Below are 72,089 nucleotides of genomic sequence, written 5' to 3'. Positions count from 1 at the left end.
TTTCAGATTCTTTTCCCTTATAGGTTATTACAAAATATTGAGTAGAGTTCCCTGTGCTATACAGTAGGTCCTTGTTGGTTATCTAGTTTATATATAGTAGTGTGTATGTTAATCCCAACCTCCTAATTTATCCCTCCCTCACCCCCCTTTCCCTTTTGGTAACAGTAAGTTTGTTTTCTATGTCTGTGAATCTGTTTCTGTTTTGTAAATAAGTTCATTTGTATCATTTTTTTTAGATTCCACATATAAGGGATACCATATGATATTTGTCTCTGACTTACTCCACTTAGTATGATAATCTCTAGGCCCATCCATGTTGCTGCATATGGCATTATTTCATTCCTTTTTATGACTAATACTCCATTATATATATAAATACCACATCTTCTTTATCCATTCCTCTGTTGATGGACACTTAGGTTGCTTCCATGTCTTGGCTATTGTAACTTGTGCTGCTAGGAACATTGGGGTGCATGTGTCTGTTCCATCCAGCAGGGGTGTGGGGACAAAAGGGAGAGGCTCAGCTGGAAAGGGAAGAAGGAAGTTTGGGGAGAACTCTCCAGAAAGAGGGCACAGGGAAGAACACAGCCTGCCCACCAAAATACCACCACTTTTACATGTTCCAAGTTCACGTCCACCATCCTTATTTTCCACATGCCACCACTCATGCAGCCTGCAGCTTGAAAACTGCAAGCACAAGACTCAAGCCGGGTATTTCTGGGTCCAGAGTACTGCCTCTGGAGAAACAAAAGGCAGTCAGACCGCAGACAGCCTGTGAGGCTGTCTGGCCACTGGGCCACTCGACCAGGCTGGAAGTGACCCGGTCAGATGCTGAAGGAAGACTTCCGTCGCCTCTGTGAGGCGAGACAATGTGGGTCGGAGAGTCAGAGGCGTCCGGTAATCAACCCCTATCCTCTGGGCACCTCTTTGGGGTCTGCCAACCCCATCTCCGAGGCTGGAAATCGGGCCCCAGAGCCTCAGGTGGGCTCCGCCGGTGCTCTGGTGCCCTCTAGTGGCCATCCGCTAGAACGCCAACTCTCAGGCCTTCTGCCACCCTCTCCAGCACATCTCCCTCTCCCTTTCCTGCCACATCCCAGACCAGAAGAGCTCCTGCCAAGATGTGTTTCTCCCTAGAGGTGCTGATGGGTTGGACCAGGCTCCTGAGGCCATGCCCTGGGGTGATCCCAGGCTGCTGGGCACTTTTCTTTTGTCCACATCTCTAGCCAGCTGCCTGCCACTGGCCGAATGAGGAATTTGCCATGAGGTGGGCCCACATCTGGGATGCTCCTGAGGAGGCCCACCCATGGGAGGAGGGTCCTGTCTGTCCCGCCCTCCGATGGGCCCCAGGCTCCAGGCGGGAAGCTCTCAGCCAGTGTCTGAACACAGGATGCTGCGTCCTCATTCTTTGTAAACGCTTGGAGTTACCTCAATACCATTTTTAAAATGGATCTCCCAGTTGGCATATTTATGAGATAAAGAATTTCCCTCATTAAAAGTTAGGAACGACATATTATTAGAGCGAGCAGGAAGACACAGGATGCTCCCAAATGATCTATTACTTGGAGGATTTAAAAATTCTAACGAGAAGACACTCACTCTTCACCCTCTTGGGCATCAGCACAAGGCAAGAATCGGCTGCACTCTTTATCCCTCTGATTTCTCCAGAACCTTCCCTTCGAGGAGAAATCTCTGGACTCTGCGGGGACTGTGAGTGGTGACAGTCAGCTAACTCTGAAACTGAAAAGCTGGAGGAAACGAGACAGGTGAAGGAGATGAGAAGTGGTGACAGGGAACAGCAGGGACGTCACGTTCGATCTAAGGCTGAGAGTCTGGGTTAATCTCCAGAGAAGGTAAGGGCCACCAGGAGCTGGCCCCACTGGCCTTGTCACATGGGGTGGGGATGGGGGACAGCCAAACCGCCATGGCCACTTTCAGAGAAATAAAGAAGAGTGGAAGGGCACCCCTGGGAGCCAGTTTGAAAACGGTCACTGTTGTGAAATAATAAGATGCACTTTTCAGAAAAGTGAAGACTATTCTCTTGGTTCTCAAAGACTTGCAAGTACTGTGTGTTCTTCCGGAGGCATGCGGAAGCCCCCAGCCTTTGAGGGCAGAAATGGGAAGTAATCTGGGTTCAAAACAATCCAGCACTCACTCCTTGAGGGTGTTGAGGATGACCAGTGCCCACCCCTCGGGTGCTGTGGGGCCTGAAATCCCCTTATACCTGGGATGGGAGGGGCCACGCAGGTACCCCACTGGGCAGCAGGGGGCTTGGCTGGTGGGCTACAGACCATTATCAGATACATGATTTGCAAACATCTTGTGCCATTTTAGATGGTGGGTTATCCTTTTCTTTTCTCCAAGAGATCCTAAACCTCTGTAGGGCACTTCGTTGCACTTAGAGGGAGAGGAGGAACGAAATCAGGCTGGCAGGTGCCCAAGGCCAGTGCAGCCCCTAAGGCTGGGGAGGGAGGCAGGAGGAAGGGCTGAGAGTTGGCATTAGAGCAGTTGGCCACTAGAGGGCGCCAGAGCACCAGTGGAGTCCACCTGCGGTTCTCAGGCTGGATCTCCAGGCTCGGAGGTGAGAGGAACAGGTGGAGAAGGCTTTCTGCTTTCCATAGCTTGAAGGTATTCGCAGCGCAGCGCTTAGAATGAAGGCATAGGATGCCACAATCCACAGGAAGGGGGCCAGTGTCAGGAAACCTGAGATGCTCGCTCCAGCTCCCCACATGACCCCCACATCCCCATAGAATAGCCCTACAACTGGAGCAAACTCACAGAAGTAGTGGTCCATCTCCCTGCTGCCAGGGCAGAGAGGCAGAGGGGCTGCCAGGGCCAGAGTGAAGGCAGAGAAGGAGAAGCCACTGAACTAGGCTCCAGGCAGCCATACAACCAGCTGCTCATCAGGGCAGGGTAGCAAAGGACGTGGCAGACGGCCAAGTAGTATCATGGGACGTGGCAGCAGTAGCAGGCACTCAACTGCAGTCGGTGAGACAAAAGAGTAGAACTGGACCAGACGGTGACCAGCGAGATGGTTTCCCGCCCATCCAGGAAGCTCTGCAACAGCTGAGGCACGAGGTTTGAGGTATAGCCAATCTCCAGCAGGGAGAAGCGGCAGAGGAAAAGGTACATGGGTGTGTGAAGAGTCCGACTGGAGGCCACAGCCAGCACGATGAGGTTGCTGCCCCCGACTGTCACCACATAGACGGCCAGAAAGAGGGTGAACGGGAGAAAGCCCAGGTGTTGCAGCTCCTCAAAGCCCTCTAGGATTAGCCAGGCGGTCTGGTTCTTGCTGTCACTACTGGGCTGTTTTCTCATCTAGATTTGTCCTCAAGAGAACAGAGGAAGGTACTATTAACCAAGACTGTATTATGACCACACACCATGTTTGGCTTATTAATTTATTCATCAAGCAAGCACTGGGTACAGGCTTTATTGTCTCCTGTTTATAGAAGAGAAACTGAGACACAGTGAGTTTAAGTCGATTATTCAAGGTCATTATGGTGGTCATGATTTGAAATCAAGTTTGCTTGACTCCAAAGCTGCTAACTACTATCCTACAGTGCTTTTTGAAATGCTTTCTGAGTGATAGAAATGTCCATATCAGAGAGCAGTATGGGGCTCTTCCAACCAGCTATTTACCTGACAATCTTCGCTGAAGAGCAACAGGAGAACCATCCCTGGTAAACTCTTCTGGAAGGGTAGGAAGAGGGCCCAGGACTTCTTGGGAGGTGGTCCTACTCTAGGTCATGCACATTTTCCCTTTCCAAGAAAATGAGATGGAAATCCTGACAAAAAATGTATATCATCTACTCCGTGAGAGATGCCATATAGAAAGAGCTGAATTAATCTAGATCCCACTCTCCTGGGAAGCCATTCTTTTTCCTTGGACAAGTGCCCTGGTGACTGTTGGTAAAGCCATTTTCAAACTTTGCCCAGTCTCTAAGCAGTTTGCCGGAAGCTGGGGATACTTCCTTTTTCTTGCTTCTCCTGCCTCATGTTCCCTATACAGGCCAAAATGTTCAGCTTATCTCACCTAACTGTAGATTCTTTAGAAATTTCTACCATGGTTTGTTTTCTCTCAGTTATTGCAGGAAGATAATACCAACACACAGGAAGATCTCGGTAAGTACTTGTGGAATATATGAAAAAATAAATAAATGAATTAGTTATAATAAATTTCCAATAGCAAATTGCCATGGAAACTTTCAGCATCTGAAATTAATGCTTGGGCTAGAGAAAGAGACATTTAAATGATTACCAAGAGAGAAGGAATCTTTGGTCCCTCCCCTAACTGAGGGAATATTGGAATATTGCTACTCAGAGCTTGAGATGGAACCATGATTAAGATTGTAGGTGGAAGTCAAAGAGATGTGTGTGTGTGTGTGTGTGTGTGTGTGTGTGTGTGTGTATGTGTTAAGCTGAAGAAACCAGAAAGCCCAACACAACATAGAGTTTTCTCATTTATTTTTATTTTTATTTATTTATTTTTTTTTGCGGTACGCGGGCCTCTCACTATTGTGGCCTCTCCCATTGTGGAGCGCAGGCTCAGCGGCCATGGCTCACGGGCCCAGCCGCTTCACGGCATGTGGGATCTTCCCAGACCGGGGCATGAACCCACGTCCCCTGCATCGGCAGGCGGACTCTCAATCACTGTGCCACCAGGGAAACCCCCAGTTTTCTCATTTTTAAAGTTAAGAAAGATGACTTTCCACATTGGCAGATGGCAGCAAGAACACAGGGTTTTTGCGTTCTTTTCCTGGTCCTACCTGTTCTTCTGGACTTGAGCTTACACCATGCAGACACACATTGGTCACATGGGTGGTACAGACATAGAGCAAATAGAGTACTTTCATATGTTTTTGAACATATTTTGTCTTCTATGTACTAGTGACTTCTTAAAGAACTAGGGAGAGACTTGAAATGAGAGTGGAATAGGTCTCCAGATTTAGCAGAGATGGAGCAAGGGAAGAAGCTAGTAAAACTAACCAAACCAACACACCAGTCAACTGACCCAAAACGTTTCAAATCTGGACCCTGAATCGATGCTTATGATCAAAAAGTTACTATCGTTCTTGCTAACCAGTGAATTTGACCTTGGTCCCTGTTAAAATTCTTAAATAGGTGTTTTACAGAACATTTGGAATTCTCATAAGGAGATATCATTAGGAACTATATAATGCGAATTACAGTGTGAAACTTCACATAATGTCTTTTACTGATAGTATTAATAATTTAGTAGATCAAAAAATAATTTAGTAGATCAGGAGAAAGGGGTGGGAAAAGGGCATATTGATTTCAGGAAAGCTTAACAGAAAACATGATGCCTGTGAGCTTAAAGAGAATACTCTTAGTTTGTTTACTATATAGCAGAAGCATTCATTAATGACCCTCTGAAAGTCTGAGAAGGATGTCTAGCGAAAAGGAGGAAGTTCTGTAGATCTTGTTTCATTCACCTATCTAGACATAGCAAATATGCATGGCTCATGAAACTTCAGATGATGTGAATCAAAGAGGGGTAACCAATATTGTAGGTGATAGAATTATAATTCAAAATAATCGTGTCTTTTGGAATGCTAAAGACAAGATGAAATTTAGCAAGGGCACATATAAACTCTGCAGATAAGCTTTAACGATCAGTTGAAAAATTACAGGAAAGATAAGACCTGACTTGGTAGCCACTTCTGTGAGAATGATTTGAGATTTTTTTTTTGACCATCATGAATTAGGATTTAGTAGGTATAAAGTAGGAGGAGCATATGAAGAGTGTGGAGAGGTTTAACCTGGAAAAGACTAAACTAATGGAAGACGATGATAGTTGTTTTCAATATTGGAGGGATTCTTATGAAGAAGAGGGATTATAATTATCCCATAGAAGCTCAGAGGGCAGAACAAGGACCATGAGGGTGGTGGTGGTAGAAACCCCATACCCACCTACCTGTGCTGGTTTCACAGAGGGGATTCTTATGGGGCTGACAATTGTTATTTACAGCATGATTTTTGGGGTACGAAAATAAGGTAAGGCTCACTTTAAGAGAGGGTAAGAGTGGGGACAATGAAGTTTCTTCCTAGAGCCTCTAGAAGTTTGTTGGCAAATATGGGCCCCATTCATTGGAAGTACTTGGAACAAACACAAGACATTAAGAAAAATATGGCATGCTTCCGAATTTGTTTAGGTTGTGTCAGAGGTGGTCCTCTCTGGAGGCAGAGGGTAGTCTGGGCCCAGATAAATTCTAGATACTCAGGTTCAGTAGAGAGGGGACATGACCTGCTTTGGGCTTGGAGTCAATGCCTTCTCCCCTGGTTGTCTTACCCCTGGACTAAATTCTTCTTCCAGCTTACAGATCTGTGGACTTTCTGCTTCTCTCCTGTGAAGGCTCCATGGTATTGGCTTCTCCCCACTCCAAGGTACTCATGGAAGCTGTTGACCCTATTCTATATATGCTGCTATGGACACTACTGCCTTTTCTAGAGCGAGACAGCCTCCTTCCCTTCTGGGGGTTGAAGAAAAGCCTCCCTAAGGAGGAGATGTATCTTGGAGTCAACGAGATCAGCTGCATCTATGTTTTTGTTCCAGGGAAATGTTTTGGTTCATTCATCAGGGACCACATCCATATGTTTCACTCAAATCTAATGACCTCTTCCTTATGAGATAGGGAAAAACTGGAAAGACATAAGAATATCCACGATTAAAACCAATATTTAATACTTTATAATTCATAAAGCAAATATTAACTTATTTAATAAATATCTGATACTCAGAATGAACCCCAATGTGAAATGCATGTATGCTATCATATGTTCTTGCATCACTGGGACGGATTATCTAGAGTATGACCTCTAAGGGCTAGATTAGCAGTCTTCCTACTCTGGCATGTGTCAAGACCTGGGCCCTGCTTTAATCTCTAAACAGGGAGGAGGCAGGAGAAAACAGCCATATAATTCTTTTTAAAAAAATACATCTTGGGCTTCCCTGGTGGCGCAGTGGTTGAGAGTCCGCCTGCCGATGCAGGGGACGCGGGTTCGTGCCCCGGTCCAGGAAGATCCCACATGCCGCGGAGCAGCTAGGCCCGTGAGCCATGGCCGCTGAGCCGGCGCGTCCGGAGCCTGTGCTCCGCAACGGGAGAGGCCACAGCGGTGAGAGGCCCACGTACCGCAAAAAAAAAAAAAAAAAAAAAAAATATATATATATATATATATCTTTATTGGAGTATAAATGCTTTACAGTGTTGTGTTAGTTTCTGCTGTACAACAAAGTGAATCAGCTATACGTATACATATATCCCTATCTCCCCTCCCTCTTGAGTCTCCCTCCCACCCTCCCTATCCCACCACTCTAGGTGGTCACAAAGCATCGAGCTGACAGCGATATAATTCTGTAGATAATTTTTTCTGTTTAGTTTGATAGTTTTTAACATCACAGATTTACATAAACCAGGTCAGTCCTCTTAAAGAGAGTCCAGGCAGATAGTAAAATGCAGTTAAATGACAGATACAAAGAAGAAAGCTTGCTGCAGGAATACAGCACTGAGTTCCTTCCATATGAAAGCAGAGAGGGGACCTAGGCCAGAAGGAAGCCAGCACAGGGCCACAGCAGAGGTTGGATTTTTCCTAGTAACAGACTAGAATGCTCCTCCTGGAGGAGACTGGACAAGTGTCTTACTTTGACAGCTGAAAGGCAGAGTGGAAAGACTTGGATGAGGAAAAGGTGACCTGCAAGGAAGTAACTATAATATTGTTTTTGAGAGAGTGGCTGAGAGTAAATAGGGCTGCCTCAGTCTTGGGTTGCTGTAAAGAGCCTGAGAGAGATGCCAGTTGAGAAACAGAATAAGAGACTTTTCCAGGTAGAAAGGAAGTCCAGTGTTTATTAATGTAGAATTTATGATAATAGCAATAAAAATATCCAACTTGTGTTTAAAAGTTTAATTTCAGCTTTTTTTCCCCTGAAGTGTTATCTGTGAGTTGAAAGTGGAAATGAAGGGTCTATATGCTGTTTCCTAGGTATTAGATTAGTTTTTGTATAAAACCGTGCCATACATTAATTAATTCAAGAAATATTGTACTTACCAAGTATTTATGACCTGTCAGACACTGTTCTAGACTCTAGGTATAAGGCAATGAACAAAACAAAATTTGGTTATCGGAGTTATCTGAACTACTTTCAGTTACCCGCGTCTTGATGATGGATACATGTTACCCTCATCAGAAACCTCCTTCATCCAGAGCTGGCTTTCCTGAATGCAGAAATCCTGCCTGGGAAAAAATTCATCTTCATAGGACTAGCTTCCTGTGTCCCTCATATCAACTAACTGATACAAGCATCAAGAATGAATGGAGAGAATATAAAGAGGAGGATGTGTTAAGACCAGAAAACAAAATAACGCTACTGAAAGAGATCATTTAGTGAATATCTCTTATGTGCGAGGCACTCTGATAAGAGTTTTACAAAATTATCTCATTGAAGCCTCACAAGAATTGAGGAAGGTAGTTATTATCATTATCTACAATTTACATATATCAGGTAAGTATAGCATAGAGAGATTGAGTACGTTGTCCAGGATCATACAATCAGTGACTGGTGAAGCCCAAATTCAAAGCTGACATTCCACAGTATTGCCTTTGGATAATAGAGAAGGGTAAATAGAAGATATTAAGGAAAAGAAGAAAACTGTGATGGGTTGGCCTGGAAATATGATTAAGTTGGTCCATAAAAACTATCTTCAGACTCTTGCTACCTCCAAAGTATTGTGGAACAGACACACAGATCTACAGACATACATGAAATGTACCCTAACTTGCCTCCTATTGATTGTCAAAATTTCATCCTGGAAAAAATAAAGTGGATGTTATCAAACAATGGCCTCAGTCATTAACAAACAAAGTCTCAATAAAACACGCTTAACAATACCTCACTATGACAGTAAAACTTCCTGGTGAGCTCTTCAGGATAAACTTGTTGCAACTACATGAACTAATTTTCTCAATAAGACTTAGTTTTTTTTTTTTTTTTTTTTTTAAAGACTGTTAGTTTGATCCAGTAAGATGTTGGAGGATATTTAATAAAAATAAAGTTTGGCTTTTGGAATTACTGATCATCCTATGTCATCCTTCATGAAGGTAGTTAGATAGCCAGGCCAACTGTCTTTCAAGACTAATTTTGGATCATGGCAATAAAAACATGTGAACAGCACATATACATTAAAATAACTCCATCACCAAAAATTTTTTTCCTTCCAGTTTTTTTAATATGCATTCTTTATATAGTTGTAATTATCATCATACATAAAATTTTAATCCTAATATTTCACCTAGCATATTTTTTTTTTTTTTTTTTTTTTTGCGGTACGCGGGCCTCTCACTGTTGTGGCCTCTCCCGTTGCGGAGCAACAGGCTCCGGACGCGCAGGCTCAGCGGCCATGGCTCACGGGCACAGCCGCTCTGCGGCATGTGGGATCTTCCCGGACCAGGGATCGAACCCGTGTTCCCTGCATTGGCAGGCAGATTCTTAACCACTGTGCCACCAGGGAAGTCCCAAGTCCTCATTTCTTATATCAGAGGAAGAACTGTGGATATTCGTAAGAATAAGTCATTTGTGGTTTTCTGAAAGTGAACACCTCAGATTTGAAAGCTTATGCCAATTAGGTGCATTCCTGAAAATGGGTACAAACTGTTATGTCTAATCTTTTGAGGCCAGCAGACTGTAAACAGGGGTAAACAGAAAATAAATATTTCTATTTTTGGCCTGAAAGTGGTAAAAGCTATTTTGTGTTTAAAAAAGAGAGAGAGAGGGAGAAATTTCTTCACTCCAGGCAAGCATGAAGCCCAGCAGGAAAATTCTTGCATTCATTCACCAGAGCATTTCTCCTCAGCATGGCTTGGCATGATTAAGGGAAAGCTCCAACTCCTGACTTCTTCCTGCCAAGGGACTGGTTTCTGTCTTACCCGAGTCTAAGCACTGAGAGGAATGGGATGTCAGGTCATAGAAAACAGAGGCAATCAAGGTGGCTTAGCCTAGCACCAGAATCTGCACAGATAGACACTAGGTGGAACTTCAATACTGCAACTTTCTACAGTACCAGAGAGGCTGAAGTATTGCAGACAGACACAAGGAGGAGATCTTAAGCAGAAACTGGTAAGCCTCTTAATCAGGAGATGACATGTGCAAACCCAAAGAGGATGCACACTCAGAAAAGGCTTGAGAGGTCTCCACATTCTCTAGCTGGGCTGATTGGAGAAGGTCCTCCCTGTGGAAACCAGACCACAAAGACTGAGAGAGGTAGCTGAGTTTTCAAATGCTTAAGTCCCAACAGAAAATAACACAACACACAAAGAAACAGAAAAACATAGCCTATTCAAAGGAACAGATTAAACCGCCAGAAACCAACCCTAAAGAAATGGCAATATGTGAATGACCAGACAAAGAATTCAAAACAACTATCATAAGATGTTCATGAATTAAAAGAGAACACAGATGGACGACTAAATGAAATCAGGAAAATGATGCATGAATAAAATGAGAATACCAACACAGAGATAAAATTATAAAGAAGAACCGAACAGAAATTCTGGAACTGAAAAATACAATAACTGGATTGGAAAATGTACTAGAAGGACTCAACAGCAGACTTTACCAGGCAGAAGAAAGAATCAGCAAATTTAGGAGTTTTGAAATTACCGAGGCAGAGGAGCTAAAAGAAAAAAGAAAGAAGAAACATGAAGATAGCCTGAGGGACTTATGGGACACCATCATGCAGAGCAACATATGCACTATGGGAGTCACAGAAGGAGGAAAAAGAGAGAAAGGGGCAGAGAGCCTATCTGAAGAAATAAGTGCTGAAAACTTCCTAAATCTGTGGAGAGAATTGGACATACAATTTCAAGAAGCTCAAAAAACTCCAAGTAGGATCAGTCTAAAGAGACCTACATTAAGACATATCATAACCGAACTGCCAAAAGTCACAAAGGGAGAATCTTGAAAGCAGTTAGAGAAAAGTGACTTGTCACATAAAAGGGAGCTCCTACTATATTATCATCCTATTTCTCAGTAGAAACCTCACAAGATAGAGGGAGTGGGATGATATAGTCAAAGTGCTAAAAGAAAAAACCTGCTAATCAGAGAACTGTATCCAGCAAAACTGTCCTTCAAAAACAGAGAAATCAAGACTCTCCCAGATAAACAGAAACTGAAGGAGCTGATAACCACTAGACCGGCCCTACAAGAAATACGGAAGAAGGCCCTTCAAGTTGAAGCAAAAGGATGATAAACGGCAACACAAAGCCATACCAAAGTATAAAACTCTCTGGTAAAGGTAAATATATAGACAAATACAGAATCCTATAGTATGGTAATGTAGGTGTGTAAATCATTTTCAAATCTGGTATAGAATTTAAAGAACAAAAGCATAAAAAGTCATTATAAATCTATGTTAGTAGATATACAAAAAGGGTCATTTTCTCTGACCACAGGAGAGTAAGTTAAAAATCAATAGCATTGCTCTTCCAGGCGGCGGGGAAAGAGGTGGCCCTGGCGGGTCCGCGCGGCCTTGGGGCCGGAGCCCAGGTCCCCGCCCGCCCCAGCGCCCGTCCCAGCGCCCGCCGCCGGCCGAGCCCCGCGCCCCGCGCCTCCGTCCTGGGTCGCGGTGGTCGGAGGTGCGCCCGGGTCCGCGGCACAGGCGGGCGCAGAGGTCGCTTGTGTGTGGTGGGTGGTGCGACGAGGTTCCGGTGCCTCCGCGGAGCATTGTGGGGCTGGGGCTGGGGGCGCTGCGGCTTGCTATGCTCTCCGCACTTTCCCGGCTCTGAAGCCTCGAGAACACGGCTAGGCAGCGGTAGTTTAATGGAGAGTTTGCCTGCTGGGAACTACGGGCCTGCTGGGGTCTCAGTTCTTTTTTTTTTTTGCGGTACGCGGGCCTCTCACCGCTGTGGCCTCTCCCGTTGCGGAGCACAGGCTCCAGAGGCGCAGGCTCAGGGGCCATGGCTCACGGGCCCAGCCGCTCCGCGGCATGTGGGATCCTCCCGGACCGGGGCACGAACCCGCGTCCACTGCATCGGCAGGCGGACTCTCAACCACTGCGCCACCAGGGAAGCCCTGGGGTCTCAGTTCTTGGCTGGCCCCGGAACACGAGGTTGCCAGGCGTGTGACGGCAGCAGGTAGGAGTGAGCCGCTGGTGCAGTGATGAGCAGGAGAGGAAGGACGGCGGCTGTTGGCCTGTGAACCTAGGCAAGAATGACCAGCCAACACAACCCAGACCAAGGTCAGTGGGCCCAGCTCAGTCCTGTGCGGCTGGTCAGTGGAATAGACCTGCAGGTGTGGCTCTTGTCACTCTAGGACTGGCTTCAGGACAGATCCTGCTGATGAGGCCAGGGCACCGTCCTCAGTTCTCCAGGAGAGTGTGCTGGAGTGGAGCCGGTGGCGGGGGGGGGGGGGGGGGGGGGCGGGGGGGGGGATGTGCCCGACTCAGCACTGCAACCACGCAAGTCCAGTCTGCTGGCAAGGGCAGTGGGGAGCCGGGGGAAGTCATGGCCTTGGGAATGTCCTCTGATGAAAAAGAACCTGCATGCTTATAAAATAACTTTTGTGTGGAACGTTGGTGTGTTGAAAAGCAGTTCTGTGTGCTTTTCCCCCTTGCTGTGGATCAGCAGTGCTGAGGCAGCAGGCGTGATACAGAAGTGTGAGCAGAGACCGTCTGGAATCCCCAAACTCCAGGGAAACTAAAGGTGACAGCCAGCCTAGTGAAGAGGAGAGGAGTTGAGGGTGGGGGCGGTGGCTGCAGCCAGCAGGTGCCCCTCATCTCAGGGCCCTAATCCTGGCTCCAGCCAGCTGGCCAGGGGCACTGCAAGGTCTTCTGGGCGAGCAGAGCCCACAGTCCTGAGCTGTTCTTTACTGTGTTTGGGTTATCTCCCGCCATCCAAGGGGAGAAATCTAGATGAGATTTAAGAATTAGTGCTTTACGAATGTGGATCTCATAGTTGAAACCTCAGAACACGTGTTTTCAACACAAGGTTTCATAGTTGAAACCTCGGAACACGTGTTTTCAGCACAAGGTGTTAAAGTGAACGGAAGGATTCAACCCCTTTTCAAGGAGGGTGTCTCCATGTGGGCAGAACTAGAGAATAAATGGGTCTTGAATATAAAAAAAAAAATCAATAGCATTAAAATATCTAGGAACATTTCTAAATATTTAGAATTTAAGCAATATACTTAAAAAATTGAGATATAATTGACATGTAGCATTATATTAGTTTCAGGTGTACAACATAATAATTTGATATTTGTATATATTGCAAAATGATCGCCATGGTAAGTCTAGTTAATATTCATCACCACACATAGTTACAAAAAATTGTTTTGTGTGTCATGAGAACTTCTAATATCTACTCTCTTAGCAACTTTCAAGTATTCAGTACAGTATTATTAACTACAGCAACATATTGTTAAATAACTGAAGTGTAAAGGAAGACATCACAAGGGAAATTAGAATATATCAAAATGATGCAGTGAAAGCAGTGCTTAGAAGGAACTTTATATCTTTAAATGGTTATATAGGAAAAGAAAATTGTAAAATTTTAATCTAAGCTTACACCTCGAGAAGCTAGATAAAGAAGAGCAAGGTAAACTTAAAGAAATAGAACAAAGGAAATACTGGAATACAAAATGAAATAGTGGAAATCAATGAAATGCAAAAGGAACCAATAATAGAGAAAAATCAACAAAGCAAAAATTAGATCTTTGACATATCAATAAAGTTGATAAATATTCAGCTAGATTGATTAAAAACAGATTAAGCACAAATTATTAATATGAAAGAAGAGGAATCACTGCAGATCCTTAAAATATTAATGGAATAAAAAGGTAGTATTATGAACAAACTTATGCCAATAAATTTGACAATTTAAATGAAATGGAAAAATTATTTGAAAGATACCAGTGACCAAAACTGGCACAAGAATTAATAAAAATCGGAATAGCTGTATATCTACAAAATAATTAAATTCACAATTGAAAACCTTCCCACTATGAAAACTCCAGACTCAGATTAGTTCACTGGTGAATTCTATAAAACTTTAAGTAAGAAATAATAAATTATACTGGCCCTTCAGATACTCTCTCAGAAACTAGAGGAGGAGGGAACACTTTATAACTTTTTTTGTGAGACCAGAATAATCCTAATATCAAAACCTAACAGAGACATTATAGAAGAAAATCACAGATCAATGTACCTTATGAACATAGACACAAAAATCCTCAATAGAATTTTAGCAAAATAATTCCAGCAACATACAAATATGCTTATGTGCCATGAGCAAGTGTGGTTTATTTCAGGAATGCACAATTTGTTTAATATTCAAAAATTCATCAGTGTTATTCAGAGGAGGAGGGAATTCCCTGGCCGTCCAGTGGTTAGGACTCCGTGCTTCCACTATAGGAGGCAAAGTAAGAGGTATAGAAGTAGATGGACACATACATTTTCAATTGATTTTTGATAAAGATGCCAAGGTAATTCATTGGGGAGAAGAGAGTTTGTCATTTCAGCAAATGTTCTAGAACAACTGGGTATATATAAAAAAACTTATAGAACAACTGTCCATATTGGGGAAAAAAAACAACAAAACCAAACCAAACCCTGACTCCTATCTCAAACCCTACACAAAAATTAACTCAAAGGTATTATAGATCTAACTGAAAAATATAAAATTATAACACTTCTGGAGAAAAACATAGGAGAAAATCTTGGTGACTTGGAGTATGTAGGCAAAAATTTCTAAGTTGGGCTATAAAAGGCATTAAATAAAAAAGAAAAGTGATAAATTGGATTTGATCAAAATAAAAAAACTTGTATTCAAATTACTCTATTAAGAAAATAAAAAGGCAAGCCATAGATTGAGTGAAAATATTTACAGTAAATATATCTGAAGAAGAACTTGGATCTAGTATATACCAAAAAGTCTTCCAACTTAATTAGAAGACAATGTAAAAAAAAGTGGGCAAAAGATATGAACAGGAACTTTAGAAAAGGAGGCTTAAGATTGGCCAATTGTTCATTGTCAATATTTTATGATAACTTTGTATGAAATATAACCTATAAAAATATTGAATTAACAATGTTGTACACCTGAAACTAATATAATATTGTAAGTCAGCTATATTTCAATAAAAAAATCATATAGTAAAAAAAACCCTATAATACCCAAAAGACAACCTTTAGAATGGGAGAAAATATTTGCAAATGAAGCAAGTGACAAGGGATTAATCTCCAAAATTTACAAGAAGCTCATGTAGCTCAATATCAAAAAAACAAACAACCCAATCCAAAAATGGGCAGAAGACCTAAATAGACATTTCTCCAAAGAAGACATACAGATGGCCAACAAACATATGAAAGGATGCTTAACATCACTAATCATTAGAGAAATGCAAATGAAAAGTGCAGTGAGGTATTACTTCACACCAGTCAGAATGGCCATCATTAAAAAATCTACAAACAATAAATGCTGGAGGGGGTGTGGAGAAAAGGGAACCCTCTTGCCCTGTTGGTGGAAATGTAAATTGATACAGCCACTATGGAGAACAGTATAGAGGTTCCTAAAAAACTAAAAATAGAACTACCATATGATCCAGCAATCCCACTACTGGGCATATACCCTGAGAAAACCATAATTCAAAAAGGGTCATGTACCACAATGTTCATTGCAGCTCTATTTACAATAGCCTGGAGATAGAAACAACCTAAGTGTCCATCATCGGATGAATGGATAAAGAAGATGTGGCACATATATACAACGGAAAATTACTCAGCCATAAAAAGAAACTAAACTGAGTTATTTGTAGTGAGGTGGATGGACCTAGAGTCTGTCATACAGAGTGAAGTAAGTCAGAAAGAGAAAAACAAATACCGTATGCTAACATATATATATGGAATCTAAAAACAAAAAAACGGTTCTGATGAGCCTAGGGGAGGGACAGGAATAAAGATACATACATAGAGAATGGACTGAGGACACAGGGAGGGGGAAGGATAAGCTGGGACGAAGTGAGAGAGTAGCATTGACGTATATACACTACCAAATGTAGAATAGGTAACTAGTGGGAAGCAATGTATCGCACAGGGAGATCAGCCGGTGCTTTGTGACCACCTAGAAGGGTGGATTAAGGAGGGTGGGAGGGAGACTCAAGAGGGAGGGGATTTGGGGATATATGTATACCTATAGCTGTTTCCATTTGTTATACAGCAGAAACTAACACAACATTGTAAAGCAGTTATACTCGAATAAAGATGTTAAAAAAAAAGAAAGAAATCAGGTTTAGACATTGAGGTAGAGAGAATGACCCCCTGCATGAAGGAAGCTAACAGCTATTGGCACCGTGACGTGAAGCTTGATGCCCGCAAGTCGAAGGAATCATCAGAACTAGTATCCTAAACTCTACTGCTCAAGGACACTGATCCGAAAGCTCAGATCCAGAATCTTGTTTTATAGGCCCTAGATATATACTACTCCACCTTCAAGTGCTGGAAGTCCAATCTTCCCACTGGCTTGGGTCACTCTTTTTTTAACCTTCTGTGGCCAACTCTGAAGCTGTCTACAAGTTTATGTGTTTATGAACAAGTCTGTTACAAGTTATTACTTTTAGGTTTACAATTTAGTGGTAGTGGTGGTTGGATGTGGGGAGGCTGATAATAGCTCATAGGGTAGCTAGATACAGTCACACACACTTTTCAAGTTCTCCATTTTCGTGACATAGGAAGTCTCTGGGTCCACGTTATATCTGATTCTCAGCCTGTGTTGCCATATTCTATCTCTATTCCTGAGCCCTCAGCCACGAACTGGCATATCAAGGAATTCTTCCTTTGTTTCATGCCTGGGTTGACTGGGCAAGTGGCAGCTCTGATCTTGGAACCATGACAAGTGATGATATACACTCCTTTCCCAAACTCTGTATTTCTCTAAGGAGAAGAGGGAGTTGGCCATGGACCCTTTTTGTGTTTTCGAATTGCTTCACTCGTATTACCCCTGAGGCCTCTTTTGTTCCTGAAGTAGGTTGGGGACATCCTGCTTCCTAGAACCAACACTACAAGAAATAAAGGTATAAACAAAGCCAAATGGGAAACAGGATCATGCTTATAACTCTCTCTGGACAGGTAACAATACCTAGTATGGTCTAGAGATTCTGGGAAGGAAGGGAATAATGGGGTGAAATTACGAAGGCAGCTGGCAGGCTAAATGTTTCTTTGTTGGCATGACCAGTCTCTCTTCATCCTCTTCCTGGATGTAGGGCTTGATGCCGGGACCCCTGAGGCTTTCTCCACAAATAAAAGGAGGTGAAGTTGTGTGGTGACCCCATTTCAGAATCTTGGGAGCAGCCAAAACGATGTCCTTTGTCTCTCTGCTCTTGGTGGGCATCCTGTTCCATGCCGTCCAGGCCGAACAGTTAACAAAGTGTGAGTTGTTCCAGAGGCTGAAAGACCTGGATGGCTATGGAGGCGTCACTTTGCCTGAATGTGAGTTCCCTGCTATCTTGCTTTGTTCCACACTTCATCTTCTTCTGTCTTCCCCACCCTTCTCTTCCTCCTCTTTTTGTCTCTACTTTTAACTCAATTATCTAATAATCCTCTTATCTGCTCATCTGTTTATTCTTTTATTACATTTATTCACCTATCTCTCCTTTCTCCCATTGTCTGATTGGTTTTTGGAACTCTTAATCTTATCAAGATACTCTGTGGTCGCCGTATTTGGAGATTGGCTGGAGAGCCTTTTTCTGTCTGTCCACATTTATGCTACATGCGGACATCCCTGTGATATCTCTTTTTCATCTTTCTTTCAGGGGTCTGTACCGTATTTCATACTAGTGGTTGTGACACACAAACCATAGTAAATAACAACGACAGCACAGAATATGGACTTTTCCAGATCAATAATAAAATTTGGTGCAGAGACAACCAGATCCCTCACTCAAGGGACATCTGTGGCATCTCCTGTGACAGTGAGTGACCACTTTTACCATGTTCCTGTGTTTTATTGGAGCCTATTCCTGGGATAATCTCCTTTTTTGGCGTCAAGCACACCTCTAACTTCACTGCCTTGGACGCCACATCAACTGTGGGACTTCAACTGACAGTACTGAGTAAGAGGCTGTTAGAATTTTTCATTATCACCAAATCCCCAGACAGTCCCTTAAAGTTCACGCGTAGATGATTTGAACTGTTTGGGGATCTTGAAGTCTAATACCCTGCATTTTCAGAGTAAGTCAGTTGATGAAGTTGATAATTCTTCTAGAGATGCCCCCAGAGAAGCGAAGGGAGTCCTTACCTAGGGGGAGGCATTATTGTACTGGATTTATCATATAGAAAGGCAACAGGCATAAGCCTCTAGATCAAAGAAGGACCAGGCAAGAGGGAAACTCATTACCTTTCTGGGTAATACTTAGCTCTCTCATTCTTCCCCCTGTAACTCCTGCCAGAGTTCCTGGATGATGACCTTACTGATGACATTATGTGTGTCAAGAAGATTCTGGATAATGTAGGAATTAACTACTGGTGAGTCCCCATTCTATTTTCTGCTTTACCCTTCTCCTCCTTCTTCTCACCCCTTTAGTCCCAGCATCATCCCCCTTTCTCTCTGTTTCCTGGTATTTAAGCTAGAATGTAGTCTTCAAAACAAAACTCATCCAACAGACTCAGGTTTTCAGCTTTCAAGCCTCACTCCACTCCTGTTCAGCAATTTTCCTAACAAGTGTTCCCTAATAGAGGGCTGAGACCCAGGCTTTCCTTCACCTGGATTTGAATATTTAATTCTAAAGCAAGCCCTTTGTACCACTGCCCTACAACTTTCTTGGAGTTAAAAAAAATGGACCTTACTCCACTAGGTGGCTCAGTGTCCCTTGGCATCTGGCTAGGAAAGTGTAATTTTCACCCATACTCTTCCACCTCATCCCTCCTGGGGATAAAGCTAGATGGAAGTTTGAACTAAGATCTGGCCAGTCAACTTGCCTTGTCTCTTTCTTCATGATCAGGTTGGCCCATAAAGCACTCTGTTTTGAGAAGCTGGATCAGTGGCGCTGCGAGAAGTGGTGAACACCTGCTGTCTTTGCTCTTCTGCCCTTTTTATGTTCCTGGATCTCCTCTCCCCTATGGCTACCTCGTTTTGCTTCTTTGTACCCCCTTGAAGCTAATTTGTCTCTGAGCCCTGAGCCCTGTAGTGACACCATTGGGCTATTGCAAGGACTGTTCTCCAGGGATGAGTGACGGGTGCTCTGGACTTCTGACCCTTGCTCAGTGCCCCCAGTGGCACTTTCATTACAACAGTGGATTCTACCTCTATCCTGAATAAAGGGCCTGATTTTGAGTGGCTGGCTGTATTTTCTTCCTGGAGGGAGAGGGAGGAAATAGGGTGAGTAGGTGGACATGGCCATGGGTCATAGCCACCTTCATCTCTGCTAAAGAGGAAATAGGCTGAACTTACAATAACTCAAAGGTACAGATTACTTTCTGTGTCAATTCAATTCAACGAACATTTATTGATCACCTAGCGTATTAAAAAACTGTGGAGGGGTACTACATTTGGCTAAAAGCATCTGTTGCCTCAAGGACTCGTAGGAAAGATAAGAGAAACATTAATACATAATTATAATACAAGAAAGAGTGTCATAAGTATCATGAGAGAGGTTAGAAATGTGCCCTGCGTATTCATAAGAGGAAAGATAATTTATATTTGGTGGAGGGCTGTGGGGAAAGGGCTCAAGGAAAGATTCATGACAGAAGTGACATTTAAGCTTGTTTGAAGTTGGGATTTTGACAGATAGAGATGTAGGGTGGGAAAAGAACAGCAAGGGCAGGGGCTCCAAGAATCTGAAATGGGTGACTTGAGGGGGGTTGAGGTATTTCTTTACCCCTGAGATAATGAAATACCTTTCACAAATTGCTGTGAGAGGAACTCTTTCTAAAAACAATAGATGAGAACAGCTCAGCAATTGAAGATTCAATCTGGACACCTGGGGCCTTTTTGTTGGGACCCTGCACTCCATTACCTCTTCTTGCGGCTTCTCTTTAAGGAGGAATTTTGCAGAACTGTATTCTAATTTGATTATGAGAAATGTGAAAGAAGGAGAGCCAGGAGATTTGATTCCTAAAGTCTGTTTCTGTTTCTCATTGATGGTCCAAAGCTGGGTAAGTCATCTCTGTCTCTGGGGCTCAATTTCCTCATCTTTAAATGACAGTTTTAGTCTAGTAATTTTTTCTGAGATCTCTTCCTGCTTTGAGAATCCAACATTCTAAGACTCCAATTTGAATTACCCCATTTCTGTATTAGCTAAGTTATATCTTCTAATTCCCTCCTCCTACCTTCTATACCCACTGGGGCTTTAGGCATTCAGACCATATTTCTCTTGTCCCAGAGACCAGCAGCTCCCAAATGAATCCCCCATGGCCTGTTTAGGGACCTATAGGGCCAGGCAAGGGGTGGACAGGCCATCCCTCTCCTATACTTAATGAAAACAAACTCTCAGGAAATAACTTGGTATTCATCATATGATTTTAGTCTGAATTTGAACACAATGTGACACATCTCCCAGGCGTATTGCATGCTATTCCCTCCCTAATTATGGGACAGAAGGCTTTTCCCCAAGTCTACAGGGTTTTAGGAATAACCCCTGTGCGTGACGGTGTGTGGGAGGGCAGGATTGAAGGGCCACTCCTCCCACTGATCTCACACATCTACTTACTACGTTGCCTCAGTTACACCCTCAGGAAGGCATATGCTCTGGAAAATATAAGGGACCAACTCCACCAAGTGGGCAGAGCAGAAATGCAACTAAAGCTGGGACTGTTTTGCTCGGCTCCATAGCCCTGGCCTTCATTCTGTAGAGAAATATCCTGATCTTGGAAATTTCACCTGTGAATGTACCATATATGAGGCCATGATTTTCAGAGGGTTTTGCTGAAGGAAACTGACAGTTGCAGAGAGGATTTTAGCCTGAGGGTCAAAGGATCAAGAACAGGTAGAAGCTGGGGAGCTGGCATGGATGTGGCCTTGACTGATGAAGACCTCTCTGCCTTTGGGTAGAAGCAGGACAGAAAGCTGCTTTTGTTCTCTTTCAGAGAACCCTCTTGGGAGCTGAATGGGACGTGGGGTGGTCGCTGAGCATTTGTTCTGCTTTTTCTGACTCCTTCTCCTTCCTCTAGGCCTGGAAATAGTCCTGAACCAGGCAGGGATCGGAAGTGGCCCAGACTAAGGTGGGTGGTGGAGAGACTCAGGGCAGGGGCTGTCAGAGTGCACACGTTTCACCGAGCTCTCTGTGAGGAGGACCCTGGATGGTGTCCCAAAATATGGACTCTTTTTCTCTCTTTCTATCCTGATCTCTCCTCCATGCTACTTTCCTCTGTCATCTATATTGTCATGAAGGCAGGAATTTTACTGGACAAAATTGTTTCTTTTCATATGTTCTTTTTCTCACCCCCTCCTTCTCTCTCATTCATTCTTTTTTTTTTTCCACACTAATTGAGAGCATATTAAGTGACAGGACAAACTAGACACTGGGGATACAGAATCTGTTAGGGGTCTCAAGACTTACACTTTAGAGGAGAATACTCCCTCCTTTTTCCTAGAATCATGCAACAGAAAGGACTCTTCAGACAGATCCATCGTTCATTCCTGCATTCACTCCTTAATCAACAAATAGTTATTGAGGATTTACTATTTGCTATGTTCTATTTAGGTGTTACTTGTTAAGAACAAAGACAGCAGGAGACACACTTATTTTATTTCATTTCTTTCTAAGTTACTCTGGAGCTGTAACTTGCCAGAGATTTTTTGGTATGGGAACAAAGGAGGAATTGGGTCTCAGTACTAAGAAGGGACTGTCCCAGAATTAAGTGGGATATCTGCTAGTGGTCAGATAGGTTGATTTACACTTTGTGCATAGACAAAGTGAAAAAGCGCAGGAGAGGCAAAAGGGGAGGGGTAGAAAGGACAAGAAATGAGAGGAAAAAGCAATAGCTGTGGAAATGGCTGGTGAAGCTGTGAAGATTTTCTTCACTTTTTTCCCCCAGTTTTATAGAGTTATTAGCAAAAGTCTAATTCTGCCACCCAATGGCAGTTACTGGTATTTTGAATTAGAAAACTAGGCTGTGACTAAGTGCGACCCACTTCAGACACAATTACTAGCATGCTCTTAAGCTGTGGTGGAAATAGCTCATATGGCTGAAGGACAATGAATTACCAAGATATATATTTTGATATGAGTGATTTAAGAAAGACATTCATATAAAGAGAGAGCTGAACGACACAATTCCTTGACAAAATGTAAATGTTATACTTAGGAATATGCTGAGATGGAGTGTGTGTATCGTATCCATGAGTAGGTAGCCTCTCTCTGTCTGCAGGATCGATGACAGAACGCTCACTCACGCTTGTGAATGATCTGACTCTTATGACTCCCTTCTCGCTGAAGTGTAACAGGCTGCTTGCTCCACCATTGGGAGCTCAAGTATGGAAAAATGACATTTTGTATGGAAGTCTGCTGCTATTTGCCTAGCAGACAGTAAATTCCTAGTTGAAAAAGGCAAAAGTATTCTGCACAATGGGCTGAACGGAAAGCAATTCATGTAGCAGTACAAAAGTAATTTTGCTCTAGAACAAAGTCCTAATTCATATAAAATGCTACATACAAAAGTCAGGATATCACAGACTATTAGGCCATAGCCAATGGCCCAATGGTCTAGCTAATAAATGTTTGATGGGTGAACAATTAAAGAATACCGTGTGTGAAGAACACAGTTGTGGCAGGCCTATGGAATTTCAGAAGGAAAATTAAAGTAGATCATAGGCATGCTCAACAAAAGAACCCAATTACTGGCTCAGAGGAGAACCAGAATGCCAAGGTGGTGACTTGGTCGACTGTTTGCAGGTAGCCACCTGGATACATGATATGAGCAGTCACGGAAGTGTCCAAGCCATGCAACAATGTTTGTTACAAAAACATATTCCATTGTCATCCACCAAAGTCACTGCTGTGGAAGTTACTAATGTAATTTCCTGGATGATAATAGGAGAAAAACTACCCAAAATTGGTCTTGGGGAGAATCTCCCAAGATTGCTAAAAGGTGGTTGACATGGGGCCACTGCCAGTGTTTCTGAAGGATTCAAAAGAATTTCAATAAAAATAGGGACTTACTTCTCTTTGGTCTTTGCCTACTCTTTAACTGAAATAGCAGCTGAAATACCATTAAGGTCCTGGAAATAGGCATTTTAAGGAACTTTAAGACGTATAGAGCAGTGACTTAATTGAACAATTGGAATGGGAGATTCAAACATTCTTATTAAAGATGTGATAAGATCATAAAGGGCTTCCTAGCTCAATTAGGTGAATTTGTGTCTGACCTGAAAAGAGGAGTGGTAAATGTGGAACCTTCTTAAAGAGATTTCTGGACATTGGGTTTTAAAAACATTAATTTAATTTTAATTTAATTTTTTAAAAATCAGCTCCAGTGGTCCCAGGCTCAGGACTATATCTGCATGTTTGAGCTAAGGGCAACATTGCTTCTCAAATGCTACTATCTCTATTCTTTTGAATTAGACTGCATATTTTCCTAAGGCACCTCTGGATAGATTATTGATCTTGCCTCTTGTACAAACTAGAATTGATTGTAAGTGCCACCCCACTTCAATAATCTTTTGATGATTTACCTCTCCAACTCTTAACATCTCTCCCTGGAAAAGGACAAAGGACAGGTTCTGACAAGATTCCTATTGCTGCTTTACAAGCTTTCTTTTTTAATTATTATTATTTCTTTTAAGATACGCGGGCCTCTCACTGCTGTGGCCTCTCCCGTTGCGGAGCACTGGCTCCGGACGCGCACGGGCCCAGCCGCTCCGTAGCATGTGGGATTTTCCTGGACCGGGGTACGAACCCGTGTCCCCTGCATCGGCAGGCGGACTCTCAACCACTGCGCTACCAGGGAAGCCCGAAGCCAAAGCTTTTACTTCATCTACACTCACACCTTCACAGTAGCGGACCCTTCCTTTGCAGGGCGTGCAGTGCTGGCTACTCTGGGCCCGGTAGCCCTCAGGGATCTCCCAGGAGCCGCCGTCGGCAGGATGGGGAAGGACAGGATCAGCACGTGGTTGCGGGGTTCCATGATTCTCAGCTTGCCACGCACCGGTTCCGCTTCTGCTCCTCGCTCTCCCAGGTGTTGACGTCTGCCATCAGCTTGTCTTCCATGATGCGCTCTAGCACCGACCACGGTCGAAGAAGCCCTCCACCAGCTTGAAGAGGCTGTTTCATCGCAGTTGCTATGGTGTAGCCAGGTGGGCGGAGCCGGCCCGCGTAGTTGGACGGCTGCGCAGAGGCCAGGGCGCCGCCTGGCCCTGTGGCGGGACCACCGGGAGAGGCATGCTCTCGGAGGTCCTGGGGCGGGCTGCCTTTTAAGCTTCCAGCCTGCCTCCCTGTCCTCTCCCTCCTCGTCACCCGACACCTGATCTGGAGGAGCGGGCTCAGCCTGTTGCTGCCAAACGACACGTGGAAACGGTGGTGTGAAACCGGGCATCCCGCGCGCCGGGCCTGGGCCTCCTCTCGCCTCTCCTGGGCCCACCCGCCGGGCGTGGGGCGGCAGAGCAGCTCTCCCTTCATTTTTGAGGTACATTTTCTTTCATGTTGAGGTACATTTTGATGTATAGAACTCTAGTTTGCATTTATTTTCTTTCATCATTATCAGAATATTAACCCATAAGACTTAAGGCGTCTGTCCCTTCTGTTTGAAATCAATTTCAGTCTAAAGTTGGCTCCTTCGAAGGCAGGCTCGCCTTTACTTATTTCCCGGATAAAAAGTACAAATGGAGGTCCTTGACCCAAGGCTCTTCTTTGTCGCACCATTGGGTCTTTCATGAACTGAGAAAGTCAGTGCATGCCTCCGTAATTCAGCACACACCGTGGAGCTCCGTGCACACTCCTCACGCCTGGTGTGCACACTCCTCACGCCTGGTGTGCTCACTCCTGTGGAAAGAGGGCTGTGAGAACCGGAAATGGACCTGAGGCTGTTTGGGCAGGGATTTCTGAGGTCCAGCTCTTTGAAGCAGGAGATATAGAGTGTGCCTGCTGTGGGTGGGTGTATCAGCTAGACTCTGCAGGACCCTCACCCTGTGAAGAGTGATGGGTGGGAAGGAAACCAAACAGGCCCTAAAACAGAAGTCCAGGCCTGGACCACAGTTGCCTGTGTCTAAAGGTGGTACTGTTATGGACCTGGGTTCTTAAACTATTTAATCAATATAAATTGATAATAGGCCAGACAAGAAATTCAGGCATGGCTTTATTGGGACTCGTGCTGCAGCACGAGGGAGTGAAAACAAGTAACAGGTGCCCTTGCTCGCTCACTGAGGGCGAGCTGTTCCCTTAAATGGGGTAAGGGTAGGGGCAGATCCGTGGGTCAGGCCAGCGGGTGGCTTAGGTGGTCTGCCCACTCCCTTGGTGGTGCTGTGTGCAGGGATCATGGGTAGTACCCTGTGTTTGCTTCTGACACCTCAGAAGTAGCAGTTGGGTTTTGGTCTTTCTGTTTTGCTCCAGCTGCACATGCCTGCAGTTATTTTCAGCCCCTTATAGTTTCTTTGTATTCTGTTGCCGGAGGAGACTTTGTCCAGGTGCGAGCACTGCGGCAAAGGGTCCCAGGCCCCAGGTCCCAGCCTGTCTCAGTACTGTTTAAAGGTAATTTGTCTTTTGTCTCAGGCTGTTTAAAATTTTTTCTTTTTGCCTTTAGTTTTCAGTAGTTTCATATAAATGCCTAGATTTGTTTTCTTTTGTATTTATCTTGCTCGAGGTTCGTAGTGGTTATTAAACTTCTCTCTCTTATCTCTAAACCCACCCTTATGCTTTGTGATGTGCAGAATATGCAAAGTATTTTCTTCTTTGACATCTAACTCCTCTTAGGTTGTGGCACTAAAGGGAGACTACTTGCTGTTTCTGTTCGCATCACCCCAGCAATAGCTGGGGTTCCACTTTCAGCTTTTTCTCAGCACTCCTGGAACTAGCTTCCTCATGCCCTCTCAGCCATAGCAGGAACAAGGAAGCTCCCCTTCCCAGCTTCATAAGACCCCTTCTCTGAGCTCCTGAGATGGCAGCACAGATGGGCAGCACCCTGCTTAAGGATCTGAGTCCCAGCTCATGGAGAAACTCTTGCCGGCTTTCAGTCGATGGTCCAACCTCTTCTCTTTGTTCCCTTAGCCACAGTTCTGTGATTACTATCTCTGTATTACCATAATGTTCCCTCGTCGCTTTTCCAATTTTGCAACTTCTGTTTAACTACGTTTTCATATTATATTGCTCTGTCCCATTCTGTCTGTCCTTTCTATGACTCTAGATATACATATGTCAGATCTTACCATTTCCCATAAGACTTTGATGATTTTATGCTGTATTTCTCATTGTTTTGGTCTCTGTCTTTCAGTCAGGATCTTTTCTGTTGACCCACATCCTAGTTTTATTCATCTTCTCTTCTTCTGTTTCTAATCTGCTTAATTTTGGTTATTGCATTTTTCAGTTCTAGAGTTTACTTTTGGGTCTGTCTTATAGAATCCGATTCTCTAGAGACATTCTCCATTTTGCCACATATTTTCTTGAACACATTAATCAAACTCATTTAAAAGTGCATGTCTGAGTAGATAAAAAGTATTGTCAAGGATGTGGAGAAAAAGGAACCCTTGTGCACTGTTGTTGGGAATGTAAATTAGTACAGCCATTATAGAAAACAGTAGGGAGAACCCTCAAAAAATGAAAAATAGGACTGACATATGATTCAGCATCCTACTTCCGGCTATATATCCAAATGAGGTGAAATCAGTATATTGAAGAGATATCTGCATTACTGTGTTCATTGCAGCATTATTCACAATAGCCAAGACATGGAAACAACCTAAGTGTATGCCAGTGAATGACTGGATAAAGAAAATGAGGATAGCTGTACAATGGAATATTATTTGGCCATAGAAAGAAGGAAATCCTACCATCTGTGACAAAATGGATGGACCTAGAGGGCAGTATGGTAAGTGAAATAAGTCAGAAAGAAAGACAAATACTGTATGATCTCACTTATATGTAGAATCTTAAAAAGCTGGACTCTTAGAAATGGAGAGTAGATTGGTGGTTTCCAGGGGTTGGGGGAAATGAGGAGATGTTGGTCAAAGGGTACAAACTTCCAATTATAAGAAGAATAAGCTCTGGGGATCTAATGTACAGCATGATGACTAGTTAATCTAGTACAGTTAATACACTGTATTACATTCTTTAAATTTTCTGAGAGTAGATCTTAAATGTCCTCAACACACACACACACAAAATGGTAATTACATGAGGCGATGGATGTGTTAATCTTATTGTGGTAATTATTTCACAATATACATGTATATCAAATCATCCTGCTGTGTGCTTTAAACTCACACAATGTTGTTTGTCAATTATATAAAGCTAGAAAAAAGGCAAATGTTTATTGAACAAAGAGATGAATGAATATGAAAATGAAATAAAGTAAAATGCATGTGTGATAACTCTAATATCTGAGATCTCCAGTGGATCTGTTCTATGGTCTTTTATTTTCCATTTTTGGTCATTTGGTCCCATCTTAAGGAATACCTGACATTTTTTTTTTTTTTTTTTTTTTTGCGGTACATGGGCCTCTCACCGTTGTGGCCTCTCCCGTTGCGGAGCACAGGCTCCGGACGCGCAGGCCCAGCAGCCATGGCTCACGGGCCCAGGTGCTCCGCGGCACGTGGGATCCCCCCGGACCGGGGCACGAACCCGCGTCCCCTGCATCGGCAGGCGGACCCTCAACCACTGCGCCACCAGGGAAGCCCAACCTGACATTTTTAGAAGTGAAACTGAGACTCTGGCTGATGTCATCTCAGTCCAGAAAAGGATAACTTTTGCTTTGTGCAGGCATTTAGAGTCAAATCATCTTAATCCAATCTGGCATTGAGCTGTTTCCAAACTGTGTTTCCAAATTGTTGTAAGACTGTTCTATTTCTTGTTCAGCGTTACTCCTATGGTATAGTGCTTCTGTGACCTTCCATGGCTCTAGCTAAAGGGGTAATCACCACTTACCTCTTCTTGGTGGACCCTCAGCTCCAATTTCAAACTACAGTTGTATCTGCTTGGCTTCTCAGCCTCATAGACTCTACTTTCTGTTCAGCTTTTTACCCTTTTATCATGTGCTACATATGGCATTTACGTATCTCATGGGGAACATGGATGCAGAATGTTGGGCTCACCTTAAAACATTTTGCTTCTTTTGGGGATCTTGACCCAACAAATCCTGCCTGCCTTGGTAGCCCTGAATTTTAAGTTGTGTGTCCATATACCCATGAACTGCCCAAAGCTCAGCTAAGGTTCTCAGCCTCTTAGCTATCAGTTTCTGCCAGGCTTCTCAGTCTCTTGGCCAGGTACCACTTGCACATAGACAAAGGCCTTGAGGAGACAATTAATTCAGAATATCAAGCTCGTCTCAGTACTCTTCTCTTCCCTCTGAGGTCTTGTTCTCTGCTGACTCTTGACAACCTTGTTAGACTTTCCAATACTTTCAAACAAATACTTTTTGCATTTCATTTATCTTTTTCTAGTTCTCAAAAGGAATGTTGATAGGTAAAGCTGGCTCTACATGATCAGGAGTGAGGTGTCTACATTTATAACTCAGAAAACATGAGATTTCTAGAATGATGGCCTAACTTTGTAGGTAAAGCCTTGAATTCCCCCAAAATCTTAGTTTGGGCTGGATCAAATATTTCTCTGTCATTTCGCTCTCGGTTGCCTTTCTCTGGATGTTCCACTTTCACCTCTGTGATAACTTGGTAGTGAAGTGATTTAAAGAGAAATTCCTTTCATTTTTCAAATGATTGTCGGGGGAGGGAGAAAGAAAGGGGGTGAAATCTGGCTTGACAAGAGCTGGCAAACCACTGCCTGTCCACCTCTGCACCTTTCTCTTATGCCCAGAAAAATTACACGCATTGATAGTACTCCTAATATTCCTATTCCAGGTTTCTAAATCTTTCAACAAAGTCCTTTAGGAATATCGGGATCCGCACCATCCCCTATTCAGAGATGACATTTGATTGATTGCTTCTATTAATTTCTCTCATAAATATTCAACTCTCTGAGTATATATAGTTGAGGCTTGTTCAGCAAAAGACAGACAATGTCCTCAGACACTTGTTACAGCGGTGGCCGAGTACTACACAGTTGCTGTCAAAATACGTTTGTTGTTCAGTGGCTACTTGGATTCTCTGTCTTTTCTTGCATAATTGGGATATTTTAAACATTTTCTCTTAACGGGGCGACAACACATTCCCAACTTTCCAATTTCTGCCTTGAAAAACTGTTACCAAACACAGGTTTGTGTGCCTGATGCACAGTGAGGCCAAACAAACCAAAACGGCAGAGTCTGGAGCAGAGAAAGGTTGATTGCAGGGCCGTGCAGGGAGAATGGGTGACTCATGCCCCCCAAACCCCCGAACTCCCCAAAGGGTTTCAGCAAAGCATTTAAAAAAAATTTTATAATGAAACAGATTAAGTTGAAACATTACAGATTATATGAGCACTATTCTTTCTATGTCTTTTCTAGGTCTCCATGTGTATAGTTTCCTCTAAATATATATGCTTTACTCTTTGCAAATAGTATTTTACCTGAAAGGTGAGGAAAGTCTGAATTCATGTTTAATTCACAGAATTGCCTCAACTCAACAAATGTTTGGACTTAAGAAAATTACAGTTAGGTCTCCAGGCATCCTTTTTTTTTTTAACATCTTTATTGGAGTATAATAGCCTTACGTTGTAGTGTTAGTTTCTTCTGTATAACGAAGTGAATCAGCTATACGTATACATGTATCCCCGTATCCCCTCTCTCTTGCGTCTCCCTCCCACCCTCCCTATCCTTCTCGGTGGTCACAAAGCACTGAGCTGAGCTGATCTCCCTGTGCTATGCGGCTACTTCCCAGTAGCTATCTATTTTACATTTGGTAGTGTATATATGTCCATGCCACTCTCTCACTTTGTCACAGCTTACCCTTCCCCCTCCCCATATCCTCAAGTCCATTCTCTAGTAGGTCCGTGTCTTTATTCCCGTCTTACCCCTAGGTTCTTCATGACCTTTTTCCCCCTTAGATTCCATATATATGTGTTAGCATACGGTATTTGTTTTTCTCTTTCTGACTTACTTCACTCTGTATGACAGACTCTAGGTCCATCCACCTCACTACAAATATCTCAATTTCATTTCTTTTCATGGCTGAGTAATATTCCATTGTATATATGTGCCACATCTTCTTTATCCATTCATCCAATGATGGACACTTAGGTTGCTTCCATGTTCTGGTTATTGTAAATAGAGCTGCAATGAACATTTTGGTACATGACTCTTTTTGAATTATGGTTTTCTCAGGGTATATGCCCAGCAGTGGGATTGCTGGGTTGTATGGTAGTTCTACTTTTAGTTTTTTAGGAACCTCCATACTGTTCTCCATAGTGGCTGTATCAATTTATATTCCCACCAACAGTGCAAGAGTGTTCCCTTTTCTCCACACCCTCTCCAGCATTTATTGTTTCTAGATTTTTTTGATGATGGCCATTCTGACTGGTGTGAGATGATACCTCATTGTAGTTTTGATTTGCATTTCTCTAATGATTAATGATGTTGAGCATTCTTTCATGTGTTTGTTGGCAGTCTGTATATCTTCTTTGGAGAAATGTCTATTTAGGTCTTCTGCCCATTTGTGGATTGGGTTGTTTGTTTTTTTGTTGTTGAGCTGCATGAGCTGCTTATAAATTTTGGAGATTAATCCTTTGTCAGTTACTTCATTTGCAAATATTTTCTCCCATTCTGAGGGTTGTCTTTTGGTCTTGTTTATGGTTTCCTTTGCTGTGCAAAAGCTTTTAAATTTCATTAGGTCCCATTTGTTTATTTTTGTTTTTATTTCCATTTCCTTTTCTCTAGGAGGTGGGTCAAAAAGGATCTAAGGATCTAAGAGTTTGATAGTATCTGGCCTTACATTTAGGTCTTTAATCCATTTTGAGTTTATTTTTGTGTATGGTGTTAGGGAGTGTTCTAATTTCATACTTTTAAATGTACCTGTCCAGTTTTCCCAGCACCACTTATTGAAGAGGCTGTGTTTTCTCCACTGTATATTCTTGCCTCCTTTATCAAAGATAAGGTGACCATATGTGCGTGGGTTTATCTTTGGGCTTTCTATCCTGTTCCATTGATGTATATTTCTGTTTTTGTGCCAGTACCATACTGTCTTGATTACTGTAGCTTTGTAGTATAGTCTGAAGTCAGGGAGCCTGATTCCTCCAGCTCCATTTTTCATTCTCAAGATTGCTTTGGCTATTCGGGGTCTTTTGTGTTTCCATACAAATTGTGAAATTTTTTGTTCTAGTTCTGTGAAATATGCCAGTGGTAGTTTGATAGGGATTGCATTGAATCCGTAGATTGCTTTGGGTAGTAGAGTCATTTTCACAACGTTTATTCTTCCAATCCAAGAACATGGTATATCTCTCCATCTATTTGTATCATCTTTAATTTCTTTCATCAGTGTCTTATAATTTTCTGCATACAGGTCTTTTGTCTCCTTAGGTAGGTTTATTCCTCGATATTTTATTCTTTTTGTTGCAATGGTAAATGGGAGTGTTTTCTTAATTTCACTTTCAGATTTTTCATCATTAGTGTATAGGAATGCAAGAGATTTCTGTGCATTAATTTTGTATCCTGCTACTTTACCAAATTCATAGATTAGCTCTAGTAGTTTCCTGGTAGCATCTGTAGGATTCTCTATGTAGAGTATCATGTCATCTGCAAACAGTGACAGCTTTACTTCTTCTTTTCTGATTTGGATTCCTTTTATTTCGTTTTTTCTCTGATTGCTGTGGCTAAAACTTCCAAAACTATGTTGAATAATAGTGGTGAGAGTGGGCAACCTTGTCTCGTTCCTGATCTTAGTTGAAATGGTTTCAGTTTTTCACCATTGAGGACGATGTTGGCTCTGGGTTTGTCATATATGGCCTTTATTATGTTGAGGAAAATTGCCTCTATGCCTACTTTCTGCAGGGTTTTTATCATAAATGGGTGTTAAATTTTGTCGAAAGCTTTCTCTGCATCTATTGAGATGATCATATGGTTTTTCTCCTTCAGTTTGTTAATATGGTGTATCACGTTGATTGATTTGTGTATATTGAAGAATACTTGCATTCCTGGAATAAACCCCACTTGATCATGGTGTATGATCCTTTTAATGTGTTTTTGGATTCTGTTTGCTAGTATTTTGTTGAGGATTTTTGCATCCATATTCATCAGTGATATTGGCCTGTAGTTTTCTTTCTTTGTGACACCTTTGTCTGGTTTTGGTATCAGGGTGATGGTGTCCTCGCAGAATGAGTTTGGGAGTGTTCCTCCCTCTGCTATATTTTGGAAGAGTTTGAGAAGGATAGGTGTTAGCTCTTCTCTAAATGTTTGATAGAATTCTCCTGTGAAGCCATCTGGTCCTGGGCTTTTGTTTGTTGGAAGATTTTTTTTTTTTTTTTTTTGCGTTACGCGGGCCTCTCACTGTTGTGGCCTCTCCCGCTGCAGAGCACAGGCTCCGGACGCGCAGGCTCAGCGGCCATGGCTCACGGGCCCAGCCGCTCCGCGGCATGTGAGATCTTCCTGGACCGGGGCACGAACCCGCGTCCCCTGCATCGGCAGGCGGACTTCCAACCACTGCGCCACCAGGGAAGCCCTGTTGGAAGATTTTTAATCACAGTTTCAATTTCAGTGCTTGTGATTGGTCTGTTCATATTTTCTATTTCTTCCTGGTTCAGTCTTGGCACGTTGTGCTTTTCTAAGAATTTGTCCATTTCTTCCAGGTTGTCCATTTTATTGGCATAGAGTTGCTTGTAGTAATCTCTCATGATCCTTTGTATTTCTGCAGTGTCAGTTGTTACTTCTCCTTTTTCATTTCTAATTCTATTGATTTGAATATTCTCCCTTTTTTTCTTGATGAGTCTGGCTAATGGTGTATCAATTTGGTTTATCTTCTCAAAGAACCAGCTTTTAGTTTTTTGGTTTTTTTTTTTTCTGCGGTACGCGGGCCTCTCACTGTCATGGCCTCTCACTTTGCGGAGCACAGGCTCCGGACGCGCAGGCTCAGCGGCCATGGCTCACGGGCCCAGCTCCTCTGCGGCATGTGGGATCTTCCTGGACTGGGGCACGAACCCGTGTCCCCTGCACTGGCAGGCGGACTCTCAACCACTGCGCCACCAGGGAAGCCCTCAGCTTTTAGTTTTATTGATCTTTGCTATCATTTCCTTCATTTCTTTTTCATTTCTTTCTGATCTGATCTTTATGATTTCTTTCTTTCTGCTAACTTTGGGGTTTTTTTTGTTCTTCTTTCTCTAATTGCTTTAGGTGCAAGGTTAGGTTGTTTATTTGAGATGTTTCCTGTTTCTTAAGGTAGGATTGTATTGCTATCAACTTCCCTCTTAGAACTGCTTTTGCTGCATCCCATAGGTTTTGGGTCGTTGTGTCTCCATTGTCATTTGTTTCTAGAGGGCAGGTCCAGACTTTTCCCCCAACTCCCTCCCGGCTGGGTGTGGTGCACTAGCCCCCTTTAGGCTGTGTTCACGCACCCAACCCCAGTCTTCTCCCTGGGGTCTGACCTCTGAAGCTGGAGCCTCAGGTCCCAGCCCCCGCCCGCCCCGGCGGGTGAGCAGACAAGCCTCTAGGGCTGGTGAGTCCTGGTCGGCACCGATCCTCTGTGCAGGAATCCCTCTGCTTTGCCCTCTGCACCCCCGTTGCTGCGCTCTCCTCCGTGGTTCCAAAGCTTCCCCCCCCCGCCACCCCCTCACCCCCGTCTCTGCCAGTGAAGGGGCTTCCTAGTGTGTGGAAACCTTTCCTCCTTCACGGCTCCCTCCCACTGGTGCAGGTCCCGTCCCTATTCTTTTGTCTCTGTTTATTCTTTTTTCTTTTGCCCTACCCAGGTACATGGGGAGCTTCTTGCCTTTTGGGAGGTCTGAGGTCTTCTGCCAGCATTCAGTAGGTGTTCTGTAGGAGTTGTTCCATGTGTAGATGTATTTCTGATGTATCTGTGTGGAGGAAGGTGATCTCTGCGTCTTACTCTTCCGCCATCTTCCCCCTCTCCCCCCAGAAGCTCAGTATAATCCTTTTTATATATTGTTGAATTTGGTTTGGTGATATTTTGTTGAGGATTTTTGCATATATATTCATTAGGAATATTGGCTTGTAATTTTCTTTTTATATAGTGTCTTTGTCTACTTTTGGTATCAGAGTTATGGTGACCTCATAGAATGAAATTGGAAGTGTTCCCTCCTCTTTAATTTTTTGGAATAGTTTGAAAAGTGTAGGTATTAACTCTTCTTTATATGTTAGGTACAGTCCCCCTGTGAAGTCATGTGGGCTTGGTCTTTCGTTTGTTGGAATATTTTGGTTAGTGATTCAATTTCACTACTAGTGATTGTTCTGTTCTCATTATCTATTAATTCAGTCTTGGAAGATTGTATGTTTCTAGTAGTTTGGCCATTTCTTCTAGGTTGTCCAATTTGTTGGCATATAGTTCATAGTTTCTCTTATGATTGTTTGTGTCTCTGTGATATCAGTTGTTATTTCTCCTCTTTCATGTTCTATTTTGTTTATTTTGATTCTCTCTCTTTATTTCTTAATGAGCCTGGGTAAAGACATCAATTTTGTTTATCTTTTCAAAAAACCAGCTCTTGGTTTCATTGATCTTTTCTGTTGATTTGGGGGTCTCTATTTTATTTATTGCCTCTAATCTTTATTATTTCCCTCCTTCTTCTGACTTCGTTATTCTTTTCTAATTCCTTGAGATGATAAATTAGGTTGTTTGAAAATTTTCTTGAGGTACGCCTGTGTCACTATAAACTTCCCTCTTAAACCTGCTTTTGCAACATCCGATAGATTTGGGAACGTTGTGTTTTTATTTTCATTTGTCTCAAAGTATTTTACGATATTTTATTTGATTTCTTCATTGACCAAAATTTTTTTTTTTTTTACTAGTATGTTGTTTAGTCTCCACGTGTTTGTGTTTTTCCCATTTTTCTTCCTGTATTTGACTGTATTATAGTATCATACCTTGTGGTCGGAAAAGATGCTTGATATAACTTCTGTCCTCTTAAATTTGTTGAGACTTGTTTTGTGGCCTAGCATGTGCTCTCTTCTGGAGAACATTCAATGTGTAATTGAAGAGAATGTGTATTCTGCTGTTTTTGGATGTAATGTTAAATAGATATATTAAGTGCACCTGGTCTACTATGTCATTTAATTCCAGTGTTTCCTTATTGATTTTCTGTCTGAATGATATGTCCATTGATGTAAGTGGGGTGTTAAGTCTCCTAGTATTATTATATTAATGTTAATTTCTCTTAAAACTGCTCCATGTTGGAGACCACCATCACAGGAACACATGTCCCTGTGCACCCCTATCCCTTTACGTCTGTTAATATTTGCTTTATATATTTAGGTGCTCTGATATTAGGTGCATATATGTTTACAAGTGTTATATCCTCTTTTTGGATTGACCTGTTTATTATTATGTAATGCTTTCTTTGTATTCAATTATAGACTGTTTTAAAGTCCAATTTGTCTGATATAAGTATTGCTACCCCAGTTTTCTTGTTGTTTCCATTTGCATGAAATATCTTTTTCCATCCCCTCACTTTCAGTCTGTGTCTTTAGCTCTAAAGTGAGTCTCTTGTAAGAAGTATATAGATGGATCTTTTTTTTTATCCAATTAGCCACCCTGTGTCTTTCAATTGGAGTATTTAGTCCATTCACATTTAAAGTGATTATTAATTGATATGTATTTCTTACAATTTTGTTACTTGTTTTCTGTTTGTTTTTGTAGTTCTCCTCTGTTCCTATTTTCTTCTTTTAATTTTTTCTCTTATGCTTTGATGATTTTCTTTAGTGATATTCTTATACTCCTTTCTCTCTGTTTTTTGTGTAACTGTCGTAGGTTTTTGATTTGTGGTTACCATGGGGTTCATATATGTTGACCTATAACTATATGTGCTTGTTTTAAACTGATTGTCATTTAAGTTCAAACACATTCTAACAGCTCTACATTTTTTACTCTCCCTATCACATTTTGTGTTTTTGATGTCATATTTTATATCTTCATATCTACCCCTCAACTATGTATTGTAGCTATAGCTGATTTTACAATTTTTGTCTTTGAACCCTGTACTAGCTTATTTAAGTGGTTGATCCACAGCCTTTACTATATAGTTGCCTTTACCTGTGGAATTTTTCCCTTCCTATAATTTCTTATTTCTTATTGTAACCTTTTATTTTTCACTTAAAGAAGACCCTTTAACACTTCTTGTAAGGTCCATTTAGAATTGATGAACTCTTTTAGTTTTTTCATGTCTAAGAAGCTCTTTATCTGTCCTTCAGTTTTGAGTGTTAACCTTGTGGCGGAGTATCCTAGGTTCCAGGTTTTTACCTTTCAACACTTTAAATATATCATGCCACTCCCTTCTGTTCTTCAAAGTTTCTGGAAAAAATCAGCTGATAGCCTTATGAAGGTTCCCTTGTACGTGATTCTTTCTTTTTCTCCTCCTGCCTTTAGAATTCTCTCTTTATCTTTTAACGTTTGCCATTTTAATTATGATATGTCTTGGTGTGGGTCTGTTTGGGTTCATCTTGTTTGAGATCCTCTGTAATTCCCGTACCTGGATATTTGTTTCCTTCTTCAGGTTCAGTAAGTGTTCAGTCATAATTTCATCAAATACATTTTCTACCTTTTTATCTCTTCTCCTTTGGGACCCCTATAACTTGAATGTTAGTATACTTGATGTTGTCCCAGAGGTCCCTTCAACTATTCTCATTTAAAAAAATTTTTCTTTTTGCTCTTCTGATCCAGTGATTTTCATTATTCCGTCTTTCAGATTGCTATGTGTTCTTCTGTATCACCTAAGCTGCTAATTCCCGCTAGTGTATTTTTTATCTCAGGTATTGAGTTCTTCAGCTCTAACTGGGTCTTTTTTTATATTTTCCAGTTCTTTATTAAAATTCTCACTGTGTTCACCTGTTCTTTTACCCAGTTCAGTTAGCATTCTTTTTGCTATTGCTCTGAACTGCTTATCAGGTAAATTATCTGTTTCATTAGGTTTTTTTCTGGAGTTTTTTCTTGTTCATTTGAAACATATTCCTCTTTTTTCTCATTTTGTCTAACTTTCTCTGTCTCTATGAAGTTAGGTGAAACGGTTACTTATCCTGGTCTTGAGGGTGTGTCCTTGTGTTAGACCGTCCTTATACAGTCTGCATGTGCCCGGTAGCTTTGGTGGGAGTGCTGGATCTGAAATCAGCACATTTCATATCTTCCCGTGGGTGGCTGACAGCCACCTGCTTAGTGGGAGGTAGGGCTCGAGTTGGAGGGACCAGAGCCAGGTGCAAGATAGGGCTTCTCCTGTGCTCAGTGACTGTCACCGCCCTATCAGGGGTAAAGGCAGGGCCCAAGGGGCTGGAGCAGACACTCTGAGGTACTTGGGTTTCTCCTGGGTGTAATGGCAGTCTCTACCTATGTTTGGGGCATGGCCAGTGCCTGAGAGCTTGGGGCTGAGTTACTTCTGTGCTGGTTTCACTACCTACCCCCTTGCCCCAGTGTGCACACATTAGTCAGAGGCTGGATAGGAGCTGGAGGGGGTGATGCCACAACACTGAGCTGGGCCTGCCCTCTCCCAAGTATGCACAGGGACATGTGTTCCTGTGATGGTGGTCTCCAACATGGAGCTAGCTTCACTCCTTCCATATTGTGTGCAAGGATGCACGAGCTGGTGATGGTTGCCTCTGTCCTGGTCAGACGCAGGGCCATGGTCTGGGCTGGCTCTGTTCCCTCGCAGTGTGCACAGTCTTGTTGGCAATAGCAGGCTCCCCTTTAGTGGGGAGTAGTGCCGGAGCAAGAGTGGCTGGAGTAGTAGCCCAGTGTGGGCTGGGGTGCATGCTGGGTGGTCTTGGCAAGCTGGCCAGAGCCCCAGGCAGTTTTCAATTTGCTGCCTCCATGCTGTGACCAGAAATAAACACTCTTAAAGAGTGTGTGCACTCTTTAAGAGCAGAGTCTTGGTTTCTTACAGCCCTCTGGTAAACCCCATTGGTTTTCAAACCAGCTAAGGGGGCTTGTCTTCCTGGTCAGACCCCAGGGCTGGGGTGTCTGATATGTGGCTCAAACCCCTCTCTTCCCAGGGAGGATCTCCTAGCCTGTGATATCCCCCTTCTCTTTTTGTCCCCCATGGTGGTTGTGGTTCCTGACCAGATCACTTCTCTTTTCTTCTTACTAGACTCCATGTGGAAATTTCTTTACAGCCCTTGTTTTAGAAGAGCTGTTTTGCTAGTTCCCAAGTTGATTTTAGTGAGAGTTGCTCTATATGGAGTTGTAGTTTTGGTTTGTTCATGAGGGGAGGTGAGCCCAGTCCTTATATGCCACCATCTTGTTCCCCTCCCAACTCCACATTTTCATGTTACTCAAGGCTTTTCTTCAACCTCTGCCCCTATACCTGGGAGTCCTGAAAGAAAAATCTGGTTAATTCTCTGTTTGTGTGCCTGTCCCAAATTTCTATTCTTCTCATGTCTCTCCGAGATCTGTAACAACTCTCTTTTTATCCCAGGCCATGGCTTCTGTGACATTTATTGTCAAACCCGTGACTTGAAAAATAAACTTCCAATAATCAGAACTTGTCATTTTGGAATTTTACCACAAGGAGGCAGTGGTGTCCTAGCCATTAGGTCTGAACCAGCTGGCATATTTACTGTTATGCCGCCCCAGATTTATAACCTTGAGTTTTGCGTATTTCATTTATATATATAAAAAAGTAAATCTCTGTTACAATGGTTACTCAAACACTATTTTAAAAATATGATATTTGGAATCAATGTTAAAAAGCAGTAATTTAAATGATTAAAAAGGCAGTATTTTTCTCTTAACTTATTCTAGCATCATATGTTATCTCAATAGTGCCGAAAGGCACTCGATAAAATTCAGCACTTGTTCATTATAAAGGTCTTTGCAAACGGGGAATAGTAGGGATCTTTCTTAATGTGATACAGTAATTACAAAGCCTACAGTAAACTTTTGCTTAAACAATACATTTTAGAAATTTGTCTTCAATTAAGATAAGACAAGGATGGCCACTATCACTTATAAAATTTAATATTGTATTGAAATTCCCAATATAAGGAAATGAAAGAAATTAAAATTTAAGAATTGGAAAGAAAAAAAAAGGTTAGTTATTTGAAGATGATGTGCTTTTCTACATAGAAAATACTATAGAATCTACAGATAAACCCAAACATATCCAGATTCATCACATGTGCTCTAATCTTCTGAAAAATAAATAGAATGTGGTATACCTATACATTAGAACACTATCTAGCAATTAAATGAATGAACTATCTCTACATATCAACCTGGATAAATTTCTAAAACATGCTGACAAAATAAAAACTAATTTCAAAATGTTTCATGTAGTGGGAGACATTTATGTAGAGTTTAAAAAACGGACACGTGTAGTAAAAAAATATAAAAGCATGCATGAAGAAGTGTATTAGTTTCCTATTGCTGTTGTGAAAAATTACCAAAAATTTAGCAAGTTAAAGCAATGCCTATTTATTATCTCAAGGTTCTGTAGCTCAGAAGTCCAAGTACAGCATGCTCAACTGGGTCCTCTGCTTAGAGTCTCAGCAGGTGGAAATCAAGGTGTCAGCAGGGCTACATTCTGGGGCCCTGGAGCTTCCGGTGATGAATCCACTTCCAGGCTCAGATTGATGGCTGAATTCAGTTTCTTGACATTGTAGGACTAATAAGGTCCCTGTTTCTTTGCTGGCTCTCAGCTGGGGGCTCGGCTCTTCTTCTAGAGGCTGGTTGCATTACTTCTCATGCTTTCTATGTATTCCTCCCCAAGAGATGATGAGCCAGGTCTTCTCATGCTTCCACTCCTCTTTGACTTCCATTTCTACCTCAGCTTTCTCATGCCAGTGAGAGAAAGTTCTCTGCTTTTAAGGGCTCGTATTATTAGATTGGGCTCACCTGGATAATCCAAGATAATCTCCTTATTTTAAAGTCTGTACAAAGTCCCTTTTGCCATGTAAGGTAACACATTTACAGGTTCCAGAGATTAGAGAATGAACATCTTTGGGGGGCCGTCCTGTCTACCACAGGAGGCTACTTTCTGACTTTAGGATGGTGGTTATCTATGGGTAGGGAGGAAGGGATTGGGAAATGGTATACAAAGAAGACTTCAGATCTATAGTGTCCTATTTTTGAAAAATAATCTGAAGTAAATATGGTAAAAGTTAAGATTTGTTAAGTATGCATGGTGTGTACTGGATGTTATTTATGTTTCTCTAGTCATTATGTATATTTGAAATGTTACCTAATAAAAACACTTTTTAAAATAAATGAAAACAAAAAACATTAAAAATATTGAAAATGGTGTTTTATGCATCTCGGTGTTTTAGAACAAATTTATTCTTGTGTCGGAGATCATAAATAAACCATAGAGAAGCTTTAGAAGAGTGGTTGGTGCAGAAATGGTTGCCAGGTAATACCATTATTACTTCAGTACATTTGGGTGTGAGAAAATGCAAGAATTAAGTCAGATGCTGTAAGAGTATGTGGGACTAGGAAAGTAGTTTTAGAAAATAATATGTGCTATGAAAACACACACAAATAGAGAAGATAGTTTGAATGTGCTAACTGCTAAATGTAAAAGACAAATGGAGAGGAAAAATTGAATACCAGCTAGAAAAATAGCAAGTTTGAGGGAGCTTGGTCCCAGAGGAAGCAGAATGGAAAAATATCTAAAGCATAGGTGGAGGCATTTGTCTTGGATTGAGAAGGACATCTCCTCTACTGTATTAGCTCAGTACATATTTTTCATAGCAAAATGCCATAGTCTGAGTGGTGGAGATTGAGAGAGAGCAAGCTCTCCTGTGTCTTTTCTTGTAAGGACACTAATCCCATGATGAGGGTCCCACCCTAATGACCTCATCTAAACCTAATTATCTCCTGAAGGCCACATCTCCAAATATCATCACATTGGGGCTTAGGACTGCACCATGTGAATTTTGTGGGACACCATTCAGACCATAGCATCTATCAAATTGAAGGAGGGAGTAAAAATAGTTCTATACAGAAGTATGTAGTCACAGATAGGAAGATAGGTAAACATGTTCTTACATATTGGATACCAAAAAATGCATTCAATGAAGTATCCAAGCTCTTAATCTATAACAAAAAAGGAAAGACAAATAGAAAGGTAAGGGTATCAGTGAGAATTCTAGCATACTACAGTAAAGACGTTCAGAATTAGGAAGGAAAGAAACATGCCATTTGGGAGGGGACACCATGGCTTGCCTATTTTATTATTTTGCTTTTTTACTTACTAACGTCTCTCATTTTATTTAGATACCCAATAGTAGGGGGTACTTTGTTATTGTCTAAACCATTCATGAAATTCCACTCTCCTTTCCCAGATAATCAGCTTCCCAGTCTTCCTTGCAGCTAAGGGTATTCATGTGACACAGTATTAGCCAATGAGTCTGAGGGGCACCCTCTAGAGGAATAATCTTTGCACTCCTCTCTGACTTGAGGACACAGGGAGGGAGAAGGGTAAGCTGGGACGAAGTGAGAGAGTGGCATGGACATATGTGCACTACCCAACATAAAACAGATAGTTAGTGGGAAGCAGCCACATAGCACAGGGAGATCAGCTCGGTGCTTTGTGACCACCTAGAAGGGTGGGATAGGGAGGGTGGGAGGGAGACGCAAGAGGGAGGGGATATGGGGATATATGTATATGTATAGCTGATTCACTTTGTTATAAAGCAGAAACTAACACACCATTGTAAAGGAATTATACTCCAATAAAGATGTTAAAAAAAAAAACTTACACCGTTAAAAAAAAAAAAAGAATGTGATGCTAGGAGCTACAGAACCTGTAGTGAGACTATGAGAGAAAGGGAAAAATATCATAGTCACATTGAAGCAATAACTTTACTTATCATGGAAATGCTGAATAAAACCCCAAATCTCATTACCGCCCCCCCATTCCCAGATTTCTCAAGTAAAAATAAACATTCTTATGGAATGGACTATGGCTATTTAAGTTTTCTCTTATTTTCATCCAAATGCATCCTAACTGATACGCAATGCTAAGATAGAGGAAGAAACCCATCTTGGAAAAAAAATAAACTAAGAAGCTTCAAATTCTTTGCATATACTTCTTTTGATAGAAATATGTAATAAGAACCTCCATTGCTTTTAAAAAGGTGGGGGAGCAAAGAAAGGATGATAAAAATTGAGACTAGAGAAAAAGCAGACAGAAGAGTAAAGCATTATAAAATATGTAAATTAGCAATAGCAAATAATAATAATAGAATAGGAATGGACTAAAATGATCAGGGACTTCCACTTCGGGTAACTACTCACTAGATCACTTGGACCAACACACATTTAAAAAATTTTTAAAAAGCTGAACAGCATGTTTTTAACATCTGCTCTAAAGATATTTGAAAGCTAAGGAGGCAGTGAGTAATTATGGAGCTGTCATCCCGAAGAAGAAGAAAACCCAGAGAAGCAAGCTTTGCATTTAGGGATCTCTTTTTCCTGTAAGGGCATCTTGAAGAGGTGGTTGAAAATGTGAAAAGTTACTTTGACAGTTTCCTAAAGTTAGTGGGGAAAATGGAATTCAGGGACCACAAGGGTGGGTTGGAACCTTAAAGGACGATACCCTGAAGTAAAGGTGGATTGGAAGCAGAGAAGCTTTGTGTGGGTTGGAGCCCAGCTTCATTTCAGTCCCCAAATTACATGAGGGTCATCCAGTATTGCTGATGCCCATGGTTGTCTGACAGAAGCAAGTAAAAATTTTCTCTGGAGGAAGAGAATATAATTCAGAGCCTTAAGTTATCTCCATAATTTTTCATAATAATATCCTATTCTCAATAGGAAAAATTTAACAAGAATATGGGGAGACAGAAACTAGAGACAGTGGAAGCAGATCCAGATGCTTAACTTTAAAATAAATATTTATAGAGATTAAAGAAAAGATAGAGAATTTTGGCATAATATTTCTGGAAACTATAAATTAATCTTAGTGAAAATCTTGAGAAAGAAAAACTCAATGGCTGAATAAGATCTTAATGGATAAGTTTAAAGGAACTTAGTGTTGAGGAGTGTACTAATAACTTATAGGATAGGCAAGAAGAAAATATATACAGTAAGGCACAGAAAGAATAAAGAAAAGAGTATGAGATACATAATGCATAGATACAGAAGGATAACATACATTTACATGGAGTTCTAAAGAAGAGGGAGAATTAGGCAATACCTAAGAAAATAGGGCAATAGGTAAGACAACGAATGAAAATATTCCAAACTGAAAAATTATATCAACTATAAATGCTAGGAATTCTATAAATATACCCCAAGTATGATAAATTAAAAGAAAGTCACACTTTGTCCCATCATAATAAAATTACTGAAAATCAAAACAGAAAATATTAAGAGTGGCAAGAGGGAAAGGAAAGACAAATTAGCTCCAAAGAAGTACAATTAGACCAACAACTGACTTCTCAAGAGAAACATTAGACTAACAAGAAGACAGAAGACAATGAGGTAGTATCTAAAAAGTACTGGATTAAAAAAAAAAACAGCCCTCCCCCATTAGGATTCTGTGCCCAGTAAAACATCCTTTAAGAATGAAGGTGAAATAAATACATCACCTAGAAGACTTGCACTAAAGCGAAAATTAAAAGGAGTTCTTCAAGGAGAAGGAAAATGCCCACAGATGGAAGTTCTTATTTTCTTCTGGCTTATCTTCTGAATCACCTCTTCAGCTTTGTCTAATTTGTGTTAAACTTATCCATTGAAATCTATTTTCAGGTATTGAACTTTCAATTCTAGGTATAGAAAAAATTGAGCAAAAAAAAAAAAAAAAGTCAAACATGTAGGTAAATTTAAATGACCATTGATCATATAGTAGTGATAATGTCATGTATAATAATTATGTCTTTAATGTGTATCATGATAAAACACTTGACAACATTAGCAAAACAATCTAAAGGTAAGCTATGAGTCACTTAGCTTCAATGGTAATTCCCAGCGGGACCACCCAGTAACTGTTTTTAGCTAATAAGTCCAAAGTATACTTCAGGCTGAGCTTTCCAGCAATCAGGAAGGACCTAGATGCCGCCTGGGCTTTCAGGTTACACCTTGCCATCCTATTGGCTACCTTAACACACAGGGCCTTCTGGTAGACCTGAGCCTCCTTTGTTAGGATGCTGCTCGTAGCAGTGTATCAACGGTAATAGAGATATGTAAAGAAATGATTGTGCAGTTATGCTAGGGGAAGTATGAAAGCGGTTGCTTTATTCCTTGTTAGGAATTTGAAGTTCTCAGTTTTCCTTTTCTTTGTCATTTTATGGAGTCATAAAGGATAAGACCAAAATGCTACCAAAGTTCAGAAGAGTTTTCTGAAGTCTTTATTTGCAGGGGCTTTTAAGGACTGAGCTTATACATTTGTCTTTATGCACAAAATGTCTAATAGAAAAATCAATGTCAGTTTACACGATGGGACAGTTGTGGTGCATTTTCTATCTTGTGAATTTCTCCTGCACTCAGAGGCATGCCCACCAGCTTAGAAAACCAGGATGTATTCTGCACCAGGAACAGAGAAACTTGGTAATGTTTTCCTTCTGTTTTCTGATGTTGTTTTCCTGTTCTTGTGCTCCCCGTTTCCCCTCAGTTCCCGCCACTTCTTACCCTTCCCTCATCAGGCCCCTCCTTTCTCCTGCAGTTCTATCATCTTACCTTTGTTCCCCTGGGCTGAGGTAGTGCCCCCCTCAAGTCTCTCTGACATGGTATTCATTTCTGTTACCTAGACTATTGGTCTGTTCCTCAAAATTACTTCTTGTCTTCCTTTGGGAAAATTAAACACTTGGGTTAGAGGTGAAGAAAAGAGAATCTAATGATTCTTCAGCACCTCAGTGGTCTTCAGCACCACTCTTCAGTTAGTAAGTTAAGTCCTCACAACATTCCAAGCTAATTATTTTTAGCTTTCATTTCACACATGGGACAATTAAGACAGGAGTTTCCCTATGTCTTACTATACTCCTTGTTTCTAATGGTGAAAGCCCACATTATACCAGAAACCTGGAAGCTTGGGGAGGCTAATACCTGAGAACTGTCTATAAAAGGGGGGAGGAGATCAGGAAAATGATAGACTTTGGGCAACTCATGACTCAAAAATAACCCTCTCCAAGCCCTCCAAATATATAGGGTCCAGAAACGAATTGTACCTTTAATTATAGGTATTCCCTATAATTAGATACTCATAGGTATGTGGAAGTTGAGGGCACGAGACACTGCATTGGGGCAAACCTCTCCTGTTGGCAGAATTTTTCTCCTGTGCCCTTCCCACAACTGGTTTCATGCAAGCTCAAGATGTCTAAATCCGTTACTGGTTCCTAATCAGATCTGTTCTCTACTAGTAGTAAAGCTCTAGACTATTCTCTTTCTGAGTTTTCTCCATTCACTTACTCATTCACTCATTTGTGCATTTATTTTAATTGTTAAGTAACATTTTTGAGCAACCCCTTGGGCCAGTCACAATGCTAGGTACTTTTGTATGTCCCATTCTAAAATGGACTCCTCTCAGGCCGTCTTTCTTTGGAAGTGATCTAGTCGGCTAACTCCACCTAATTATGACAACAACTGAAAACTTATAGTGGTAGCATTCTCAGAGCTGTTTCCATTCTCAATTTGGAATCTGAAGCATCGATTCTGAATAAATGAAGTATCAAGGACAGTGAAATTGCAGCACCAGGCAAAAAAAAAATAAGTGATTTTATTTATTTCTTTGACTGCTTCAAGTAACTCTAACACAGTACACCTCTACCTGAGGAAGTATGGTTCCTGATAGTGTACAGTTTCTAGGTTTGTCCTTCATGAAAATGCCCTGTGCAAGATTTTCACTCTTTGGCTTTTATTTATAGGAGAATAAGTTTCCCCAGAGTTTAAGGAATTTCTAGTGCTAGTTAGTAGGGCTCCATTTAGAGATGAGTAAAATGGAGGGGACCTTTCTTTTTGTTGGCCTCCAAAATTACAATGGGTGCTTCTCTGTATTTCATGACTTGATTTTCCTGTGTCTTCTGCCAATGATGTGATATTCTCAGGATGAATCCAGGTTGCCGTAGCTAGAGCTACAGTGGTGAGTAAAAGAAAAAAAAGTAATAATAATAGAAAATTATTATAATCCCCACATGAGAGGAAGAATTGAGGTTTTTAGAAATAATATATACAACTTACCCTTTTATTTTCCTCCTTTAGAAATCAAGGAAGAGGTCTATATCCAACAGGAATTTTCAAACTCCATCTTAACTCTGAATTCTCACACCGACATTCAAATTTAGTCATCTTCTGGATCACTGGATTTGAGAAAGTTTTTGTTTAATTCTGTGCTAGATATTGCTCAGCTAGGTGAGAAATACAGGTAACGTGAACTTGGTTTCTAAGACAGCTCTAATTCTGGGTGTCGTTTGGATATACATGGGAGAGAAATCCTATTGGGCGGTGGGTCTCGCAGTGTGAGCACAAAAGATAGAGCAGGTCAGGAAGGGTCGAGATGGTGGAGTCAGTAGTGTTGAAGCGTTATCCTGAATCTCTGGATGTAATTTGGATTGTCAGTTTAGAGTAGAGAAAAAGAAGGCCAAACTTTAGAAAGTTAGTGGGTAGTCTATACTTGCAAATGGCATGAAGGCACAGACAAGAGCTGAATCTGAATAGATTACCCAAGCTGGGCATGGAGATTATGAGCAGAGTATGTTCTCATATGGGTCAGCAGTTTCTTGTGATCAATTATATAACATCTAGGATATCTCTTCTACTTTCTCTCTAATTAATTCCCTTTTTTCCTCACTCTGCAAATCTCCAGCCACTACCCCTCTTCACTTTCCGTTAATGACCCTATTTAAATATTTAGTGAAAAAATAGAAGCCATTAGCTGAGAACTGCTTCCTTCCTAACATCAAATCTATGGACTTCATGCATGTTTGATGAAGTAAACCCTCTCCTGCCTTTGGCCATGCTCTGCTTCTGCTCTGAGACCCAACTGCTCTCAGAGACACCATTTCTGCAATTTTCTCTTAAATTTCCTCCTGCAATTTCTCCCTCTCTACTAGTTTATTATCAACAGTTTATAAATATCCTCCAGTCACTTTAATAATAAAACAACAAAAAATAAACTCTAAGACATCAAAGAAAGAACAGTAAAGGTGGAGAGGGAGTTGATCTAGTGTTGGGATCCCACAGAAAAGATTATTGCAGGTTTCGGTAAATCTAGAGACTTAGGGAAGTTTATCATTTCAGAACGTACATTTTTTTTTAACAACTTTATTGGAGTATAATTGCTGAATGTACATTTTTGAGTAGGCATGAAACTTCGTGAATGGAGCGGGTTAAAACACTTGGGTATTTGTTAGGCATCAGAAGAGACTTCACCTGATTTTTTTCTTGCATTCCAAAGAAAGTACTGAAGGCAATGAGAAACCACAGTGTTGTCTCTGAGTTCATCGTCCTCGGGCTGTCTGCTGACCCCCAGATCCAGGCTCTGCTCTTTGTGCTGTTCTTTGTTATTTATATCCTGACCCTTATGGGGAACCTGATGCTGCTGCTGGTGGTAAGGGTGGATTCCCAGCACCACAACCCCATGTACTTTTTCCTGGGACAATTGTCCTTCCTAGATCTCTGCCACTCTCTGTCACTGTGCCCAAGCTGTTGGAGAACCTCCTGTCTGAGAAGAAAACCATCTCATTCGAGGGCTGCATGGCTCAGGTCTTCTTTGTGTTTGCCACTGGAGGCACTGAATCCTGCCTACTTGCTGTCATGGCCTATGACCGCTATGTTGCCATCAGTCCTCCTCTGCTGTACGGCCAGATGATGAACAGAAAGCTGTGTGTGGGGCTCATGGGGCTTGGCTTTCACGGATGCTCTCATCAATATCCTTGTAGCTCTCAATTTAGACTTCTGTGAGGCTCAAAATATTCACCACTTCGGCTGTGAGCTGCCCTCTCTCTACCCTTTGTCTTGTTCCGATGTGTCTGCAAGCTTTACTGCCTTGCTCTGCTCCAGCCTCCTGCATTTCTTTGGAAATTTCCTCTTGATATTTGTCTCCTATGTTTGCATTTTTTTCACCATCCTGAGCATCAGCTCAACTGAAGGCAGAAGCAAGGCCTTCTCCACCTGTTCCTCCCACCTCACGGCAGTGAGCTTCTTTTATGGCTCAGGTTTACTCCGCTATCTCATGCCAAATTCAGGATCCACTCAAGAGTTCATCTGCTCCTTGCAGTATAGTGTGATCACCCCCATGCTGAATCCTCTCTCCTACAGCCTGAAGAACAAGGAGGTGAAGGCAGCTGTGAGAAAAATGTTGAGAAAATGTTCCTAGTGTTTCAAATCATAGATTAAAAAATCAGAATGATGAGGAAATTGGGTAGAATTGCCATAAATAGTGCCTGCATATTAAGGAGAATTCTCTGATATAAGGATCTGCACGATGCCATACCTCTTTTCTTGAAAATACTTAAGAAAAGTTGAAGTTAGTTTCTGGAATGATACCAGTTCAGTCCTAATCAGAGGAAGGTGGATAGATAAACATTTTGTCTAGCAATTTTTCTTGCAAAAATATTTAATTTATTACACACAATATGGCAGACATTGTCTGCTTAGGCTATCTTTACCACTCTTCCAGTAACTAAACTCCGTGTGTTCAATGTGGTCCCAGAGAGACTGTTAATCACAGTGTCCCCAAATCCTCCCCCCTCCCCTTCTCATTATTCACTCATTCTTCCTGGCACAGTGGCTGATACAGGAGTGAGCACATGGTCAATGCTGGACCATTCACTCTCTTAGGATATTTGAAATTGTTTATTTGACCTACACGTGTCCAATAGAGACTACAAATAAAACATTTGTTTATCATGCTTCAAACCATTTACATAGTGACCCACCATCTCCAGCTGTGAGGGGCCCCCATAACAAGAGAAGATTCCCTGGCTTGTACACACTGCTGGACAAATAGCTCTGCCACTGAGCTCTAGTGGTGCTGCAGAAAAGGCAGAATGTGAGCAAATCAACAACAGAGCAAGTACTGTACAGGGCCTTTGATAAACACCAGGAAGAAACCAAAGGGCTTTTCAACAAAGGCCCTTTAGATCATGAAACACAATTAGAGCACTAGAGAGAAGGAGACTTAGGTGAGGTATACGGGTTAAAATGATCATGCTCAAAAGTTAATTATTATTTCTTTCTGAACTTACCTTTTAGTTTTTACTTACTTACCAACTGTCAACTGTCCTCCTCCCCTTCACTTTGCACTCCGCAGGAGCAGAGAATATAAACTCAAAGAGAGCAACGACATTTTCTGGCATCTTCACTACTTTTTCAAGAATATTAAAATAGTTTCAAACATGCTTGTTGCACAATGAATGTATTTTGAATGTATGAATCATGAGCAAGACACAGAGAATATATGTAGGATGAATTCTCACCAGAGGGCCAAAGCAGTTTGAAATAATTCTGTGAGTAGAATAGCCTATTATGTGAGTGCCAGTCTTTTCCTTCCTGGTGAGCCTAGTTCTGGTCCATGGATTCACAAAGAGTGTGGCCATGGCTGGGCAAGGTGGTGGTTATGCAAAGGTTCAACAACATTTTCATTCACCAAGGCCGATCTGCTGTTGCCACTGGTGAAAATTATTTTGCTAAAGGTCACACACAAATTTTGTTAGATATATTATCAGATACCTTCCACTGTTTGTTTCTATTGTGAATTAACAATCCAATTACATTTACTACTTGGTTATTTCTAGGAATGCTGTGGTATTTTGTATACAGATCTTGTATCTTGTTGAACTTGTATCTTGTCGAACTATCTTCCTAGTTCTAATGGCTTGTTTATATATACTGTTGGATTTTTTAAATTACATTTTAATTATTTTATCTTACATAAAGGAAAATAATTTTTTTTTTTTTTTTTGTGGTACGCGGGCCTCTCACTGCTGTGGCCTCTCCCGTTGTGGAGCACAGGCTCAGCGGCCATGGCTCAAGGGCCCAGCCACTCCGCAGCATGTGGGATCTTCCCGGACAAGGGCATGAACCCATGTCCCCTGCATTGGCAGGCGGACTCTCAACCACTGCGCCACCAGGGAAGCCCAATTTTTTTCTTTTTCTATGCAGTTTTTGTATATCTCATTTTTATGCACGATGCATAATTAGTGCAGTGGCCAGGGCCTCTACTACAAGCATCTTTCTATTGGGATCAGTAAGAATGCTTCTGATATTTCAGCATTAAGGATGATTGTTCTGTTTCTGATCAATACCTTTAACTTATTATAAGAGTTCTCTTCTAACAATATTTTCCTAAGAATTGGTGTGAAATTTTGTCAAGTGCTTTTACTATTTCTATTGAGGATCCGGACTTTTTCTCTTTTGTTTGCTAATGTGTAGTGTCCATCACATAATAAGCATGCAATAAATACATGTCGAATAAAAAATAAATTTATTGAAATAGTCATATGGCTTTTATTGTTTAGATTTTTAATAATAAATTATATAAACAGGTGTTCTGGTGTTGAAGAATTGTTACATTCCTGAAATCACCCTACTTAGGTAGAGGGGTAAAAACTGAATTAACTTTCGCCAATATTCAACTTAGGAATTTCCTGTTGATGTTCATAAGTGAGATAGTATAATATTTTTCTTGCTTTTGTCTGGCATATTCTTTTTTTTTTTAACATCTTTATTAGAGTATAATTGCTTTACAATGGTGTGTCAGTTTCTGCTTTATAACAAAGTGAATCAGTTATACATATACATATGTCCCCATATCTCTTCCCTCTTGCGTCTCCCTCCCTCCCACCCTCCCTCTCCCACCCCTCTAGGTGGTCACAAAGCACTGAGCTGATCTCCTTGTGCTATGTGGCTGCTTCCCCATTTTACGTTTGGTAGTGTGTATATGTCCATGCCACTCTCTCACTTTGGCCCAGCTTACCCTTCCCCCTCCCCGTATCCTCAAGTCCATTCTCTGGTAGGTTTGCATCTTTATTCCCATCTTGGCATATTCTTTTTAACAGCTTTATTGAGATGTTTCACACATCACAAAGTTCATCTATTCAAAGTGTACAATTCAGTGGTTTCTAGCATATTCACGGAGTTGTGCAACCATTACTATGGTAACCCAATTTCAAAACATTTTCATCACCCTCAGACAAAGAAACCCCATGCCCATGGCAGTCACTCTCCATTCCTAACCCCTAACCCTGGCCCTAGGCAATCACTAATCTACTGTTTGCCTATATAGATTTGCATATTCTGGACATCTGATCTTGGCATCAATAGTATGTTTTCTTTCATCTTTTTTTAAAATTTTTTTTATAGTTTATTTATTTATTTTTGCTGTGTTGGGTCTTCGTTTCTGTGCGAGGGCTTTCTCTAGTTGTGGCAAGCGGGGCCCACTCTTCATCGTGGTGTGTGGGCCTCTCACTATCGCGGCCTCTCTTGTTGCCGAGCACAGGCTCCAGATGCACAGCCTCAGTAGTTGTGGCTCACGGGCCTAGTTGCTCCGCGGCATGTGGGATCCTCCCAGACCAGGGCTCGAATCCATGTCTCCTGAATTGGCAGGTGGATTCTTAACCACTGCGCCACCAGGGAAGCCCTTTTTTTTTTTTTTTTTTTTTTTTTTTTGCGGTACGCAGGCCTCTCACTGTTGTGGCCTCTCCCGTGGTGGAGCACAGGCTCTGGACGCGCAGGCTCAGTGGCCATGGCTCACGGGCCCAGCCGCTCCGCGGCATGTGGCATCTTCCCGGACCGGGGCACGAACCCGTGTCCCCTGCATCGGCAGGCGGACTCTCAACCACTGCGCCACCAGGGAAGCCCTGGTCCTAGGATTTTTTTAGGTGAGACTTTTGAGTACTGATATAATCTTTTTGCTTGTTACAGGTCTGTTCAGTTTTTCTCTTTCTTTTTGAGTAAGTTTTGGTATTTTGTGTGCTTTCAGGCAATTCTCTATTTTATGCAAACTAGTTTGTTGGTAAACAGTTTTTCATAGTGTTGTCTTACAATTTTTTTTTTTTACAATTTTTTAAATTTCCGTAATATGTTAAAAATGTCTCCACTTTAATATCTGATTTTGTTGAGTTTTTTTCTCTTGCTCATTGCAGCTCAGGGTTTGTCAATTTTGTGTCATTTATTGCTGTTCCTGGAGAGCTGGAACTGGAAACTCCATAAGGTAATCTCAGTTTCTGTGTGACGTATACAGCTCGTTCTCATGTGGAGAACTGTTCAAAATCTTGTCAATTGATTGCACAATGGAAATCATTATGATTTGTATATAAATCCTAGGTACTTTTTTTTTTAAGATGTTGGGGGTAGGAGTTTATTAATTTATTTATTTATTTTTGCTGTGTTGGGTCTTCGTTTCTGTGCAAGGGCTTTCTCTAGTTGTGGCAAGCGGGGGCCACTCTTCATCGCGGCGCGCGGGCCTCTCACTATCGCGGCCTCTCTTGTTTCAGAGCACAGGCTCCAGACGCGCAGGCTCAGTAGTTGTGGCACACGGGCCTAGTTGCTCTGTGGCATGTGGGATCCTCCCAGACCAGGGCTCGAACCCGTGTCCCCTGCATTAGCAGGCAGACTCTCAACCACTGCGCCACCAGGGAAGCAGGGAGAGGAGGTGGGTCAAAAAGGATCTTGCTGTGATTTATGTCATAGAGTGTTCTGCCTATGTTTTCCTCTAACAGTTTGATAGTTTCTGGCCTTACATTTAGGTCTTTAATCCATTTTGAGCTTATTTTTGTGTATGGTGTTAGGGAGTGATCTAATCTCATACTTTTACATGTACCTGTCCAGTTTTCCCAGCACCACTTATTGAAGAGGCTGTCCTTTCTCCACTGTACATTCCTGCCACCTTTATCAAAGATAAGGTGTCCATATGTGTGTGGGTTTATCTCTGGGCTTTCTATCCTGTTCCATTGATCTATCTTTCTGTTTTTGTGCCAGTACCATACTGTCTGGATGGATGCCTTTTTATTTCTTTTTCTTGCCTAACTGCTCTGGCTAGGACTTCTAATACTATATTGAGTAAGATTGGCAAGAGTGGGCATCCTTGTCTTGTTCTGATCTTAGAGGGATAGTTTTCAGTTTTTCACCACTGAGTGTGATGTTAGCTGTGGGTTTGTCATATATGGTCTTTATTATGTTGAGGTATGTTCCCTCAACACTTTGCTGAGAATTTTTATCATAAATGATGTTGAATTTTGTCAAATGCTTTTTCTGCAGCCATTGAAATTATCATGTGGTTTTCATCCTTCATTCTGTTAATGTGGTGTATCAGATTAATTGATTTGTGTGTGTTGAGCCATCCATGCATCCCAGGAATAAATCCACTTGACCATGGTGAATAATCCTTTTAGTGTACTGTTGAATTCAATTTGCTAATATTTTGTTGAGGATATTTACGTCTATGTTCATCAGGGATCTTGGCCTATAATTTTCTTTTCTTGTGGTGCCTCTGTTTGGCTTTGGAATCAGGGTAACGCTGGACTCATAAAATGAACTTGAAAGTGTTCCCTCTTCTATTATTTGGAAGTGTTTAAGAAGGATTGGTATTAATTCTTCTTTAAATATTTGGTAGCATTTGCCAGTGTGTGTTGGCTCTGAAATCATACAAAAACAAGCCTCATCCCTGGCTACAGTGAACCCTTACTTGAGTTCCCTTCCAAGTTGCTTTGTTCTGGAGTGATCTCAGGATGAGCCCTGGGAGCCCCCATGAACAATGTTGCTATACACAAGAGTGAAAGAGGAAGAATTTAAGAAAGTATCTCCTTTATCCTGATGCCAAATTACTCTAAATAAATGTCCAGATATTGTCCACAGTTTATCACTTTACATTATAAGTATTGAATCCATCATAAATATTAACTTTCAATATGATTTTCTATTTCTTCCTTACAGTGGTATTCTCAATGTTGACTTCACAAGCTAAACAGTTTTATCACTTACTGGATCTGAAAGTGCTACAAACCAGTATACCACTGAGAATTCAGGTAATTGGGTTTTATTCCTCACCTGGGCTTGGAAACTCAGCTATTTAGTCAATGACTGGACAAAAGGATAGGTTTCTGAGTCTTCAATGATGAATTAAATGAACTAGTGTTGAATTAGAACATCAAAGGCCAGGATGGGCCTCTAGATTGAGGCCAGAGTATTGAGTAGTTATATTGAGACTCAGGTGAAGTCTAGAATATCAAGATAGTGTGGGACTATATACACAAGTCTTAAAGTGTGAGGATAGAGTTTAGATGACCATGTGGGACCTTAAAACCTGCTAGAATGGCTAAGACATCACATGCGGTGACTACATATATTATTGGATATATTGGTTTTAGAGTGAGCATGGTGTATCTACCCAGAGCATTGTTCTATTACTGGGAACAGCTTCTTATGACTCATTGTAATCATAGCATTGCCTACAAAAACCCACCTAAAATATCACTGGGCATGATAGTCTAGGCTACCAGTTTTTTAAAAATTTATTATAATTGTATTAATGTATTTTAAAATTAAATGATAACATGATGCCACTAAATAAAACGAGAGAAATTTAAAACAAGAAAACTCCAAAGCAATCTAATTCCACATTCAGTCTCTAAATTCCTTCATGTCATATTGTCCTCCTACCCCCTAATGGTTTCTTACACTTCACCTTGGCCTCTGTTCCCATGACTGAACACTTAATTTTATCATTATCATGCTTTTATAATTTCTTGTGTGCATGTGGGCATGCTCACAGACATACACATACATAACCAATGAATTCATTTACACTTTATTGAAAACAAATGGAAGCAATCAAGATGTAAATTTCCTTAACTTCCTTTCCAAATGTAAATTTCCTTAACTTCTTGCTTCCAAATGTAAATTTCCTTAACTTCTTGCACTCTTGACCTTCCCTCCTTGACATAGAATAGACAAAGTGCCTCTGCTCCTACCTAAGTCCTTTTCATCTAGATTTAATGCTCTATTTCTCAAGTAATTCACTCCTGATTTTTTTTCTCCATATTTCTCTAATATCAGCAAACTTTCCTTTTCAAATGTATCACTCTGAACCACATAAAAATACTCTAGCTCAAAAACAGATTATAATAAAAAATAGTAATATAGTTGATTTAAAACATCAATGGTACGATGATGACCAGGAAGTGAGCTTTTAAATATCTGAATGTGGATTGTGAGACAGTAATGAAAAAACATTTATGCAGAGTAAGATCTAGGTGCTGGGGTAACTGAGAGGCATTAAGGGACTTTTGATGGATCTTCTTTGTTTGTTTTCCAGAGAGAACACTTCTCTATATGGCAATGAAAAACCACAGTGCTGTCAGTGAGTTCATTCCCCTTGGACTATCTATTGACCCCCATACTCAGGCTGTACTCTTCGTGCTGTTCCTTCTGATTTACCTCCTCACTCTGATGGGAAATTTCTTAATGCTGCTGATGATTAGGGCTGATTTTCACCTCCACACACCCATGTACTTCTTTTTGAGATGACTCTCCTTTCTGGACCTTTGCCACTCATCTGTCACAGTCCCCAAGATGCTGGAAAATGTACTTTCTGAAAGTAAAACCATCTTTGTAGACAGCTGCCTGGCTCAGGCCTTCTTTGTGTTTGCCACCAGGGGCACTGAGGCATGTCTGCTGGCTGTGATGGCCTATGACCGCTATGTAGCCATCAGCTCCCCTCTGCTCTGTGGCCAGGTGATGAACAACCAGCTCTGTACTGGGCTGATGTGGGGCTCCTGGGGCCTGGCCTTTGTTGATGCTCTCATCAACATCCTCCTGGCTGTCAATTTAGACTATTGTGAGGACCAAACTCTTCCCCACTTCAGCTGCAAGCTGTCTTCTCTCTTCCACCTTTCTTGCTTTGATACCTCCACCAGTTTCACACTCCTGCTCTGCTCTTCTGTCTTGCATCTCTTTGGAACCTTCATTATGATTGTTTCTGCCTATGACCACATTGTCTGCACTATCCTAAGCATCAGCTCCACCTCAGGCAGAAGCAAGGCCTTCTCTACCTGCTCTTCTCACCTCACTACTATTATTTTGTTCTATGGCTCAGGTTTCCTCAGCTATTTCTTGCCAACCTCAGGCTCCACTCTGGAGATGATCTTCTCCTTGCAGTACAGTGTGATTACTCCCATGCTGAATTCCCTCTTCTATAGCCTACAGAACAAAGAGGTGAAGGCAGCTATGGGAAGAATGTTTAGAAAATATTTTCATTCTCTCTTATAGTGTACACAAAATGATAATGAAAGAGGAGCTGAACTATGGCGCTACCTGATCAAACAATGGACTTTAAGGAGAGTTTCTTGGTTGTCCATGCTGCCAGATGTTACAGGGAACATAGTGGCATTTATTTCCTTGGAAATACTTCTGAAAAGGACAGAAAACTCTTATCTTAGGATGATTCAGGTTCAGTCTTATTTGGAAAAGGAGAAATGAATCAGATAACCCTCTTTTTCAAGGGATCATTTTGTTAAAATGTTGATTTATTATTCATATTATGTGGACATCTGTTGCTATGGTTGCTTATTACTTCTTCATGCTTCTTCATATAATTACACTTCAAGTCCACAGGAAGACTGATTTTCTCAAATTTACATGTCCATAAAGTGAGGTGATCCTATAACCCACGATAGACTAACCATTCTACCCTTTCTCCCGGCAGTGCATTGAGGCAAGGTGTGAAACGAAGACCCAGGTGAGGTTATTTAGAATCCTTCTCTAGGAAATTCAGATATTGAGCAGGAAGAAACAACAACAACGGCAACAAAAAACCCATCATTCAGAATAAAGTCAATCTGACCGTAGTGCCTAAAGAGACCATGAAACCTTGTTCCCCTGGCAATTGTCCTTTCTGAGGTCGTATTTTTAATAGATATGGTAATAATAGCTAATTTGTTACATTTCTTAACTCATGTCACAAAGTGCGTTAAGTTCCTGGGATAGACAGGATGGCCTCCTGAAGATGATCTCCTAATCCCTGGAACTTGTGAATATGTTATGTGACGAAAGGGGCTGGGCAGATGAATAAGGTTAAGGACCTTAAAAGGGGTCGAGTAGTATAGATTATCCAGGTGGGCTCGATCTAATCACATGAATCCTTAAAAGCAGGGAAACTTCTCCAGCTGTAGGCAGTTATGATGAGGCGGAAAGGGAAGGTCAGAGATAATATAAGCATGAGAAAGACTCAACCCACCATTGCTGGTGTGGGTCCATGAGCCAGAGGTTGTGGGTGGCCTCTAGAAGCTGAAAACAACCCCCAGCCAAGAGCCAGCAAAGAAATAGGAACTTTAGTCCATGGAATTCATGGCACTGAATTCTTCCAACAACCTGAATGGTGTCTCTCCTAGATCCTCCAGGTAAGACCTACTGACTTGACTTTGGCCTTGTGTGACCCAGGGCAAAAAATCAGTTGGGTGCACCCATATTTCTGACCTAAAGAACTATCAGAAAATGTATTTGTGTCATTTGAAGCCACTAAGTTTGTGGTAATTTGTTATGGCAGCAACAGAAAACTAATATAGTACCTTTTATTTATCCTACTTAGTTATCTCAACAGATACATGAGATAGGTTTATTGTGAGCTTTCCTTTACGGATGAGGAAATGAGACTCAGGATGTTTGTATGCTGTTCAGCGATTCATAGCAAGGAAATGGTGGAGCTGGAATTTTAACCCATGCAGTTTGAATCAAGTCCACACTCTCAATCACTGTAGTGCTGCTTCCATTAAGTCTATGAGGCTCGCTAATACTTTCTATAATTATATTTGCTATTGGATTCAGCTGCTTACAAAGAATGGTAATTAATACCACTAATACCAAAGGTGAGGTTCAAGCAACAGAACTTTGGTGAAATGCAAAGTATTTAGATTTAGATATTTAGTTAAGATTTGGGAAAAGACAGTAATCACTATGCTGCCCTTCCTCTTCTATTTTGTGAACTATCCTTTTTTCCAAAAATGTGTTTTCTCTCTTTAATCAGGTTATTTGCAGTCAGTTTCTGTTTTTTTCAAAGAAAAATGATTGGTTTTGAAATTGGAACTGGGAGATTGATTTGTAGGCAACAAATATCAGGGAGGTGAGGATATGTAGAATTCGTGATTGTGCTAAGACACGCACAACGAAGTGAGCCGTCTGTCCGTCGTTACTGCTCATCATATGTAATTGCCACTCTTAAGATCCATTGCCTGAGACCATGGACACTGTGCTAATAAGCCTTTCAGTAAGGGAAAGTTGCTAAAATTAAGCAAGTACAAGAGAAAGAGGAATGCCAACACCACAGTGTCTTCTGTTGTCAATTATTTCTTGATTTTTTAATTTTTATACAATTTTTAAAGGTTACTTACCATTTACAGTTATTACAAAATATTGGTTATACTCCCTGTGTTGTACAGTATATTCTTGAGCCTATCATACACCTAATAGTTGCATCTCCCACTCCCCTGCCTTTATGTTACCCCTCCCCCCCACTGGTAACCACTAGTTTGTTATCTGTGAGTCTGCTTTTTTGTTATATTTTTTAGATTCCACATATAAGTGATATCGTACAGTATTTGTCTTTCTCTGTCTCAGTTATTTCACTTAGCATAATGCCCTCCAAGTCCATCCATGTTGCTACAAATGGCAAAATTTTGTTCTTTTTTATGGCTTAGTATTCCATATTGTGTGTGTGTGTGTGTGTGTGTGTAACACATCTTTATCCATTCATCTATTGATGGACACAAGTTATTTTCATGTCTTGGCAATTGTAAATAATGCTGCTGTGAACATTAGGGTGCATGTATCTTTTCAAATTAGTGTTTTTGTTTTTTTGGGCTGTATACTCAGGAGTGGAATTGCTGGGTCATATGGTAGTTCTATTTTTAGTTTTTTTGAGAAACCCCCATACTGGTTTCCACAGTAATTGGTTGTGCCAATTTACATTTCCACAGACAGTGTTACAAGGGTTCCCTTTTCTACACATCCTCGCCAGCGTTTGTTATCTGTAGACTTTTTGATGATAGCCATTCTGACAGGTGTGAGGTGATACCTCCTTGTGGTTTTGATTTGCACTTCCCTGATGATTAGTGATGTCAAGCATCTTTTCATGTGCCTGTTGGCCAGCTGCATGTCTTCTTTGAAAAAATGTCTATTTAGTTCTTCTGCACATTTTTAAATAGGGTTGTTGGGGAAAAAGTGTTTGCAAATGGTATGACTGACAAGGGATTAATATTCAACATATATAAACAGCTCATACAACACAACATCTAAAAAACATTTCCTGATTTTTGACCTTAAGGTTCAGAATGAAGTTCAGGGACTTTCTTTCCCTGTGCTGAAAGAATACCTTTCCTTTTATAGATGTAGAGCAGAGACTATTCAAAAATAACTCAGAGGCTGACTCAGTGACTTCACTACAGCAGCAGGTTGCTTATCAGAGAAATGGATGTTGACCAGGGAATTACATCATCTCAGCATTATGGAATATCAGAATAGTGACATCATGGACTTGGAGGACCTGGAGAACCAAGAACCTCCAACCTCTCTAAAACCACCATGCTTCCCTTGCCTCAGCATACTGTGACTCCCTAATGGAATAAAGCTAGTTACTCCTCATAGCCTAAATTCTTCCCTGTTGCTTTGTTGAGGTCCAGAAGTCAAAACCAACATGGCCTGAAAGATGAAATCAGAATGAGAAAAGGAAAGAATTACATGTTGGAAAGAATACAGTACTAGATGAATTTTTATCTCCAATAATCTAGAGAATATTTCTGGGGATAAATTTTATTTTTTTCTTAACAAATAAGAGTAAATTTAATTTCTATGTAGTGTTGTTTTTTGAACCATTTTTATTTATTTATATTCTTTTATTCAGACATCATTTTACATAAACACCTGAATGGAATCACATCATACAATCTGTTTCCTGTTTTTTTTTTTTTGTTTTTTCTTGGCTTGCCATCCTTTCCACATTTTCTCCTACTTATTCTCCACTCAAGGTAACCCATGTTAATCACAGAGTATATATCTTTCTTAGCTTTCTCTGGGTTTATATAGTCACATTCAAACTTCCATACCCATATACGTATATGTATACATATAGAAGTTTTCCATCTCTGTTTAAAGACTGTATAAATACACACTTTTTATTCTGGTTGCTTTTCATTCTTTAATAATTTATAAAACGTACTACACTTCAAATGCCATAGCTCTAATTCATTTTTCTGTGTGTTAGCATAAAATTCTACTAGTGAATGTGCCACAGTTTCTAAACCATTCCCCTATGTTTAGGCTCACTCTGCTTCCATTTTTTAACCACTGCAAAAATGCTACAGTAAACGTTTTTGAGTACATAACATGAAATTTATTTATTTTATTTCAATTTGCATTCCTCTGCCACTAGGCAATATTAACATCTTTTCACATATTAATTGGTCCTTTGCATTTGATCTTTTGTGAAGATTATATCCACAGCTCATTTTTTTCAGCTTGTTTGCTGTTTATTTTTATTTATTTATATTTTTTGCCGTACGTGGGCCTCTCACTGCTGTGGCCTCTCTCGTTGCGGAGCACAGGCTCCGGACGCGCAGGCCCAGTGGCCATGGCTCACGGGCTCAGCCGCTCCGCGGCATGTGGGATCTTCCCGGACCGGGGCACGAACCCATGTCCCCTGCATCGGCAGACGGACTCTCAACCACTGCGCCACCAGGGGAGCCCTGTTTGCTGTTTTTAATCAGAGTTTTAGAGCATTTCACATTTCATGTATATTTACATTTGTATTCTATGCAGCAGGTCGTTTTTTTCTGTTCTGCTACTTGTTCTTGTTGTGGTTTATGGTATCTTTTGCCATGCAGAAGCTTAGTTTTTATATATTCATACATAATTTATATTCTTCAAACAATAAATCTCTTTACCCTCTGAGATAAAGGTCTACTTCACTTTGAATTTAAAAATAGTTCCCTAGATATACTTTCTTAGACTTAGTTTTAAAAATTTGTTACATTTACATCTATAATCATTTGGAATTCATGTTTGTACTTACTTGGTGTGAGATAGATGTCTAACTATATTAGGTTATGATGGATAACAACGATGACAGCAACATTTAATAAATAAGCTATTCTTTTCTAACTGAACTAAAATAGCACTTGAGTCACACATTAAAATCTGAGATAAATTTATAGTTTTTAATTTTTTAATCAATGTTCTATTCATCTTTTAGTTAAAATATTATATTGATATTTGGCAAGATAAGTCTCCTTCAACAACATCCCCCCACAACCACTATTATTCTTTCTCATTATTTTATATGAGCTCCATTATTTTATATTTATATGAGCTCCATTATTCTTATTCAGTTTCAAAAGAGTCCTATTTTGGGATTACGATTTAAATGGCCTTAAATTTAAAAACTAGTTTGGGGATAGTAGACATTTTAATGATGTTGAGTCATGCCAGTAAGAATACTGTCACAACAAGAATATTTCTTTCAATTTGTTAGACATCGTTTATATCCCTAAATAAAATTTCATAGATTATCATGCCATTCTTATTAAATGTACCCATACATCTTTAAAGTTTGTCACTATTGTAAATGAGATGTTTTCCCTTTTTTGTTTTTTACTGTTCTTACTGTTAGTACAGGGATAAGCCAGCACATTTTATATATTTACTACTGTATCCAATGTGGTAGATACTGTGGAATGCATTTGTTTGCACCCTTTCAATCCTATTCTAGTGTGTAGAAACTAGAAGGTAAAAACTATTTGCAAACTCCACTGGATCAGGTATCAAGAAGGTTTTTTTGAGGTTTCAGTTAGACACATTCATTGAGATGATAATTTGAACCTGAATCCTGGGAGGAGCGAAGCAAGATGTGGGGCATTCATTTTGCTGACCTAGATCATGGCAGAGGTGGCATGGCTCTACAGCCGATAACTGTGAAGTCTCACTGATTTAGCAGCTTCTACAATAGTAGAGACAGCTTTTGGCTAGGTTGAAAGTAGTATGACTCTACACTCGACTGCAGCAGCAGAACTTTCCTGATTCCCTGGCTGTCTGCATCAGTGACAGCAGCTTTTTCTGTTACGGCAAAGGAGCGATTCTAGGTGCTGGGTACTTTATTAACTAAGAGATCATCCTGGTGCTGCCTCCTCCAGCCAGCCCTTCTTGATGATTTTTTTAAGTGCTGATTCCTGTATCAAATTTCTTTCTGTGATTGCAGCTGAACCCAATGGATGCAATAAGCCAGAGTACCAAAATCTTATTAACTCTTTGGTTTTTCTTTTACTATAATTGCTTAAGTTTCCTAGACATGCAACTATACAACCAGGAGAAAAAAAAAAAGAAATACCTTATAGTCTTCTTTTTCAATATTCATATAGTAATTTCATTTGTTTTTTTTTTTTGTGAAAACTTCTAAAATAATATTTAATAATGGTATCAATGGGAATCCCTGGCCTATTCTTGAACTTAACTGATATTGTTTTAGTGTTTCATATTTAAAATAATATTTCCTGTAATTGTTGATATCTTTATTTTATTTTAGTTTCTTTCTATTCCTGTTTATTATCAATAGATGCTGAATTTTACAAATTACTTTTCAGCACCTATTACTATTGGCGTACAGTTTTACTCCTTTGATGTATTGATGTTGTCCAAGAAAAATTGCAAAAAAAGCAAAGAAAGGTATATTGAAAGCTATTGCAATAGCGGAAGAGAGGCCAGAACTGAGTCCGAACGCAACTCCACTGAAACAAAAGGCAGTAGGGTTTTAAGAATTGGGGTGACTGGGAGATCGTAGGCCATCTGTTTGCTAATTGGCTTTACCCAAAAGAAAAGTAAACTTTCTTGTGTCTTCATGACAGGAGGTCGATTTACGACTTAGACCAAGGTGCCCTAGTAGTCAGGCTCCTGCCCTCCCACAGAAATGGAGAGGCAGCTGCTTATCTTTCTTGATGATTACATTTCAAAGAGATGGTTCCCAGACATTCCTGGGTTGTAAAATTGGCAAGAGGCCTTTTAAAATATTCACATCACAAAAGGGCAGAGAAATGATTTATAATGACAAGTTTTCAAAAGTAAAAACTCTAAGAAAAAGGAGGCCAGGGGCCTAGAGGCAGGAAAAAGCTCATCTAAAGATTAGTCAATAGGGAGGGTGGGAGGGAGGGAGACGCAACAGGGAAGACATATGGGAACATATGTTTATGTATGACTGATTCACTTTGTTATAAAGCAGAAACTAACACACCATTGTAAAGCAATTATACCCCAATAAAGATGTTTAAAAAAAAAAAAAAAAAAGATTAGTCAAGCTGAAGGAAACATTAAGGCCATCTTGGTCAATGCCATGTTTTTGGTAGCAAGCTTCCTGATATTGAACCATCCTTACATTTTGACATGAACCATTGTTTGGTTTTATTGAATTTTAGTTTGATACATTGCTATGTTCCATTTGCTAATAGTTTACTCAGAATTTTTGTATCATTATTCATAATAGATATTATTCTATAGTTTTCTGGTTATCTTTTTGCATTTTATATTAATAGTATTCCCTGTTTGTGGTAGAAATTGCTTGTTGTCACCAAATATCTGTTATCCTTTTTTGTCTCATCACAGAATTATTACAGTTCTTTATCCAGGCACATGTATATACAGAATAATTCTTTAGCCAGTCTTTCTTAGAGGTATATGTGACAATGTGATTAAAATCAGACCAATGAGGTATACAGTGAAATTTTCAAGGAATCATTCTTGAAAGAGTGCTGTCTCTTGCCGTTCTGCACTTCTTTCTTATACCTTCTCCTTGTTGTTGCTAGACTGCATGTGTAATGCAGAAGCTAGCATACCCCTGTTGTCCACTACATGACTTTGGGAATGGAGGTCACTCATACATGTACAAATATAAATTGCTGAGATGCTGAAGATTAGGGGCAATAGAGCTATCATACCCACCCTGAATTGCCACCTTCAGACTTTCACATAACAAAAATAAAATTCTGTATTGTTTAAGCTATTATCATTTTGGTCTCAGATACTTGTAAATAAATTTTATCCTAAGGCGTATAGAATTTGACTTCAGGAAGTGGAGTGCTCCATGTAACCAAACCTATAATGTGTGTCATAGGTTTGGCATAAGCAGTTAAGCAACAGGCAGCAAAGATTTAGAGACGGCTGACTAGAAAGTGCAACACACTGGTTAAGCTAGAGTAAATTATGTGACCAAAGTTTTATCTGTGGCAGCTTGAAAGACAGAGCCCACCTGCTGACCGATGACATAACATTAGAGGAAATGATAGTAAAAATATAAGATATTGGTGGGTGTTGATCGCCTTCTGCCATTTTTGGCAAAGTACTATGAGAAATAAATTCTGGCTAGGACTCCTGCCTGCAAACAGAAATGGAAGGAAATACAGTTTACCAAGTTAATTTCTGCCTATAGTTAATCTATATTAACTGAGAGTTCTGTAATTTAGCGTCTTGCAGGAGTGAAATATTGGTTACTTCTCTATCTGAAACTGATACAGTGGTAAGCACTGGTTTTGGTGCAATGGCCATAATAGGAGATAAGACTAAATTCCTTCCACACAAAAGGATGAAAACATGTATCAATTTACATTCCCACCAACAGTGCAAGAGGGTTCCCTTTTCTCCACACCATCTCCAGCATTTGTTGTTTGTAGATTTTCTGGTGATGCCCATTCTAACTGGTGTGAGGCGATACCTCATTGTAGTTTTGATTTGCATTTCTCTAATGATTAGTGATGTTGAGCAGCTTTTCATGTGCTTCTTGGCCATCTGTATGTCTTCTTTGAAAAAAGGTCTATTTAGGTCTTCTGCCCATTTTTTCATTGGGTTGTTTGTTTTTTTGATATTGAGCTGCATGAGCTATAGCTGATTCACTTCATTATACAGCAGAAACTAACACAACATTATAAGGCAACTATACACCAATGGGGAAAAAAAAGACAAAAACCTACTGGCAAAACAAGGTTTGAGTGTTACTTTCTCACTTAAGCCTGTTGAAACAGATAGGCTCAAGGTAGCCCAACTCATAAGAGTGAGGGGAGGTGATGCAGATCATGCTTGCTAAGTAAAATTAAGATAATAGGGTCCTCAGACTTAAAAATCAAGTCTATTCAAGATTTAGAGCTATGATTACCTACACAGGGACTAGAAGCTTGCCTTACAAAAACCAGTGTTAGATCAATCCCTAAAGAAAATTCTAGGTGTTGAAGCACCAGGTGTCAATAAAAAGCAAGCAGTGAAAGCTCTGCAGCTGCTAAGCAGGACATTCTCTCCAGTGCTCATCTCAGATGTGGCTCTGCAGGATAATGGACAAGGAATATTCCTGAGAGCAGAGCCAGATACTAGAGAGGGTGATGGATTCAGGAGATCCTGCTAAAGAGGAGAACCAGGGCTGTAATGCATGCTACAAGCTTACTTCACTGCCAAGGCAGGAGTCTTCACAGTTTCTGAGCAGATTTGAAAACTGACTGCTACTGTTTGTTGCAGAAATCCATACAGTTTTCCTGTGGAATATGTACATTCTGGATTTAGCCGATTTGATTTATTGTTGTGTTATTTACCTTGTCCTGTCCCACACTTTGTCTTAAGACTTGAGCCCTTTCTTAAGAATCTTCATAAGTGGAGTTGTGTACTTCATGTTGCATTACGTCAAGAGAAATATGATATTGGTTCTTCTACTTATTTTGATGACAGAATTGATCCGTGGGTTCAGGTGATGATAATCACATCTCTTAATTGTAAAGTTCCCCAATTAGATATTTACTTATATATTTATAAACCATTTATGACCATTGCCTGTAGCAGTTATTTCATTAGAAGCTTCAAAATGGTAATTTTCTAATTTTATGATTTCTTCTGCATTTATTGGCTGGAATTCATCTGAATAAAAGTAAGTTTTCATATCCATTAGGGTTTCTTTGATTACTCTGAAATATGATTCATACCAGAAGTCATGACAGCTACTTTATTTCATTTTTTTTAACATCTTTATTGGAGTATAATTGCTTTACAATGGTGTGTTAGTTTCTGCTTTATAACAGAGTGAATCAGTTATACATATACATATGTTCCCATATCTCTTCCCCCTTGCGTCTCCCTCCCTCCCACCCTCCCTCTCCCACCCCGCTAGGTGTTCACAAAGCACCGAGCTGATCTCCCTGTGCTATGCGGCTGCTTCCCACTAGCTAGCTATTTTACGTTTGGTAGTGTATATATGTCCATGCCACTCTCTCGCTTTGTCACAGCTTACCCTTCCCCCTCCTTGTGTCCTCAAGTCCATTCTCTAGTAGGTCTGTGTCTTTATTCCCATCTTACACCTAGGCTCTTCATGACCTTTTTTTTTTTTCTTAGATTCCATATATATGTGTTAGCATACGGTATTTATTTTTCTCTTTCTGACTTACTTCACTCTGTATGACAGACTCTAGGTCCATCCACCTCACTACAAATATCTCAATTTCGTTTCTTTTTATGGCTGAGTAATATTCCATTGTATATATGTGCCACATCTTCTTTATCCATTCATCTGATGATGGACACTTAGGTTGTCCTAAGTGTCCTAAGTGACACTTATTTCATTTTTTTAATTGTAACTTTCAGTGCAGCTTCCATTGATGTCCAATGAGTTTTCTCTTTCTGTTCTTTTATCAGTTGATTAATTGAATGATTGATTTTACACTGTCATTAAATCATGTCTTTTTACATATTCATGTGTTTTAATCAATTTCAGTCATTAATTTTCATTAGAATACTCCATTTTTGGCCTGTGGGCTGGTTGCTGTGACCTTCTGATGACGATAATAGGCTTTGATGCCTTTCTTACTTTCTGGCACCAAAAAAAAAAAAATCCCAGATTTATTATGTGCACTTCCTGTCCTAAACCTGTAATCAGCCATTTTTCTAAAGAATCCTAGTTCCTTTAATAGTGTTTGGAAACTAAACTCAGGGTACCATAGGTGATCACTACTACTGTATCATAACTTCTAGGCTTTTTCAACGGACAGAGCCTTTTAAAGCAGAAAACAATGTAACAAGTTCATAAATATTTCAAACTCATATTTAAGATTACAAAGACTCTATTTGATTTTATATCGTCTCACGTTGTTCTTGTGCTGAAATATATATTCCTAACAATATTAGCATAATATTTGTTTTATCTTTCAAATGTACATCTAATAGTTTCAAAAACAATACCAATATTATTACTAATAATAATACTACTGAATGAAATAATCTCTCACTGAGTCAGCCCAGTCAAAATTCTACAATCTAAGGTCACGTGAAATAATTCTTTTCCATTGTGGTTATGTCACTACTTTGATATACAGCTAAGCTCATTTGTTTAGTTTTTAATTTTAGGATTTTTAAATTTAATCTTTTTTATTTTATAAAATTCAGAAGTTTTACTCAGAAGTCAATACTATAAAACAAAGTACATTCAAAGCGGTGTCACTTTCATCCTTGTTTCCCCCACCCTGTTAGTTTTCTCCATCCTCCTACATGTAATCATTTTTGTTTTTATTTTATGCTTCCAGTGTTTCTTTTTTGAAAATTAAACTGTGTGTATTGTATGCACATGGGTGTGTGCTTGCTACTGAGAAGTTAGCATACTATTTAGACCACCCTGCATTTTGCTTTCTTTACTTAACAATATATCCTGGATATCGCTCCATAGCAATACACAGAGATCTTTCCTATTCCTTTCTACAGCTTAAAAGTACTCCATCGTGTGAGTGTCCAGTCTCCACTTATGGGTATCTGTGGTGTTTCCAACTTTTTGCTATTATAAATGGTGTCCCAATGAATACTTTTACACAGATGTACACATGAACCTTTCTTCCAGCCTTACTAAAGTGACATGGGGCCATTTACCCAGGTAACCGCATACAGTAAATTATGAAAACCTCTTGACATCTACTTAATATTAGCCCTTGAGATAACAGTAATTCCTTGGCATCAAAAAATGTCATTGCTGTTCCTGTACTTCATAGAGCCAGCACCATTCTGATTCCTACGGATATTTTCTGGGTGTAGTTAGACCAGATATCTTTAACAACTGGATACTTCTCCTCTACTGGCTCCCTGATCTATGAGAAATAAGAATAGGGGAAATCACAGGAAAGCTATTGAAGCTTATGTCCAGCTTGTACACTTTACCATCATCATCTATTCCTTGCATAATACAATACTAATTTTTAAAAGTTACCTCACTTGATTAATATTAATACTGATTAACATTAAATCCAGTTGAATTTCTCATACACATGAGAAGCTAACCTGGAGGTTAGCTGTGAGTCTAGTTTCAGATCCCAAGTGAATTCTCTGAGGGTCCACATGGCCTGTATGTCCCTAAGGGAAAATTCTGGCTTTCTTCGCAGGTTCAAAATTCCCTTCTCCTACCCTTCCTCTTTTCGGTTCCCAGCAGACTAGCAGGAAGGCTCATCTAGGAGTTCAAGTTGATTGTTTCAGTTCACAAGTTGCAAAGCTCACAAATGAGAAAATCCCTTATGTCTTTTTAAAAGTTCAAGCTTCTTAGCAAATGAGTCTAGACTTTAGCTTCAAGCTGTAACTTCTAGGGATATAGATTACTGAACCAGTCCTCTGGGTTCCTTAGTTCAGCCTAAACCAACTGCTCTTTTAATTGTCTAGACATCAGAATCCTTTGTTCAGATAACACCATCAGCAACATATTTAGCGTCACTGAGGAAAATGTGTGAACTCATGATCTTGTACTCACTGACTCACATAAGCTTGAGACACTATGAGAGAAATTAGTACAACCTGTCAAGAACTTGAAATTTTCAAGATATTTCTCCTGTCTTTTCTTCAAAGCCATGACAGGGTAAGAGTTCAAATAAGATTCTGAACACTTTCTCTACAAATGACATGCTTTTTGGAGCCTGAGCTAATGTATTTCTTTTTTTCTCCCCTCTCAGCTGCCTAGAAAGAAAACTATGTCTATTCCCAGAGTTGGGAAGTTATGCTACATCTTTTTCTAATGAATATCACTTGATCTCTGATCTCTTCACCTATTGACTCAAAGCTCCGGATACTGTTTCCACCAAGAGAAGCCAAGAGTATGAAAATGTTCTACTGAATCCTCTGATGCTTTGTCCCCTTCTAACCTACTCCTTGAGGTACTTCTTTCTTCCCTATACTCGCTTCCTCTCTTCTTGCTTCCTAAGAGACTTAGCTTCCCTTTGAAGACTCTCATCTCCTCACTGTTCTCCAGCTAAACACTGCTTCCAGGTCTAGGGACAGCTCTTCTGCAATATGGCTTCATATTATCTCTTCCCTAACATGCTTTGATCTACTCCTCTGAAATACCCTTCTTCTTCTTCCTCTTTCTGGTATGCATTAATAATTACAATATGTCAGAAATCTTGTTTCCAGCTCTTTATGTGTAAGCTAATTCAGTCCTTCCAAATGTAAGATATATATTACTTCCCCCAAGTTTACTCAATTTACATGTGGAAAAATGATTTAAAAGAACAAACAATATCACAAAAGTTAAACAGATAGTAAATGACACAATTGGGTTATACAACACATGTCTGTTTCTAAATTGCAAGATGTTGGCAACATGCCACTGCACTTACTGAACTTCAGGCATAAAGCCTGTGTTTTATCTTGGAGCAGCTGAGAGCAGCCCAGATAGGGATATGGTAGGACTTTAGGGACACATTTCCCACTCTTCATGCCTTAAACTCTCTCCTCATCAACCACAGTCTTAAATCTGCAATTCAAATAATTAATCACTAAAGAAAATGGAGTAAAATTAAAAAACAAAAAACAGGAAAAAAGTCCTCACCACACTAACTCAGCAACCTAGACTTTGTCCTCTATGGGGCCAGAGACTGAATCTTCTACCTCATCTTAGCCACCTACTCCCACAATAATGCCCATCACTTTGTCATCAGGAGTACTTATACCTACAAAGTCTGAATTTCAAGCATCCCTCTATCTAACGACTATCTCCAAATCTTAAAATTTGCTTAACCTAGTGTTCCTACATAAGCAATTCTTCAAACCCAAACCAATGACTGTATGACTTTTGCCCTAGCCGTACTCCTCTGCTTGCCCCCCATTTAATTCCTTGCACAGCCTTGTTTCTGTTATTCATTCACTTTGTAAGCATGCTTTTCTTCCCTACCTCTTTTTTTTGTCTTTATCACTGCATGTGCCTGGAAAAAAACAAACCCCATTTAAAGCCAAATATCTGTCTGCTCCACACATGTGCTTAAGCATCTAAATACTACTGTGACAACCACACACTTGTCCAGATTGGTTCCAGAATCTCAAATAGGCAAATATATCACCAGTTAATCCTACTGTATTTCCTTAGTAAATAGTTTTCCACTTGGTATACCTGAGTTTTGTATTCTTGGTTCATCAAAATCCCTTACGGCCACTTCGCTAAAACCACACAACATACGTACACACACAGATACATAGATAGATAGATTAGATAGGTAGGTAGATAGATAGATAGGCAAACTCTGTTCATGGTCTCATCTCACAGTTCTTCCAAAACTTTGCAGCAATCAGAAAGTCTGTCTATTTCAGCCATAAAATCCTGCAAGCTAGCTGCCTCAGTCCCCACTCTCTATAACTTCCCCCCTATTTACAAAAGATAAAGAGCCTCTCCTCCTATCTATGGACAAAACTCCACCTGTGCTCTCTGGATCTCATTCCTTTTCCCTTTCTCAAGGACTACACTTCTGCCGTTTACCTCTTACTCTGCTGCATCAATAAATTCTCTCTCTATTTCCACTGACTATACAAAATGTTCTCTGTATTAGTACCCATCTTAAAAATAAAAGAAAGAAACCTCTAGAGACATAAGACGAGGGTCTACAGATTTACATAGGGAGTTGATAGAGGGGTGGTAGAGTGCCATCCAGCAATATCAAAGTTGTCATGATGATTAGGAAGCTGGCTTAAGAATATGTGAACATGGTTTTCAGTATGTTGTGAAATGATGTATATGAACAAGAGGGCTAAGTCAGTGGGGTAACTGGGAGGTGCAGAAGGAGTTTTAATGTCTTTCTCTCTTGGATTCCTAGGGTAAATCTTTTTATCACTATGGGAAACCAGAGCGTGTTCAGTGAGTTTATCCTCCTTGGGTTTTCTGTTGACCCTCAACCAGATTCTGCTCTTCAAGTTGTTTCTGATGATTTACCTCCTGACCCTGTTGGGGAACCTGGTAATGTTGCTGGTTATCAGAGTTGATCCCCACCTCCACACACCCATGTACTTCTTTTTGGGACAGCTCTCCTTTCTGGACCTCTGCCATTCATCTGTCACAGTCCCCAAGATGCTGGAGAATCTACTTTGTGAAAGTAAAACCATCTTTGTAGAGAGCTGCCTGGCTCAGGCCTTCTTTGTATTTGCCACCAGGGGCACTGAGGCATGTCTGCTGGCTGTGATGGCCTATGACCGCTATGTAGCCATCAGCTCCCCTCTGCTCTGTGGCCAGGTGATGAACAACCAGCTCTGTGTTGGGCTGGTGTGGGGCTCCTGGGGCCTGGCCTTTGTTGATGCTCTCATCAACATCCTCCTGGCTGTCAATTTAGACTACTGTGAGGACCAAACTCTTCCCCACTTCAGCTGTGAGCTGTCTTCTCTCTTCCATCTTGCTTGCTCTGATACCTCCACCAATTTCACACTCCTGCTCTGCTCTTCTGTCTTCCGTTTCTTTGGAACCTTCATTTTAATCTTCTCTTATATCTGCATTGTCTCCACCATCCTGAGCATCAGCTCCACCTCAGGCAGAAGCAAGGCCTTCTCTACCTGCTCTTCCCACCTCACTGCAGTGATCCTGTTCTATGGCTCAGGTTTCCTCAGTTATCTCTTTGCCAACCTCAGGTTCCCCCTGGAGATGATCTTCCCTTTACAATACAGTGTGATCACTCCCATGCTGAATCCCCTCATGTATAGCCTTCAGAACAAGG

The 72,089-nt window shown here is 40.7% G+C and overlaps 4 protein-coding genes and 1 pseudogene across 5 annotated transcripts in view; 4 read left to right on the top strand and 1 right to left on the bottom strand.

Annotated features, from left to right (window-relative positions):
- Positions 1-2,512: 2,512 nt before the first annotated feature.
- Positions 2,513-3,315, bottom strand: LOC309968914 (olfactory receptor 11A1-like; annotated as a pseudogene). Its single transcript has one exon. The product of its transcript is annotated as an olfactory receptor 11A1-like (transcript).
- Positions 3,316-17,362: 14,047 nt separating this feature from the next.
- LALBA (lactalbumin alpha) lies at positions 17,363-19,064 on the top strand (the record flags this gene model as incomplete). The annotated part of the gene is made up of 4 exons (XM_082850432.1): positions 17,363-17,492; positions 17,816-17,974; positions 18,452-18,527; positions 19,004-19,064. 4 exons carry the CDS (start codon positions 17,363-17,365, stop codon positions 19,062-19,064), a joined length of 426 nt encoding a protein of 141 aa, XP_082706558.1.
- Positions 19,065-47,560: 28,496 nt separating this feature from the next.
- Positions 47,561-48,466, top strand: LOC309968717 (olfactory receptor 8S1-like; the record flags this gene model as incomplete). Its single annotated transcript, XM_082850117.1, is given in 3 exon segments — positions 47,561-47,771; positions 47,774-47,984; positions 47,986-48,466. Coding segments are annotated over 3 exon segments (903 nt in total).
- Positions 48,467-55,422: 6,956 nt separating this feature from the next.
- On the top strand, positions 55,423-56,358 carry LOC309968912 (olfactory receptor 8S1-like; the record flags this gene model as incomplete). Its single annotated transcript, XM_082850431.1, is given in 2 exon segments — positions 55,423-55,614; positions 55,618-56,358. Coding segments are annotated over 2 exon segments (933 nt in total).
- Positions 56,359-71,220: 14,862 nt separating this feature from the next.
- Positions 71,221-72,089, top strand: part of LOC309968716 (olfactory receptor 8S1-like) — a gene marked incomplete at both ends in the record, with an annotated part of 925 nt that continues 56 nt past the window's right edge. Inside the window, 2 exon segments of the mRNA XM_082850116.1 lie at positions 71,221-71,279; positions 71,281-72,089. The exon segment at positions 71,281-72,089 is cut by the window's right edge and continues 56 nt beyond it. Of these exon segments, the coding sequence (XP_082706242.1) occupies positions 71,221-71,279; positions 71,281-72,089 (868 nt within the window).

This window comes from Leucopleurus acutus (assembly GCF_964270905.1).
Source record: "Leucopleurus acutus genome assembly, chromosome: 11".
Lineage (NCBI taxonomy): Eukaryota > Metazoa > Chordata > Mammalia > Artiodactyla > Delphinidae > Leucopleurus > Leucopleurus acutus.
The sequence above is the reverse complement of the archived record's forward strand: the minus strand, read 5'-3'. Positions and strand labels throughout refer to the sequence as shown.